The 61802-nt window shown below is 38.6% G+C and overlaps 7 protein-coding genes across 8 annotated transcripts; 4 read left to right on the top strand and 3 right to left on the bottom strand.

The window, feature by feature from the left end:
- Window positions 1-1322: 1322 nt before the first annotated feature.
- On the top strand, window positions 1323-6069 carry otop2 (otopetrin 2). Its single transcript, XM_014990857.2, has 7 exons — window positions 1323-1347; window positions 1666-2142; window positions 2233-2381; window positions 2495-2553; window positions 4493-4635; window positions 4718-5556; window positions 5641-6069. The coding sequence occupies exons 2-7, from the start codon at window positions 1710-1712 to the stop codon at window positions 5809-5811; spliced, it is 1794 nt and encodes a 597-aa protein (XP_014846343.2). The 5' UTR covers window positions 1323-1347; window positions 1666-1709; the 3' UTR covers window positions 5812-6069.
- Window positions 6070-6855: 786 nt separating this feature from the next.
- LOC106920066 (Golgi apparatus membrane protein TVP23 homolog B) lies at window positions 6856-10514 on the top strand. Of its 2 annotated transcripts, XR_015764117.1 has the most exons (8): window positions 6856-6929; window positions 7087-7151; window positions 7250-7394; window positions 7528-7617; window positions 8206-8331; window positions 8424-8552; window positions 8639-8817; window positions 9791-10514. XR_015764117.1 is itself a non-coding variant. In XM_014990864.2 (7 exons), the coding sequence occupies exons 1-7, from the start codon at window positions 6918-6920 to the stop codon at window positions 8663-8665; spliced, it is 594 nt and encodes a 197-aa protein (XP_014846350.1). In that variant the 5' UTR covers window positions 6856-6917; the 3' UTR covers window positions 8666-9071. The 2 variants fall into 2 exon arrangements, 1 of the variants encoding a protein (XP_014846350.1); XM_014990864.2 differs by lacking the exon at window positions 9791-10514 and having other exon boundaries at window positions 8639-9071.
- On the bottom strand, window positions 9450-12761 carry LOC106920065 (5-hydroxytryptamine receptor 3A-like). Its single transcript, XM_014990863.2, has 9 exons — window positions 12609-12761; window positions 12387-12532; window positions 12218-12262; window positions 12029-12135; window positions 11777-11943; window positions 11031-11146; window positions 10265-10475; window positions 9984-10142; window positions 9450-9874 (listed from the first exon to the last, which is right to left on the bottom strand). The coding sequence occupies exons 1-9, from the start codon at window positions 12646-12648 to the stop codon at window positions 9621-9623; spliced, it is 1245 nt and encodes a 414-aa protein (XP_014846349.2). The 5' UTR covers window positions 12649-12761; the 3' UTR covers window positions 9450-9620.
- Window positions 12762-18045: 5284 nt separating this feature from the next.
- Window positions 18046-19434, top strand: LOC106920059 (inward rectifier potassium channel 16-like). The gene has a single exon (XM_014990856.2). It carries the CDS (start codon window positions 18106-18108, stop codon window positions 19237-19239), a length of 1134 nt encoding a protein of 377 aa, XP_014846342.2. The 5' UTR covers window positions 18046-18105; the 3' UTR covers window positions 19240-19434.
- A 902-nt stretch (window positions 19435-20336) lies between these two features.
- Window positions 20337-25766, top strand: LOC106920064 (inward rectifier potassium channel 2-like). The gene is made up of 2 exons (XM_014990862.2): window positions 20337-20582; window positions 22095-25766. Exon 2 carries the CDS (start codon window positions 22329-22331, stop codon window positions 23643-23645), a length of 1317 nt encoding a protein of 438 aa, XP_014846348.2. The 5' UTR covers window positions 20337-20582; window positions 22095-22328; the 3' UTR covers window positions 23646-25766.
- An 11690-nt stretch (window positions 25767-37456) lies between these two features.
- LOC106920063 (dual specificity mitogen-activated protein kinase kinase 6-like) lies at window positions 37457-49605 on the bottom strand. The gene is made up of 12 exons (XM_014990861.2): window positions 49261-49605; window positions 42461-42530; window positions 42003-42051; window positions 41798-41911; window positions 41524-41643; window positions 41327-41443; window positions 41177-41228; window positions 40949-41076; window positions 40700-40777; window positions 39772-39911; window positions 39487-39532; window positions 37457-39288 (listed from the first exon to the last, which is right to left on the bottom strand). The coding sequence occupies exons 1-12, from the start codon at window positions 49277-49279 to the stop codon at window positions 39211-39213; spliced, it is 1011 nt and encodes a 336-aa protein (XP_014846347.2). The 5' UTR covers window positions 49280-49605; the 3' UTR covers window positions 37457-39210.
- Window positions 49606-50903: 1298 nt separating this feature from the next.
- On the bottom strand, window positions 50904-56035 carry btbd17b (BTB domain containing 17b). The gene is made up of 3 exons (XM_014990859.2): window positions 54294-56035; window positions 52839-53124; window positions 50904-52015 (listed from the first exon to the last, which is right to left on the bottom strand). The coding sequence occupies exons 1-3, from the start codon at window positions 54385-54387 to the stop codon at window positions 50941-50943; spliced, it is 1455 nt and encodes a 484-aa protein (XP_014846345.1). The 5' UTR covers window positions 54388-56035; the 3' UTR covers window positions 50904-50940.
- Window positions 56036-61802: the final 5767 nt, after the last annotated feature.

Below are 61802 nucleotides of genomic sequence, written 5' to 3' on the forward strand. Positions count from 1 at the left end.
TGAAATAATGTACATTTTAGAGATGTTCCAATATGTTTGGATTCACCTGTATGTCACCCACAGCCTTGTTCTTTTATTTTCTGAAAAAAACAAAAAAGGAATTGGGGTCAAGTTAGTGGTATTCACAAGGAACCCTGGGGAGAAAAAAAAAAGGCTATTCCATATTGACTGCTATCAGTCAATGTGTATGTAAACAGTTCTCTAAGCCAGAGTGAGCAGCAGAAATGCTGAAAATTAGCTTGGAATTGTGATTTTGTTGAGAAAACATTCAAACTGTGCAAGTGTTGTGCAACTAGTCAATATTTCTTGTATGAGTTGCATGAAAAATGTCACCTATGCAAAGTGTCTCATTGCTTCAAGCCCTGGGATTGATTTCATTCTTTCTTACAGTCATAATGTACAGAAATTCCTCTTATGCTCCATTAATAGAAGATGATTATTTATTGTGTTTAAACATGTCATCTAATAAAAGCTCATAAAGCTGTCCTTAGGGCTTTGAAAGAGTCTGCTTTTACTCTTGATGTTTTCGTGTTGCTCTAAGTTTACATAATATATATGATCAAATATTACATAACACAATAAATCATATTAATAAATGATTAGTTAATAAATTAGTTGTGTAAAGGTTAGAGTGCAAATATATATGTAAGCAATGTGTCACTGTGGCAGGTTAACAGGTAGTGTTACCTCACTGTGGTTTTCCAGACTTCAAAATTGACTTTTTCAAAGTTTCCACCCTGAACTGCAAAATGCAAACACGACAAGCTGAAAATTAATATTAGTTAGTGACTTTAAGTAGGATACTGGAACATGCACTGTAAGGTACACCAATAAGTCAAAGCATGCCTGCTTTGACTTATCTTTAGCATAGGTGCTAAAGATACTGATTGCGTTTATTAAAAATAACTTGGATGCAATTTTGTCTGACGACGGTCAAGTTGAAAACAAACAAACAAACAAACAAACAAACAAACAAACAAACAAACAAACAAACAAAAACTAACATAAAATACCGATTTTGCATCTGTGAATTCAAGGCTTTGGAGCTACTTTGTTCAACTTTCATGTAGTGAAATATTTTGCGTGATATCAAGAACGAAGTTCTGGCAATCCGGAATGGAGTTTGTATTTTCCAAAAACTTTGAAATTAACGGGAAGAGGATATTCCTGGAATTGTGCTATGAACTTTACTGTAGTGTTTTGTGCTAAACATCTTGTATTTGTTGATACTATGCTGTTGTTCCAAACTGGCAGATATTTTATGACTCTTTGGATATAAACAAGGTTGGTTTTGGAGAAATATAAAAGCCACAGCAGCTTGTTTCCCAGGACATCACTCCACAGCAGGTAAGCTCACACATATGCTGAGAGTTTCAGATGCTGTGTGGTTGATGATGTGAACACCTTATTTTGAAAGCTTGTACTATGTTGTTGATGCTATTTTTTTTTCAAAAGATTCAGCAGAAAAATATTGATGATATAAAGAACATAGCATAATTGGTGTGGAAAATTTTCAGCTCAAAACCACAGAAGGGAATCACACCATGACAAATACTGATTCTATAATCTTTGGAAACGTTTCCTTTTGTGTGGGATGTGTCTGTATTAGGGAGTAAAGGATTGGATCTGACTGTTGAAACTGACACGTCTCATTTCTGTTTTCAGCAAACAGCTCACCTGTAAAAAAAAAGGAGACTGAAAGAACAGCCATGTGCATCAACCCGGGCTACCCGTGCGAATGTTTGACCAGTGGTAATTTATGTGAGCCCTGCAAGATGACAGCCCAGGACAGGGAGCTGGAGGAGGCACACCTCTCCAACAACATAAATGCAGCAGACTCAGCCATGGGTGTCAGTGCGCCAGAGATGGACGCTTCCTCAACTGAAGGTGCGCGGGACCGGGGCAGAAACTGGGGATGGATGTTGTCTGCGATCATCTGCCTCAACATCCTGATCTTGGGTTGCGCCTTCGTTAGTGGGAGCACTTCGAGCAGTGTCAATATCGACATCTCAGACCTGCAGATTTTCATTCTCTTCCTGTTCCTGCTCACCTCCGTCTGGATGGTCTATTTCACCATTTACAATTCAAAGACAGAAAATGCTGTCTTCAAGGACAGGCATGCAGGACCCATTTGGCTCAGAGGTACAGTGAAAAATTTAACTGTTAAACAATTTATGTATGTATGTCTTGGACAGTTTAATCACTTTCCTCTACATGTTGCTTTGCTTTTAGCTGGACTTCTTCTGTTTGGAGTCCTCAGTGTCATCATGGATGTCTTTAAGATCGCCAGCTATGCGGGTTACCTCCACTGTGACCCAGGTGTTTCCATCAAAGTTAAAGTTGCATTTCCCGTGGTACAAATTGTCTTTATTCTTGTGCAGGTAAAAACAAAACAAACAAAAAAAAAACGACATGATTAAAAAGTTGGCATTCTTAATGTTCTCCATTTCTGGTGGTTAGAAAATGTTACAATTTTTGTATTTTGCACTTGCAGACATACTTTCTGTGGATTCATTCAAGGGACTGTGTGCAGGTCCAAAAGAACCTTTCACGGTAGGTTTTTAGGGTATTTGCATGTTCTTTATTTGTTTATTTTCTGTCCCAGCACACACGAGACACTCTACCTGAGAAACAAAGAAACGAAACCTGTACTTTTGCCTCTCCAACCACCATTTAAATATGGGGTGGAGATGAGTGGATAGTAGTGTCTCAGAAATGGGCTGCAAGATAAATAATGGCTTTGATGTTAACTTAATTTATACTGTATGTAGAAAACAAGACGAATCTGTGTAGAATAAGAGTATGGCTTAATGGGTTTAAAATCCAAATAAGGTCTACAGACTGGGACTCATCTGATTTGGCTGATATTGGTTTATGTTCTACTCTACAAGAAGCTCATTAAATCCTGAGTAAAATCTATATGGGACCCAAATCCAGAGGAATTTCGGGTTGCAGCATTTATCTTACTTAAAACATTAACTAAAAAAAGAGAACCACAAATTTCTTTACTGTTAATATTCTTGACTTTTACAGGCTCTTAAACATAGGAGTCATTTGTTTTGGATATAAAAATATGAGAAAATAACTGTTTCACTTCATCAGGCTTTTCTATAATATATATATATATATATTATATATATATATAAAAAAAAAAAAAATTCCCCTCTCACCCTCCGTGGGTGGTCTCTTTCATCCTCTGAGCTCGGGTCCTCTACCAGAGGCCTGGGAGCTTGAGGGTTCTGCGCAGTATCTTGGCTGTGCCTAGAACTGCACATTTCTGGACTGAGATGTCTGATGTTGTTCCTGGGATCTGTTGTAGCCACTGCTCCAGTTTGGGGGTGACTGCCCCGAGGGCCCCGATGACCACAGGCACCACTGTGGTCTTCACCTTCCAGGCCTTCTCCAGTTCCTCTCTTAGGCCCTGGTATTTCTCCAGTTTCTCATGCTCCTTTTTCCTGATGTTGTGGTCACTTGGTATTGCTACATCCACCACAACGGCTTTCCTCTGTTCTTTATCCACCACCACAATGTCCGGTTGGTTCGCCATTACCATCTTGTCTGTCTGGATCTGGAAGTCCCACAGGATCTTAGCTCGGTCATTCTCCACCACCTTTGGGGGTGTCCCCCATTTTGACCTCGGGGCTTCCAGTCCATATTCTGCACAGATGTTCCTGTACACTATGCCCGCCACTTGGTTATGTCGTTCCATGTACGCTTTCCCTGCCAGCATCTTGCACCCTGCTGTTATGTGCTGGACTGTCTCAGAGGCCTCCTTGCACAACCTACACCTTGGGTCTTGTCTGGTGTGGTAGATCTGAGCTTATATATATATATATATATATATATATATATATATATATATATATATATATATATATATATATATATATATATATATATATATATATATATATATATATATATATATATATATATATATATATATATATATATATATATATATATGTCAATTGACTGCATTGTTTTTGTTTAGCAGTAATTTTGCAAGCTTTCTTTAGAAAGATTTGCCGTTTTTGATTTATAATCATTAGCAGCTATGCACTAAACCGGACTGTCCCTGGCTGATAGGACTAACCTACTGATTCTAAATTTGACTGAACCTGATATCTATACTGTCACACATAAAAGAGAAAAGTGCTGTAGGTACTTGATGAAGGCTGTGGTTTCGGAGTCAAACAGAAAATGAAAGGTTTGCAATAAAAACCCCAGTTATGCATAAAAATATTTAAGCATCATAGAATGTTTGCTAAATGCAAACGAAAGTGCATTTAAGTGCTCATTGTTGGTTGATGTTTTATAGACCAAAAATGGTCTTAGCTTTGATTCATTTATTAAATAGAAAATAATTCACATTTTTTCTGTATTTGACCTGCAAACTGATGATTTTACGTAATCAAGTGTGAACTAGAATAGCGTGGGATGTGTCTCTGGAATAACTTTGTTCATTTTCTCTGTCTTTTTGATATTTTAGATGTGGGCTGATGCTTACCCTCTCCACAAATCTTGTTTTATGGATGACTGAGGTCACTGAGGAGTCTCTTCATCAAACAGTTTTTCCAGATGATCCGACCAATGTCACCAAGCTCTCAAGAAGACAGATGTACATCAATAGAGGTAAGCTAAGCAGATGAAAGCTGGTTTCACAGTCATTAATGAATAAACAATGTGACACTGTCATATCTGTGTGGAATTACAGCCAGTTATGGGTATGACAAGTGCAAGTGCAGCCACAGTTCCTGCAGCATCTTCAAGGATGCCTATTACTACCTGTACCCTTTCAACATCGAGTACTGCCTCTTTGCCTCCGCCATGGCCTTCGTCATGTGGAAGAATGTGGGACGAGTAGCGTCAGAAAGCAACCACCACGTGAGATTCAGCCTCAAGCAAGTATTCATCGGTCCTATTTTGGGGCTCCTCCTTGTGGTCGCAGGCATCGCAACATTCATTGAGTATGAGATTGAAATGAAAGCAAAGTCAGATGAAGAGAGCCGTGATACAGCAGTGATGATACACTTTGTCATGAATATCGTCATTGTCACATTGATGTCTGTCTGCACCGTCATCGGAAGCGCTATCTTCAGGGTGGACCACAGGGAGCACATCTCAGAGAAGAACCCCACCCGCAGTCTGGATGTGGGGCTGCTAGTGGGAGCCTCGCTGGGGCAATTCATCATCAGCTATTTCTCCATTGTAGCCATGGTTGCAACTGGGGCCAAGGGTCACCTGAACAGGCTCAATTTGACTTGGGGAATACTGATGGTGATCCAGCTAGGCCTGCAGAACTTTTTCATAATTGAGGGCCTGCACCGGGAGCCCTTTCATGAGGTGGAGGCTGACACAGTGGTTGAAAATCAGTACGTGGTGGAATCCAGCAAAGATGGAAGGAAACTTGAAAAAGTAGACCTGGACAATAATCCCAGACCTGATGTAGAAGCACGTGGCCACGGTGGGAGAGCGGAGCACAAACACAAACTCCTGTGGAAGAGGCGAGTGTTGAGAGAGGTCTGCGCATTCCTGCTGCTGGGTAACGTCATTGTAAGTACCTTTTTTTCCCCTTTTACTCACATCCACTGTGATCGGTTCACTTAACACTAAGTCTCTTCTTTCTTTTTTTCACAGCTGTGGATCATGCCAGCCTTTGGTGCTCGTCCCCAGTTTGATCATGACACCGAAACACAGTTTTACCAATCCAGCATGTGGGCTGTTATCGTGAACGTGGGTCTTCCTTTCGGCATCTTTTACCGAATGCACTCAGTTGCCAGTTTATTTGAAGTCTATTTAAACTCATAAATCAACATCTTGCAATGAGTGCACAAAAAGCTGGATCTGAGCATTACTAAACTGTTTTGTACTGGATGTTCTTGATTAGTGCTTTTCGTCAAAAAGGGACAATATCGATTACTTTCTAATGAAGTGGCATCAATATGTGACGGTGTAAATTTGTTCAAAATTGTATTCATATGAATGCCTTGTATAGCTAATCTTGTAAAAGCTGATTTATTCTGTTAACTTTATTTGCAGACAATAAAAAAAAATTCAAAATTCAAACCATGACTATTATTATCATTAATTATTTTTGTTTAATTGTGATTATTATTATTATTATTATTATTATTATTATTATTATTATTATTATTATTATTATTATTATTATTATTATTATTACCATTATTGCTGTTGTTATTTGCAGTAAACTTTACTACCCTTTGTCTGAGATAATGGTTTTGGGACACTATTAACATTTTCATTAAGTCTAAAGAGCACAACAATACATAAATAAATGTAAAGACGCAATACACCCATATTTAAAAACCTTAGTTTTAGCTATTAAAAATATTATTCAATAGGTCCCTTCATACTGTATTTAAACATGCCAAACTAAGGCAGCTGATAAAGTAGTTGATACGTCATTCACTGTAAAATCAATGGTTAACATACAGATATCTGCTTAACAGAGCCCCCTGGTGGTACAAATCTGTCACTGGAATACCCAGCAAACCTGATTGACTCACTGGGCCCCGAAACCTTTAAGCTCACAGTTTATACAATTACAACAGAAAGAAACACCAGCTAATACAATAATACCTAACAGACTAAGCAAATAAATTATGGCAATCGACTTTAATCAAATCTATTCTAATAATGGTGGCACAACTGTTCCATACAATCATTTTTTAACTTCTCCACGTCTGTTTTTGGAGATTATACCTCCTGGTGATGTTTAAGACCAGCACCCGGTCGTGTGTTTGTAGCAAGCGACTCCTGTTGATAAAATCATGGTGTGTAGATATTATAATATTTAAATCAGGCAAAAATGATGGCCACCCTTTCTTCGGGTCCTTAGCACACGAGATTGTTTACATCCACGTCATCAGGAAACTCATTCTGTGTCAGAGATGCATCGACAGGTGATTTATTTAATGTATTTTTTGTCACATTTATGAGGTTATTGCTTGATTGAGCATTATGCGTCATATCTGTGTTAAGACTTAAAATAGACAAAAATACGTGTTGGGAGCTCGGAACAAGATTCTTGCTAATTTCGTGTGTGTTTAATGTTTAAAGGACTCTACAGAATCGCCTCTTTTTGGTGAGGAGGACAACTTCAGACTTAAACAGTCTAACATTAAGTAGGATTTTTTTAAATCTCTTTTGTCTCCTCACTTATCATGGACAAGTAAGCTGGTTCTTTAAATAAAAATAAATAAAATTCAAACGTGTTTTTCAGACATCCTTTGGCATCGTTCTTCCACCTTTTCTTCCGCACAAGTGCCATCTTGGTTTATTTACTGTGTGACCTTATTAGTAGTCGTTTTATTGTCTGCATGGTCACCATTATCCTCCTGCTTTCATGCGACTTCTGGACTGTAAAGGTGAGAGTGTCTGATTATTAAAAAATATATATATATCTACATGTATTAATTCCGCCTGAAACACTTGTTTGTTATTATCTAAAATGGTTTATTGTTCGTTTAAATTTCATAATTTTGAATCGAATGTGTTTAGAATGTATCTGGCAGATTACTGGTTGGCCTTAGATGGTGGAATCAAGTGGATGAAGATGGGAGAAGCCACTGGGTGTTTGAATCAAGGAAGGTAAGCACTGGAAAAAAAGAAGTGTTAACCTTTAAAGTCCCTGTTATAGAAGTCTAGAAACACTATTCATCATTGGCATGAATGTCATATTAATGTTTTTAGCGATTTATATAACCTCTCTTTTATTTCAAATTGGAAAGGTAAGACAACCAGAACTTATATGATTTATATAACTATTGGCGTTTGAATTTAGGGAATATTTGGTATTTCACATATGAGCTAAACTTCACGTACACATGAAATTGGTTGACATCATAGCACAACCGGTACCACAATGGGTGCCTCTACTGAGCTTGAGAGTTGGTGCACTTGATTTTGGTTTGAACTAAAGGACATTTAACCAAGTATTACAGGAAGTTTATGTAATTATTTCAGCCTGAATATATCATTTTTGATCCAGTGTGGAAGAGTTAAAATTCACATTAAATTTAAACTTGGGATCCACGTTTTTATTTTAGAGTCATGTCTGCTCGTAAGCCTCTGGCCAGTCCTGTACCTTGACTCGTATTATAGAATAACATGCAAGTGACTCTTAGATTATCGTATTTATCAGGATTAAATAAATTGTCACCATCCTCTCTAAAACAGTCTGATGGTGTCAGCAAAATATCCGCTGCAGAGTCGCGGCTCTTCTGGCTTGGCCTTATCGTGTGCCCCATTTTTTGGGCCATCTTTGTCTTCAGCACCATCTTCTCATTTAACATCAAATGGCTGGTGAGTTCAGTCCCTTGTGTATGTGTCAGATTGCTACCTGTATAAAATACTGCCATGTGTGTGATGATTCCCTTTGTGACTTTGCACCTCAGGTTGTGGTGATAATGGGGCTGGTTTTGCAATGGGCCAACTTGTACGGTTATGTCAGATGCAAAGTGGGTGGAAAGTCCAGCCTGAGAAACATGGCAAAGTCCTACCTCAGTGGGCAGATTTTCAAACAGGTTTGTGAAGTGTCACGCTTACCTTTACTTTTAATGTATTGTCAGAGCACATTGTGACACTTGTCTTTTTTTTTTTTTTTTTAAAGGCCATGAAGGGAACAACAAAAAGTTGAAACTGAATTGGAGGCACTCAGACACAAAGAGGTGGTGGGGCTCAGAACTCGATGGAAGTTAGTATATTTGTAATTGAGAAGGTAGTCGGTTATCTTCCTGTTTCTTTACATGTGGTGATTCTAAGAAATTCAGTGTCGGATAGTAACACAAGGTGAGTTTTTTTTTTTTTTTTTTTTACACAACTTTTGTAAGCTTGTGGACGTATAAAATGTTGGGGAAAGTTCACACATATAAAAAACCCTCTGGTACTTTCGTTACTTTGACTAAGCTGCATTTTTGTGTCCGAAGGTTTGTTATTGTTTGTTGTAAATTACACTATGGTTTGTTTATGTGTAAAATGAAATGGCCATTTACTAGCATTTTTGAGAAGGCGTTGTGTGCATTAAAAATAAATCGTGAAAATTCTATTGTTTCCTCTGGTCCAAAATATTGTGCAAATATGTATTGATATCCTTGTGATGTAGAATATTTCAACTAAGTACTGTTAATGTAATTGGAAAAAAAAAATAATTTAGGACAAGAGTGACGAGAACACTACTTCGTCTCCAGGTGAATGTTTGGCCACAAGGTGGCAACAAACATTATTGTTTTCTTGCCGGTACTTTAGTCTGAATATTTCTGAGTACAATTTTTAATGTTTATGCAAAAAGTCCAATTTATGTTTGTTTAAGACATCCGTTGAATGACCTTTCTTGTGAAATGCCACATTAATCTGCTGCGAATGATAAAATGTGTAGTAAGTGAATTTTCACAGTATGTGAACAAATCTCATAGATCAAAATATAGGGAACATATTTGTTTTATTTAACAGATAAAATAAAGAATAACACAAGAAATGTATAGTTCCATCTCTGGTCTCTGTGGCTTCACAATCATTATTGTCTATCTATTGTCTATACACACATATTCTAGTAGGATCACATGGGATAATTAGTCATTATCTTCTACGTTGCATTAGTTCCAAAAGTCAAAATGATCAATGTCGCATGTGTACTGTGCCATAACATAAGTCATGGCAACAACATATCCAGAGCTAAAAATAAGATACAACCAGAAAAAGATTTTGTCCAGTTTATCTGCAAGTTTCTCATGACGTTCCCTTTCTGCCTGTTTGGTGTCAACAGCCTCTATGAATCTGACCATCTTCTGGAGCATTTTAGAGTCCTCAGAAAGACCTTGCTGAACGACACTGATGACGCCTTTGGTCTCTGCAGAGATCAAAATTAGACAGTCTGTCACTCCATTAAAAAAAAAAAAAAAAAAAAAAAAATCCTCTTCACTATCAGTACGTTTCCTTGACAACAAAGCCTCACTCACCTGCATCCTCGTTTTCTTTGTTGTCTTCTGCATTTTGAGGGGCAGGCCTTTTAAAGAAGGAGGTGAAAAAATCCAGCCCATCTTGAGACACTCTTGTCAACAACATGGATACCAACATGCTTATCACCATCAGGACTTGGCAAACACAGAAATGGATTCCTGTGCAACATAAAGATGGTTGTAGTTATTTGTGCTGCTGATTTATATTTTCCTTTTTTTTTTTTTGTCTCATCGCTTTGCACATAACAAGTTGGTTTGTTTTCGTGTGCCCCGTGACTCACGGATGACTGGGCTGCACTTGCTGTCTCCAGGAAGCACGTTGGTGAGAATGTTCAGGAACATGGTGAAGCTGAGCACCAAGGTAACCTTGAAAGAGTTGCGCTCACCACCTTGCAGTGGCAGAGCACCGCTGACTATATCAGCCACCATGATCAAGATAGTGGGCAAGAGTAATGTGATGAATGGGTTGGTATATCTGATCCTTAGAGACACCTGAGGTGAGCACAAAAGACACAGTAACACAGGAACAAAGGGGGAAAAAAAAAAAAACTACAGTCTGCATTGCATTACTTTGATTAAAATGTGATTTGTTTTATTGTAGCGCTGTATGCCTTCCCTTTTAGTAACTCTTAAGTAAGAGAACACTATTTAAACTCATCAGACTAAATTTTTACTACAGCAAGGGAGCTAGACTCAAGTTAGTTAGGTAGCTTATAAGCTTGTTTTTACTTAAATTGTTGCTAGCTATTTCTTGGGGACTTATTAAACCTACTGTTTAGAAAAAAATAAAGGCCACTAAAGCTTAGTGGAATTCTCCAAACTCCACTAAGCTGTTTCTTTTTTTTTTTTTTAAACATTTTTTTTTACTAAAAAGTTTCAGGTTATGTTAATCACCTAATTGATCTAGCAGCTCTTCACTTGGATAAATGTATTTAGGTTCATGTTCCAGTTTACAGGTGGATGTGAAATATATGTCAGATAAATGAATTTCATATAAATTTGATCATGCAGTTAATTGGCTTTTATTTATTCTTTTTATGAACTTACGTCAATAAAATTGCGATCCTCTCGCTTTTTCCCCAGCTTCACTTCTTCCGTTTCCCAGTCTCCACGCGAACTGTCTGCCAACCTCACTTGATTGACTTTTATGCTTATGCCACATTCTGCATTAGAAAAACTAGTATATTAACAATTTCTTAATTTGCTGTAAGAAAGAAATCTGGAATGTTGCCCTTTTAAAGAGGTGTAGAGATGGCCTTGTTCCTTGTTTGGAATGAACCAATATCAATGTGTGGACATCATCATCAAACATCAGTACACAGATTGTAGTCTGGAGTATAAACTCAACATTGTTGCAGCAGTTATATCCATCATTTAAAAAATTTAATTTTACTACCCTAATGGGAGAAGAAATAAATCAGGAAATTTTCAAACACTTTTTTTTTTTTATTTGCTGTTTCCTTTAAAAAAAAAAAGGAAACATTGGTTGAATATGATTTCCAATACCAACAATTAAAGTCACTGTGGAAATGTCGCTAGCTAAAATGGGGTTTGGGGAACATGGCACTACAGAGCTTCTTTCAGTTTATGGTATGCAAAAAGTTCACTTAACTATACATAAACAGATCAGTATTGTTGCTCAAATTGTACATAATGTACTGTAAATTGATAGATACAAGCCAGAGCAGTCTAGTGCATGCATTAGCCAATGCCCTGTGAAAATTTAAGGATATGAAGCTAACATAAAATGGTAGGAATGGAATGTGTTATCATGGCATCAGTGAATTTCTTACCATTTGGTGGGGTGGATTTAAGTCCAACGGGGCACACGTCAAAAGCAAAAGGATAGTTGAACAGATTGATTCCACAATTCACTTCTGCAATTATGATCACCTTGTGCCCCACTGTACCATTACTGTACACCACGAGATCAGGCGAATCATGGTCCATGGAGCTTTTTCTGCACATATTCCCAACAGAGACGGTAAGCTTGAGCAGATCAATGGACTGAGTTTCTTTTAAGAATAGGATGTTGTGCCACTCACCCATTTTCTATAGAGATATATGGGGTCCACACTTTATCTACTGGCAAAATGAGTTTTTCAAATTGATGTACTGATGTATTCCATGCCAGCTCTGGATCCACCCATGCCTGTACGTTAAAGTAAAATTCAGTCACTAAAATAAGATTCTGTTTTATCTTTCTGTCTTAATGTTTAATTTTTAACACATACAATTGTAACCTGCAGACGACTCATTAGATGCAGTTCCTTCATGTCCTGTTAAAATAAAAATAAGAAAGTTATACATTTTTGCTTTACATTAGCTTTGGAAGAATCTTTAAACAAAGTAGAGAACAGTTTGTTCTTGCCTCTATGGAGTGTGTGGGAAAAAAATACTTACGACTGATAGCGTTTCGTACTCAATTAATGGAACGTCAACAAGTAAGGTGCAGTTCTCAGACTGAGGTGAAGATAAATATTCTTTACTAATTAACATTTGGGCCAGACATCTGCGAGTCGTGCACTCGGTTTCAGCTTGGGAACATCCTAAAATAAGACGTGTGTTCCAGTAATTTTAGAAAGACTTCCTTAAATCTTTTAAAAGTCTCCAAAATTTACTTACCAAAAATCAGCAAACTCAGCAGAACGATTGCACTCTCCATTCTTTTAGTTTTTAGTCTAAATTATTATTATTATTTTTTATCTGAATAGTTAGATTAGATATAAATTAATGACTGCACCTTTCATCCTTTCAATTTTCAGCTTGATGTGACTCTTTAAGTAGATCTCTTAAACAGTGGGCAGAACACTACTGGTGCAGACGATATAACTGGCCCACAAAAGCCTTTCATTAAATCATTGTCAGCTAATCTCTTTCGTGTTATTCAGTAAGACTGTGCAAACAGTGAAAACGCAGGTGTGGTATTGCCCATTGTCCGTAGCTTCAGGAGAGCCCATACAGGTCGTGTTTGACATTGTCATAGGCTGTGCTCCTTACTTATTACAACAAGAACGTGTCTGCAAAAGAGGGGAGCAAGCTCAATGAGTCTGTAATTGAGAGGCAAGCTTGCACAAAAAGTGATTATAAAAAACAGAACAAATATTTAAGACTGCAATGATTAAGCTAAAGAGTGGCTTTTTAAATACACTGCTTTGACAGCTGGCTGATGAATTGCAGTTTTACCAAGAACTGTCTAGGCTATTTGAGTTCATTAACTTTAACAACATGCAATTTTTGTTACGTAATGTTGATTTTAAATTAAGCTGCCTAACATTTATTCTACTGATGTGAAAAGATGTGGTTTGTGATGCACAAATGATATGACAGTAAAAGGGAAGGATAAAATCCCAGGAAGGGGATTGTCTGGTGTTGTGAGGAGGCATGTGGGGAGCTTTTGGGCTTCTGTCGGCCAACATTTGCACCTGAACTGTCTTTTTTCATCGCTGCACAGCTGGCGAATGGATGTTGCAGTTTACTGGTTGGCCAAGAATCAGTTCCCACTGGTCTGTGGTCTGTTGAGTTTTTTGGCCTGTGTCCATCCTGCATTGCGATGTAGCAATGGAGCAATGGAGGAAGTTTAGTACGTGTTGGTCAGGCTTTCAGATACTGATTATATATTAACAACCGCCTCGTTTGGATCAGCACTTTACAGTGCAAGACGGTTTACAGCGCACGCAGTTTCTGGTAAGCTTCTTGGCGTCGAACTGGAGCATTACATAAGTCAAAGGCAAACGTTAGCAACTGGGTAACATTTGCAACCTCAACAGCCTCCAGGAAGCATTTTTTTCTCAGCAGCAGGGAGCCCCGACCCCTCTGTACAAAGCAAAGTGTAGTACAAGTGGCTGGTTTTTACCAGGTTATGGGAACAGTAGACACCTATAGGTTTAATAATATCATTTTTTGTAAGTATTTTCATCTCTACACCTTTGCCTTCCTCGTTGTTTCTTTGTATATAATGATTTAATATGCATAGTGATTTTCTAGTGCCTTGCCTTGGGGGACACATCAACATGTGGCAAGGGGAAGTTAGAATCAAATCCACAATTTTAGATTGCAAAACAACCACTTTTCCCATTGAGCCACAGTTGTCTCTGTGTAATTGCCAAGTACCGTCCATTTTGTTGTTTGTATGCGTGCAGTTTATTGTCTGTTCAGTTCAATAAAGTTAATTAGGAAACAGGGACTAATATTCCATTCTCTGTATTTTGTAAAGCAAAGCTGCTCTGAGATTTCAAGCACACCTTACAGTAATCTGAAATCAGTTTTGTTATTAAAAGTGGAAAGCCTTTGAAGTTCATTTCAAATTGGATACATGCTCTGATAGCACGCCTTACGAAAGCTAATTGATTATTTTGGAAAATGTTTAATGGTTTAATTTCTTAATTTCAATGTTCTTTAGTGTACAGAGGACTCCTGCCTGACTTGGTTTGACATGGCACACACAAAAACCAAATGCAGTATTTGCACCTTTTTTCCAATGAAGTAACTTCAGACACTGTTTTGGCTTGTATTTTAAAAAATGAGCTCATAAATGCAGTACTCTGTCAATGCTCTGTATGATCGTGATTCTCTCAAACGCCAGAGTCCTTAGAAATTCACAAAATATTTCCATGAACAATGTTACGAGACTTTCATGGGAAATTTTTTGACTACTCTGTGATCAGATTGGACATTTTTTATTTTTATGTATGTATGTATGTATGTATGTATGTATTTATTTATTTATTTATTTTATTTTATTTTTTTCTATGTAGTCTCATACATCCATCCACATACACAAAATAGAACTTTGTAATTGTTTTGTTAATTTTCTTTCTTTTTCAGTGACTTTATTTTTTTTCTTCCTAAATAAAACCATGTTTTATTTTTTTCTATGTGTCTATTTTCATCCATTCATAATAAAACCATTGTCTCTAAAGGACACAGAATAGATAAGGTATTCCTCTCAGTTATCTCTGAATGGATTGTCTCTTATCTGTTTTCACTCATCATCTTGCAAAACTAGTAGTTAATCAGATAGCTCAACTTCCAAATATGGATAACTGTGTCATACTCTATTCTTAAGCACACAACCAGGTTGTTTTGGTGTCGCCGGCCTATTTTTACAGGAACCTTAGATGCCCTCTATTGCTGCTATAAATAGGCGTTCAAAGTTGACTCTCTTCACGTTGGTTTTGGTGTGATCTTATCAGAACTGCATTGTAGACCATTGGGACAAAGAAAATCCTTGTTCCCATGAAGGAATTTCTACCAGACTGAAGAAAGATTAACCTCTTGAGTAATGAATTGTGGAAGTTTTAAGGAAATAGCTTAAATATTATGCTGAAAATATCAATGCAATTGCTTGTTTTTGTTGTCTTTTGAAAAACTAGACAGATTGTAAAAAAAGTAGTCCTACTTTACCATGTGGAGACAAGGACTTTTTTTTTTTTTTTTTTATCTTGAGGAACCTCTAAAATATTCCATAGGTCATAAATCCTCAGAGTGTCCAATGAGCTTCGAGGCGGAAATGATTGCAGTAATATCAGAAAAACAAAATGGGACTTTGCCTCAGGACCAAGTCAGTCAAGCTTTTCTACCATTTGAAGGTTATGTCCGCATGAAGCACACATTCTTTAATGCTCAGAGGAGCTTATGGCCTTCGTGACACCAGAGCCAGTCTGATTTCTACAAGGCAGGCAAGTTGATTATTCAAGTCTTTCTTATTTGTCTGGTCAGACCGATTTATTGAAAAATAACTACTTAAAGTGCGTTTTAAGTCAACAATTATAACAAATATGTATTATCCAGCTTTGGTGAGATATGTTTTAGTTTTTAGAGCAGAAAACAGAATTGAAGTCATTAATGAAATGATGTTTTGGGTATATTAAATGCATTATTTAGAATAATAGTGTTTTTTTGTGGGGTCACGATTAAAACCTAAGCTTAGTGTGTTTCAGTGTCACTTGGTGTTGTGATCTTACTCTCAACCCCTGCCAAAAATGGTAACTCAGACAATACACAATAAGTGTCAAATAACACAAATTAAATCTGTACTTGAAAATAATCACAAGATTAAGCAGAAACTCAGAAGATTTAATTCCTCCATGGTCAATATGTCCCTGCTTATTTTTTTTTTTCTTTGACCTGAATGTCTTTACCCACTCTGATGAAGAGAAAATCTATTGACTGTGTATTTTATGATATTTTACAATATTTCTAATTGATCAAATAAAAATTTGATATAAACTTTGTTTGACTGTTATGGTTGGTTTAATATTTCAACAGTTTTGCAGCAGGAATTTCGATATGTTTCATAGACATTCTTATGTTTTTTTTTGTTTTGTTTTTTGTTTTAACCTTAAGTACATACTTTGGCTACTCACCAACAGTAGGCAGCCTTTTTTGGCTTATGCTAATGTCTGACTAACAAGAACACTGTTTTTACAACACATAGCACTACTGTGCACGATATAATCAACAAAATCTGCAATCCTTATTCCTTTGGTGGGACAATTAAACCGTATGAAGTGTTAAAATAGAATGTATGATAGAACAGTCATCATAAACTGCGATAAACATTAGCCACATGTCATCAGACTGAGCAAGGCAATAAAATCTCAGGTTGACTGACAGGAAGAACATTCTTTATTTTTCATCAGTGAGAAGCTTTGAGATAAACCAGATAGCGGACATGTTATCAGTGAGCTGTCAATAAAATAAAATGTTAGAAAGGTGCCGGCTTTTGTTCTGCGTGTTTCTGCAAAAGGGGGACATTTCAGGTAACATTTGGAGGTGAAAGCTATTAGAAGTGATGACTGGTCAATAATTTACCTTTACAGGAACACAAACCGATTAATAAGTATACCAAACTGAGGTCAATTCCATGTAATTGCCTAAGCCTGTACTAAAAATAAGCTAAATAAATAAATAAATACTTTCTTTGAGCTTTTTCTTACACTTTTAAGGAAATGTCCCCCTTGTTTGCTTCTGGTTACATTTGGAAGACTACAGACTGAAATAAAATATAAAAGAGGTAAGGTCCACAGATTACAAATGAGGGGGCTTTTAAGTTCAAAACTGTTTGTAGGCCTTTTTGTCCAAGTTAAGCTTTTTAGCAGATTGAGTCTGACTATTAAAAGCTTTGATGTACAGATTAGTTTAGAGCCAACTCAATGTTTGCAAGATGCCCGAAAACCTAAATTACTAAACCTAAGCATGACAGTGACATGCTTGACAGCTGTCATTACACAGTAAAAAATGCTGGGTTATTTTCATAACCCAATTTCTGGGTTGAAGCTGTTGGGTCATATGTTGGGTTAGTTTGACCAAATATTGGGTCAAAATTCATAACTCATGAGTTGGGTCAGAAATTTACCGGAAGTCTACATTTTGCACACTTCTGTTGGGCCAGGGATTGGGTAGATTTACCCAAGACAAAGACAGAGACAGACAAAGACAGAAATAGCAATCCTAAATTACATATCATTTAGGATTGCTGTTTCTGTCTTTAGCACTGTGTTGTTTCACCACTTTTAGAAGTGTTCACACTTGACAATGATCACCAAAGTGTGTTCTAGTGTGCTTAATAATTTGTTTTCGTCATCAAGGTGCATTCAAGTGCCATCACAGAAATCCACAATCTGAAACTGTTAAAGGAAAGGTTAAGGAGTAAAACATGCTTCTATGTGGAACGCAGTGAAAAGGAAAGGAAATTTTCCGATATCTTATCGAGGACAAAACAAAGAGAAGAAGCTAATGACTGACATGGAAAAACTACCCATAAAACACCTCTGGATATTGCAGCATAAAGTTATCATTGATCTGTTCAGTTTAAAGGGCATAAAGATAACAGCCTGTGGCTCTAATGTAGTAGTAGAAGACGAGTGTATAACGACATATTTTATGTAAAACTGCAAATGAAGCAAAACTTTTTATAGTGTAGGATGTTTTAAAACAAAGTTTTATAACATTCTCTTTGATTATATAAATAATAGTAGAAAAAACAGCCATGCTTTACAGAGGGAAATTATATGAGGACGTTGTAATAACGCCATAATCTAAAATAATACAACCCCAACCTTTATTTCCATCTCATCTTTTTATTTCCATAGGAGACTGAAAGGCACTCGCTACCAACATGAGCACTGAAAGCGAAGAGAATATCATTGACACCAATCACACCTCAGTTCATACGCTGAGCAAGAAAAATGAAAAGGAAAGAAGGCGGCTCCGCTACATGCAGAAAGATGGCCGGTTCCTGGTGGCATTCCAGAAGCCGCCTGGAGACTGGAGCCCATATATACTGGACATCTTCACCACCCTCATAGAGATTCGCTGGAGGATGATGTTCCTTCTCTTTACCCTTTCTTATATTCTCTCCTGGATCTTCTTCGGTCTCTGCTATTGGCTCATTGCCCACATACATGGCGACACTCAGAGTTCAGATAACGATCCTTGCGTGGACAACGTGCGCGGCTTTACTGGAGCATTCCTGTTCTCAATGGAGACCCAGGCAACTATTGGTTATGGCAACCGGGGAATGACTGAGAATTGCATTGGGGCTATTATTGTGGTCACCGTCCATAATCTGTTTAGCTGCTTTTTTGACACCATTATCATCGGCATCATCGTGGCTAAAATGGCATCTGCCCGAAGGAGGTCTCAGGCGGTGCGTTTCAGCAGCTCCGCAGTGGTCAACCTGCGGAATAGGGTGCTGTGTCTGTCATGGCGTCTCGGAGACTTCAGGGGTAACCACATCCTGGAGGGAGTCGTCAAGGCCCATCTTGTCCGGCATGTGAAGAAGCGAGGTTCTGTTGTGATGCTGTACCAGGATTTAGACCTCAAGAACCCACATGTTGTTCTCGTCTCCCCCACAACAATTGTTCACAAACTAAAACCAGGAAGTCCCCTTTACAGAATAGGTCCAGATGACTTGAAGAGGAAGAAATTTGAGCTGCTAGTCTCCTTCACCTACACCGCGGACTCCACAGGGATGCTCCATCAGACACGCACGTCCTACACTCCTGCAGACATCTGCTGGGGTCAGCGTTTCCAAGATATACTGAAAGTGGGGAAGAAACACTACCACGTGGACTATGCTATGTTCAATGAAACCACCTGGGTGCCAGTCCCCATGGTCTGTGCAGAGGCTTATGAAAGAGGGAGTGGACACCCTAATGAGCGCAATTCACTCTTACCATCAGCCACAGGGAACATCTACTGGGCCACCACTAACAGCCCCGAGGAGGTAGTGGTGCAAACATCTTTGTAATCAAACAAGTGCATATACAAATGATGAACTATTTTACTGTGGGTACTAAATATGAAATGTGAAACCATTTGAATGTCTTTGTATATACATTTATGTTGAAAGCTTATAATATATTGGTTTATGCTTTGTAGGCAGTAAGTTGTGTGTTTGGCTAACAAATGGAAATTTAATAAAGCTTCTATTTGTCACTTAAAATTGCATTTCTTTACATTACACAACATAAAATAATTATGCTTTCTATGTGAAAGTCCCAAGATAGTAGAAATAGAATTGTCCTATTGTGAGTGGGGAAGTAAAAATATATAATTTTATTCTGTCATAATTTACAGTGACTTCTGTCACATGCATATGTTCAGATATAAACCATTCCACTGTAATCGTTTTTTGAAACTTCAAAGAAACACTGAAATAAATAGGGTCATAAGATATTAGTGAGTGTAAATATTGTGACATACATTTCCAGTGAATTTGTTTCTATGATTTCATTAGAAAAATCAATCAATAAAAATAAAATAAACATTTTTGACACAACAAAATTACACTGTATTATAACATATTCTTATTTTAGGATATAGTAGTTAACTATGTGGTGTATTTAATGCAGTTAAATACCCCTAACCAACAAACATAAATAAATCCAAAATTTTTAATAATATTAATAAGAATGAAATAAAAAATAATTATGTACATCTTTATATACATATGAAACCTGCCCTTGCCCAGGGACCATGTAATGATGAAAATAAGAGCACAAAGGCTCAGTTTTCATGTGTATTCGTATTAGATTTCTTATTTGTCTGCCCTCCCATTCAGGGTAAATTGCTGACAGGCGGCTCTTTATTAGGCACTTGACAGAGCAACTTTGTTTTACGGCTGAACAGCGCCTCCGTGTGTTCATGTATTGTATATGATGACTTTGGCTAGTAAATTACTATTTTTTCACTCTGTTTATGTTGGTGTGTTTTAGAGGACAGATGTAAAACACCGATTTAAAACTTTTTTCTTGGTATATTTGAATTAACCACTTTCCCATAAATATCAAACAAAACTAAATGAAACTGTTACCCCCTGGAAAAGGCGCTCCTGCTTCCCATTGGCTGTTTCTGCTCAGGGGGCGGGTTTTTTTGGAGACACGTGTTTTACAAAGTCTTGTCTTCGGAACCTCAACTATCTGCTTTAGTGTCGCTGGAGAGGGTTATGGCTGGGTTCAAAGCTGCTCACGGGAAACCAGGAGACGATAACAAACCGGACAAAATATTAAGAAGGCGGAGGAGAGCAAATCTGTCGCAGCTCGGAGTTATAACAGCGAGAGAAGAACCAGTTTGCGCTCCAAGATCCAACAGGTAGGTGATATGTCTGATTTTAGAAATATTCTATTTCATTTATTAATTGCACACATTAAAGAGATTTGGTGACTTATTTCACCAATAGAAAAGTTCCGTTTGAATGACAGCAATGACTGTAAACATACATAATTTTATTATTGTGCAAATGATTTATTTCTATACTTTTCAAAGATTAATGGGCTGAGTGCACTGTGAAATCTCTTGAGATTGGTTTACTTTTATGACCATGGTTATTAAAAATGGCAAAATTTGAAACAATAATGTCATATATATTTTTTTAAATCGGAAATTGTATCATTTCACCTAGGGAAAAAAAAACAGCTGAAAATCTTTAATTTAACGATATCTTTAGTTAAATAATTGACATAGTTATTGATCTACGAAACAAAACAGAGCAGCTTTTATGTAACCACTTTCCATCTGCCTCAGTAGTTAGCTCCATCCGATAGCAAATGCAAAACAAACAATCACAGACTGTGATGACTCCGCGGGTCTTCATTTGTCACCATGTAACAAATGACAGCATTAAGTGACATGATGTAGAGCGGGCAAGAAGCAAACAGTTCTTCTGGCAAAGAGCTGGTGACTGAGGGGACTAAGCCTTTAAAGTCAGAGATGTGTTTTTCGCAAAGATAAACCGGAAATGTTATGCTTGTAAACATTTGTAGAATATGGTGTGCATTCCCATATCAACTTGTTACTGCATGTAGGTTGACACAATAATGGCTTCTGAGTTTTATTTTCATTTAATGTTTATAGGAAACATAGCTGGGTTAAAACAACAACAACAACAACAACAACAACAACAAAAAAACAACAACAACTAAGTCCTATATTTCCACGTATTTCCAGTCAATCCTGACGTGAAGCCATTAACTGAGAACAATATATGCTGGTAGTAGGAAAACTGATACTTTGTAATGTATGCACAGAACATTGAAAGCAAAAAAAAAAAAGAAAAGAGAGAGAGACCTGCATCTGCCTAATTTTGAGTAAAAAAAAACAGCAAATAAACGGCCAAAAGTAAAAAAAAGTGGAGCTGGACTAGCTTTGGAACTAGCAGAGCAGGTTGCATGTTCATTGCAATTTGTAGCCTGTGGTGTTGTATTTTAATGGGTCTCTCATCCACTGTGTCAATACCTTTTCTGTTTTTTTCTGTCCTTGGTGTTCTGTTTCACAAAGTGCAAGGTTACTGGTTAAGCAATAGTGCTTTTTTAAAAAAGTGCAATTAAAATAGCTAATACAATAAAATTGATATTTTAGCATTTAATTTCACTGTGGTATACATGGCAGTGTATAATCTGTAACTTCTTTATAGCATTTAAGTACACTGAACCAACATTTTTGCAAAAAGCTGCACGATAAGGATAAATTTAAGTCCACGTGCATCGTTTATACTTTTTAACTTCTTTGCGTCTGCTGTAGCAATACTGTTAACTTAAAGCATGCAATCCAGTATTCAGACAGCAGGTTATAATATGATTTTGTTTTTGTCTTCATATGTCATAGCCCCTGTCACTGATGAGACTCAAAGCAAGTGTCAGAGAGGACTGAACTACCCTCACCGACGGTGCACAGCACTGCCAGAGAGGAACATCCTTTCCACAGGCCCGAGTCCTGTTGGCCACATTTCCTGCCCTAGATTGACCCCCAGAGAACTCAAAACTGTTTCTCCAACGCTTCTACCAAAAACTGAGACTGTTTTCCAAAGCAGAACCGGCCCAGCCCCCACAGTTGGAAGTGATGGGGAGCCTGCGTAGCCACCGTTACAGCATCGTGTCCTCAGAGGAAGATGGCATGAAGTTAGCATCCATCGCCGTTCCAAATGGCTACGGGAATGGCAACGTAAACAAAGGACACATGGAGCAGCAGCGTCAGAGCCGCTTTGTAAGCAAGGATGGCCACTGCAATGTGCAGTTTATCAATATGAGCGAAAAAGGCCAGCGCTACCTGGCAGATATCTTCACCACCTGCGTGGACATCCGCTGGCGCTGGATGTTTGTCATATTCTGTCTGTCTTTCCTCTTGTCATGGCTGTTTTTTGGACTTGTCTTCTGGGTCGTGGCACTGGTTTATGGGGACTTGGAGGGCGAGACTCAATTATGTGTTTCCAATGTGGACAGCTTCACTGCTGCCTTTTTGTTTTCAGTCGAGACCCAAACCACAATTGGCTATGGTTACCGCTACGTGACGGAGGAATGTCCCATTGCTGTTTTCATGGTGGTGTTTCAAAGCATTGTGGGCTGCATTATTGATGCTTTTATCATTGGCGCCGTCATGGCCAAGATGGCAAAGCCCAAGAAGAGGAATGAGACTCTTGTGTTCAGCCACTATGCTGCGGTAGCAATGAGGGACGGTAAGCTATGCCTGATGTGGAGGGTCGGAAACCTGAGGAAGAGTCACTTGGTAGAGGCTCACGTCAGGGCGCAGCTCCTGAAGTCCCGCACCACAGTGGAGGGAGAGTTCATTCCTCTGGATCAGGTAGACATTGACGTCGGCTTTGACAGCGGGATCGACAGAATCTTCCTTGTATCTCCGATCACCATCGTGCACGAGATCGACGAGGACAGCCCATTCTACGAGATGAACAAGCAGGAGCTGGAGACCTCCGAGTTTGAGATTGTTGTGATTCTCGAGGGTATGGTGGAGGCCACTGCCATGACAACTCAGTGTCGGAGCTCCTACGTGGCCGGCGAGATCCTCTGGGGCCACCGCTTTGAGCCGGTGCTCTTTGAAGAAAAGAACTACTACAAAGTAGACTACTCAAGATTTGACAACACCTACGAGGTGCCCAGCACTCCCACCTGCAGTGCTAGGGAGCTGGCTGAGAAGAAATCGAATTCTTCCAGCCTGAGGAACTCGTTTTGCTACGAGAACGAAGTGGCTCTGGAGAAAGTTGAGATGGAGGAGGAGTTTGAGGAGGACAACAGCAGGTTGATGAGGGACACTGAGGTTAGTGGTCTTGAGGATGCAAGCACAGATTTGGTTTCAAGCTCGGAATGCAACCTGGACTCTTTGCCTTTAGAAGCAAGACCTTTCACAGCAGAATCAGAGATATAACTGCAAGGCGTTTTAAATGGGCTTTAAATTTATCCTGGTTGGTGTTTTTAATAATTGCATGGCAGTTTGTTAGCAACCAGGGTTTAAAAATCTCTGTGCAGAAGCAGAGTGTGCACTTAAAACCAAATATAAACTTCTTATATAATTTATGGAGACACTGTTTGCATGGATTGTGTTATAAAATGGGTTACATGTATCTCACACACACAGTGCAGTATGTTCTCTTAACAGGATATAAATTAGAATATTAAAAAGCTATTTTCCATTTGATTAATTACATATTCCTTGTTTGCACATGTGCAAAGAAACATCCTGAACTTAATTCTTTTTTTTGTTGTTTTCTATGTGTCACACAGGATTAAAATAAAAGTTTTGAAAATAGTACTTAAACTTGTTTTAACGGTTAAAATTACCAACACAAAAAATGGGTCTATGATTGTTAATGAGCTGGTCTCTTAGCAAAAAACTTTCTGTCTTCTTAAATGTGCTGGTTTAATGGTCAAATAGAAGAAAAAAAAAAGTATGATTTGCACAAATTCTGAGTACACTACTCTCCTCAACCTATCATCTTGTCCATGTGGAGAATCTTTTGCAACGTGTGCCTTAACAACAGTTCTGGTCTACAGGAACTCAGCTGGTTTCACTCTGATTGAGCACACACTGCATTAGATCACACAGAGCACAGACACATGAAGATGTGATTTTTTTTTTTTTTCCGTTGCAGATTACTGCCACTTCTTGCAGGTTTTTGTGTTTTAATGTGCAATACTGGCAGGTGTCAGGAAGAGGCATGAGGCCCGATCACGAGCCAAGACGATGAATGTTAAAGCTAAGTGCTGCTAAGTTACATATTGTATAGACAGAAATCTCAGAGCCAAACTGTATTAGTGTTATTGTTTTCAGATTGCAGATTGCACATTAGTGTTTTATCTAGCTGTAGACAAGCATGATTATGTGGGGTGTGTTCTCTAAAGCTTCAATGCACTTCTTTTTTCCGCAACAGAAACTTCTTCCTCCAAAGAAAAGCAGAAATGGCTTTACTACTCAAAGTTAGGTATGTACGTATACGCTATACGTTAAATATGAAACCTAATGTCTTTCCTCAACTAGCAATGGTTGATTGACGAAAGATTGGTCGAACAGATCATTACCGCAGTTTACTCTATATGTACATCATTTTTGACGTGAGATATGCAGAATCCAGATAGATTCTAGTTACACTGCTTTCCAAATGTATTCATACCTTATGAATACCTTTTTCATATTTTGTCCTGTTACTGTTTTGTCCCAAAATTCAAAGTATTAACCGGACTTGTAATTTAAAGACCAACGCAAATGGTGGATAAACGTGAATTAAAATGAAACTTTTGTTTTAGCAGATGACTATGCCTTGATTCAAAAGACAAAAATGTAGCCGAAAAGCTACATTTTAGTGTTGTCTGTCATCCACATCTGTCGCTTATATGATCGACTCACCAAACCCACCAAAAAGAGCTGCAGGTACTCATTTGAGCTGTGAAAGCTGATTTCCTCCTATTTCACAGTTATGAACGTCTTTGTGTTGGTTTGCAATATAACGTCCAGATGAAACACACTCAATTCTGTGGTTTCAAGCTGACAAAATGTAGAAATGTTTAAGCGGTATCAATGCTTTTGCAATGCAGTGTAAGTCATCTCAGTCCTGGTGAGGTTATGGCTGAAAAGATGCTTGCTTTGGGTGGTTAACGATGGTCATCAATGTTAACTGATATTGCAGTCACAATTTAAAAAAAAAGAAAAAAAAAAAGAACATCCTGCAGGGATCAAATATACTCATTTTAGTCTTACAGAAGGTTTAGTTTTAGTCGTTATTGTAAGAATTAACCTTGTGGATGCCAGAACACTGTAGTGTTTCTGTTTTAGGTTTTTATTTTTCTACTGTCTTCCCACTTTCCTGCAGAACCCAGACTGTACAGCTTTTTTTTAAAAAAAAAACAAAAAAACAATCTTTTGTAAATTATATTGCACTGTATAGTGATAATGCAGATAAAACTATTTATGTCCTTGTTTTTTTTCAATAAAACACTAAAACAAATTCATTATGACTTTGATGCATTAATAAAACTTGGCTGAATGGTGGTACTGTGTGTGAAGCTTTGATGTTTCTCCAGGTTTTCTGTTTTGTTTTCCAGATTTTTTTTTTTTTTTTCTCTCTCTTTGACTGAAATTGTCGACGCCAGTGGCTGCGTAAGGGATGGCTATTTTTCGAATGTGGTGCTGTGGTCCAAATTCCACTCCCTCTGTTAGAGCTCAAAACCATCATTTTCTATAACTCAGCAAAACTGACTCGGTCCGGTTCTGCGAAAGCCTGCTGTGCTACATCAGCTTACTCTACTGGAAGTCATTTTCAGTGACAGCAATGGAAAAAAAAAACCTCCTCATTCACTCCTCTTAGCCTCTTGCATTAAACTGTGGAAAATCTATTTGTTCTGCAAGTGTCCTGAAGAAAGGTTTGTAGGGTCAGTTGTTGAAATTCAACCTAATTTATTTGGTACCAAATTTCAAATATTTCCAGAGGTTACCAGAAATTATAGATTTTAGATAGTGACGTGTCTACACTAGAAGAGGATCATGTTGCATAACAAGCCAACGTTCCGGTGGGGAGACACAGTCAACCTCCAGCTCTCCTAAATAAGCATTACTACGCATAAAAATGTGTTAATCCATGCATTCGGTCAATATGGTTGTGTTAGAGCCGAAGCCGTGTTTGAAAAATGACACAACTGTCTGAGAATTTACTCACTTTCCATTCAGTGCTGCACTCTGCGTTCACAGACGGACACAATAATGCAGCAGCTGATTGATCAGACACATCCGCAGTGAGGCAGCATGCCTATTGGATTTGTTTCTACACAGGAAGTGCTCGACGCCTGTGGGTTTTTTCCACATTAGCCAATGAAAACGCCAGAAAGCAGGAGTTTGGTTTAAAAAAAAAAAAAAAAAAAAAAAGCAGGAGTTTCCTGTTTTTTTCTTTCCCCCATTTGAGACTTTTTAGGCTTAGATGGGAAAGGAAAACATAAAGAAAAGAAAAATATTTTTTTTAAAAGTTGTATAGTTCTTAATTTTCTGGCAATTAAGGCATTAATGTAAAACTTTTTTCCAGAAGTTCTTTTTTTGGTTTGTTTGTTGTTTTAAGCAATATCTCCTTGAAATTTAAGGTATAGAATTTAAACAAATGGCGCTGCGGCTTGCCAGTCTGTTTGGGGAGCTCTGAAAGAATCGACTGCCATGTGTTGGCCGGCGAGCTCATGTCGATGAGGCTGATGACGTCTTCCCCTGAACTGGCTCATTAACCACAGACTGATCCGCTTGACCTTCAGATTAATGAGGCAAACATAAACACGAACAAGTCGCAGGCTCTGAAAAGTGACACGCGGCATAACTGAACGTTCAAATGAATGATGAAAAAGAAGAAGAAAAAAAAGTCACACTTTGTATTATCGGCCACAGCGTAGACTTGTAGGATATAAATTACAACCTGTGGAAGTGTACACTTTCTGCCCCTGCCTGTTACAGCAGACAGAGCACTGGTTTGTCTCAATGAGTGTCACTCAGAAATTGTTTTATGCTCATAATTTTAAAGAGTGTTAAAATTGTTGGCATATTTATTTCACAGGAGGAAGCATTTCGGCTCTAGATATGTAAAAAAGATATATCACAATTGTTATCCCAGCCCCACATGCAGAGCATCTGCAGCTTGTCACCCTATAAATAGCTGTTCTCTGTGTGCCAGAATTAAGGCTCTTCAATGAACTGGTGAGATCACCACACAGCATCGTTGACGTGAGTGCTGTCCTTCACATTTTCATAGACTGATTAAAAATAATCTGTTTTTGTGTTACTGTGAGGGCAAAAGGAAAATGTAAAGCTGTGAAATAATGGCATACAGAGATTTGTCTCATCTTGTTCAGGTGACCAGCAGGCCCATGAATTGTCAGGATGCAGTTTTATTGCAATGTTTTTTAATATGTTTAGCTCTGTTCTCCAGCAGGCACTTGGTGAGAAAGATTTTGAGATCCTACAACTACGGTATGATTGGAATCAACATTTGAATGGCTGTAGTGGGTATTACTGTTGCCTTGCAGCAAGAAAGGTCATACAGATTCAAATATCCCCACTGGGGTCTTTCTGCATGGAGTTTGCATGTCCTCTGTGTGCATGCATGGGTGCACTTCGGTACACTGAATAAAATATAGTATGAGTTTTAAGAAGCATATCCACTTTACATAGATTTCTTTTCAACAGTTGCTTTCTTCTTGGCACAGAAAATTATCACGATGACATGACTATTGCATAAGTTCTTTGGTGATACTTAGCAAATAAGTTTATTATCGCCCCACAAATGAATCAAATGCAGGCCGAATTCTGAGTTTCTTGCTATCTTACATCCTGGTGTACTTCAAACCACAACTGGAGCCTTGTGGATAGAGCCGCTTGATTTGTAGCCTGGGATGTCTTCAAATATCCCTATGATTTAGGTCAAGCACACATCCACGCACACCTTTAAAACAGTCTCAAACTGCTGGCAAACATTTTCCCTCAAGAGCAAATGGCTGAATCATAAGTGGGGATATTTTGTTGACGGATGTGCGGAGGGGTTTCCTTGCTGTTGACAGAGAACCCCCACGCCCCTCCCACGATGTTATTTTTATTAGATTAAAAATTCAAATCACGATAACCTTGTGCGTTCACAAGCGCACCAGCTGCCACTCTTTTTTAGCCACGTTACTGACAGCTGGGTGTCTCATGACCCTCGGCGGGAGATGGAGAAAAGTCCAACAGGTACAATATGTTGGACGAGAATCAGAGTTTTTCCATTCGGCTGTCCTGCTGAAAGACAATATGCGTATTTATTTGCTCCGTGTGTGCGTGCACGCGTGCATGTGTGTGTGTATGTGTGTGTGAGGTGCCGCAGCGGCAGCGTCACAAACGGCCCTCATCGTATCAGCTGACTCGCAGCCCTATGTGTTTGCTTGCTGTTAGTGTATTGATTTACTTTACGGTTCACAGTTTGCTTTCTCTTTTACATACAAATACATCTCCATTAACCCGAGACTGTTTGCACACATTGTCATTCGGGCATAGTACACTTACAAACCCGTAATCACACTGCTATTTCTATGCTAGTAACTGCACGTCTATTCATGCCGCTGACCTTTATGCTTTTGGCTCCGGCTCCTCGCATATGGACAAACACAGCCAGAGCCAGGAAGTGATACCTAGACTACTTGGTGATCACTGTAGAGCCTTGACCTCCTTGCACTGACAGAACTTATCTTTGTGTGGTGCCATCCTTTGTCGCCTATCTGCAAATTAGCCACAATAGATTAGGAAGAGCTTTCAAAGGCACCAATGTTGTGCAGCCTGCATTCACAAAGGTTCACCCTCAGAGCAGATATAAGTAATTATACTTGGTGAGGTGAAAGGGTTAGGATGGTCTGGATGCATCTGTGTCAGGTCTCTGTCATAGTGTTAGCACTGAGTCAAACAACATATCTAGTCTTTGCACTGTACAACAAAAACAAAATTGAGAATTTATAGAACACAGGATGCTTGAGCATCACCCAGGAAGACAGCTCAGGAGCGATGGATACCTCTGAACTCGGTCCAGACCTTCAGTGATAAAGGTTACCAAAATCCAGCCAGCTACTATGTTGAAACACTTTGCAACAGCTGCTGCAATGCCAGACAGTGCTCACTGTATTTATGTGTGCTGATGTCACCCGGCATCCCAAGCTGTGTCCCCTGAATCAGAAAGCTGACGATCACCACCCTTAGATTTTATTCACACTGAACGCACATTCATTCACTTTTCCACCAACAGACTTCCAGCTTTTAAGGGGTTCGGTCTGTTTTTCTAACTCGCCGTGCATCTCCTCCACGAGACAAGCCTCAAATTGGATGCAGCAAATCTGTATTTGTGAATGGAGCTCATGTTTTGCGTATGGATTGGGCACCAAGTTTCCACTGAACACGCCGCTCTCCAGCACCCTCAGGGCAAAGTGGTTTCCAGAGCCGAAAAGGGCCCATAGCCATGGTTACTGTAACCATACAGAAGCAATCAGCAACAAGAGCTTTAATAGGAAACACTCAATTGAAAAATGCATAGCTTTTATGATAAACCTCTGCTCCACAATAATTTCTGATGTAATTCTTACTTATTTCTGGATTTCTTATTCCTGTGCAAGATTATTTTAGATACGTATTTTTCTATTTTGTTGTTTTTGTTGAAGATTTAACTCATTCTTATTCCACCAGATGAGGTTGGGTGTCCACATAAATGAATTAAACAAACATATCTTTAAATTACAACCATTAAAGCACACCTTCAGATGAATTTAAGACTCAAAACTTCCCTTTATAACTAAGCAGATGGATTTTGTATGCTTTATTTTGTGTATCTTTGATGATTTGTGGCAATAAAACATCACAAAAAGTTCTACTAAACATTCTCTATCAGTTATGGTTATGATGCATGTTTGGGTCAGAAACTGTAATGAAATATGAGAGATTTTGACCCCTGAACTAACTGTGAGTGACCTGCTGTTGGTTGAAATTATTTGTTTACTCACACCTGTAGCAGACTATAATTTCTTGTGAGTATTCGCAGTTTACATATTGTTACAAGACGATACTAATCACTTTCATTTCAGCGAACCTTACTCGCACCAAAATAAAGGTCAGTGAAATGTCAGGTAGGAACTGTGCCAAAGATGATCGTACAGTGACTGCTAACCCTCGGAAACAAGCAATTCAATACATATGCACACGCATGCAACGGTGGACAGAAGCAGGGCATGGGGCAAAGTGAATGCAATCATTCCCTCCTTACTTTAGCTTTAATTCAATCAGAACAAGATTAAAGGATCCAATCAGCAGTGACATTGAGCCAGGCACCCCCGTGGAATGGGACACCAGAAAGGCCTAATCATTCTGCTCCGCCACAGTGAGTCTACCAAATCCCCTCTAGACGAAGCAGATGGTTGATATCATCTTCTTTCTTTTCCAGGTGAGATTATCTGCCGGGCTTCAAAGCGCACAAGTGAATATTTACATCCGGATGGCCCTCCTGCCACGCAGATGTGGGACACTGATGTTGAGACTCTTCAGAGACCAGACAGGAACAGGACTGGTCTGTGTTAATTGACATCAAGTAAATATCACATCCTCCCGCAAAGGGTCAAACCTCATGGGAAGGCGAAAGAAGGAGTTTCACTCCACTGGTCTAATTTATTAAAACGTACATCAAATTCTATGTTCTAACTTTAGTAATGTAATTATTATTATTATTATTATTATTATTATTATTATTATTATTATTATTATTATTGTTATTATTATTATTATTATTTCTAATGAGAAAAAAGAGTCTCTATTAGTCTTTATTCTGCTCAGAATAATTTCTCCCCACAAGGAGATTATTCTTCGCGTCACAACACAATTTTCTCCCCCTGTCCCGCTTGTCCTGAGATTACAGAGGTGGCTTATGCTTGGTTTAAGCATGTCTTGTTTTAAGCAGGTCTGCCATAAGGGAACAACAAAGCCACAGAAGCTTTAACATGTGACTTATGATTAGAAATTTAGCTGGGAAAAAATAAATAAATAAAACAAATAAGGAAAAGATTTCCCTTATACTGTTATTTTGTCCATTAGGGTATTATTGGGTCATAATCATTCAGTCACAGCCGGAAAAAAAAAAAAAAAAAAAAAACATATTAAAAACAGTTATTACATATATCTGCAAAATGGGGAATTGGACATTTGCAACAAAAGTATGTTTCCAAATTGGAAAAGGAATAAAATAAGAACCAGAGGGGTTTTACTTTCTTATGGGCACAATATTTAGGAACCGTTTGTGTAATGGAAGCCGTTTCTGCTCCAGTGGAGCGTTGAAAATAGGGCATGTTTTCAATCTTTGTAAGGAGTAAAGGGGTAACAGGAGAACAGCATTGTGCCTCTTAAGGACATCCTTACAGTAAGAAGAGGGTTTGGTGTTACACCTGAAGGCTCGGGTAGTCACAATTGTACTCTTATCTGGTGACTTGCCTTGTCACCAGGCAAGTCACCAACACTTTGGAAGGACGCAAAGTGACCTGGTCAGCAAAAACCAACCTGGTCATATAAAGATAAAGATAAAAGATAATTAAACAAGGAGCAAGCATACAGAGAAAGTAGATCTCTAGACTTGCAGTGAAATGACTTGCAAAACTATTAAAAGCCTTTGAACTATTTATATTCTGTTATCTTACTCCTAGGTGTGATTTATTGGGATATGAGGTGGTAGAACACAAAGTCATATAACTGTGACGTGGATGGAAAACAAATGCATGGGAAAGACGTACTCTGTGAATGTTGACTTTGTCGGTTTGATTGCAAACGCATAACGCACTTTTCATATTTTTATTTGTGCAAAAAAAAAAAAAAAAAGGTTAAAACATGTACACACTTTGACACGATCATGCACTACTGCGTGATGTGTCTTCACTCCAAATTCCAACGGAATACACAGATAGACGTTTGTAGTTGTAATGCAACAACCACTCAAGAGGTACAACCGCTTTCGGAAGGCTTTCGGTATTCAAGTGGAGCAGCTCACCATGAATGCGCATGTGATCCACGATCCTGCCAGCTTGAGAGATTACTTTGAAACGGAGACGCAGCTCATATGACATTGTCATTTTCCCAGAAGCCCGGATTATTTCGTGTCATTTAAACATTGGCAGACTTGGAAGTAATCTGGGCAAAAGTCAAACACTGAGCCAGGTCAATTTGAGGCACAAAACCTCATCCCATTCATGAGACGATTATTTTTGCTATTCCAGTTTAAAAGAAAAATGACAAGGAAGTTCGGCATGATCACAATCACACCCTGGGGTATCCGGAAAAGCCTATACAACAAGACCAGCAAGCTGACTTTGAGTTTATTGGTAAGTCACATGAGAGCAAGGAAAGTCCTTCAGCTTCTCCATCTTGAATTTTAATCCTCAGATGTTTGTTTTTAATAAATTTGAAAGTCCATTTTAGACATGTTTGCCTGTCTTCGTTTTACTTTTCTGTTATTTTTTATTTTTTTGCATAATATCCTTACAACGTAAACTTCAATTTCATCAGTAATTTGAACGTAAACAAGTTTGGTTGGTGGGCGGTGCTGCGGTAGCTACAATAAAAAGTTGACAGAGGTATAAATGATTACAAGACCTCATCATTTTCAAAAGACAGGAGGAGGTTTAAAAATAAAACGGCATCTCGGCAGTTTGGTTCCTTTTATGTACACCCTAGTTGCTTTGGATTAACAGGCAGAGGCTTGCAGAAAAGCCTCGTTGGTGCAGTCACTGTCACTGGGGACACCCAGGTTTCCATGAGATCAGCTGGGATCTGAACACTGTGCCTTTCCTCTTGGATTCAACAGACACCATGTTTGTCTTCTCTCTCTTTTTTTTTTTTTTTCTTCCTAAAACTATGTCCTTTTTATGGGCGAAGCTGAAAGTTGGTTAATGCAGTGATTTGTTGAGTCAAATAGTTATACCGGCTTTTTTTCATTGGCGGATACTTTTTAATTTACGACATTGGTTCTAATGTGAGATGTGTGTCTCAATCTTAAAAAAAAAAAAAAAAAAAAAATGGAATTAGAATTTATAATCTAAATGGGAACAGTCAATTTTTTTTTTTTTTTTCCATTATCCTTGTCTGTGTGGGTTTGTATGTTTGTAGGCCTGTGCTGCAGCAGGCCGAGAACCTCTAGCACATTCCCCTGTGCAGTTCAGGAATATTCTTGTTGCTTAGGTGGTGTGAGCACGCTTACACTTGCATGGCTGGCGACTACATCACAACTGGTGAATCAATAGCTGCTTGTCATGCTGGAGGTCATCAATTGAAACATGGAAACACATTTATGTAATCAGCCACACAGAAGTTGAGAGGTCAGGGTAAAAGAAAAAAAAAAAAAGAAAAACTTTCCTGTTTTTTTTTTTTTTTTATAACCGGTTGAAACATTTCCTGTGTTAGATGAACAACTGAAATGAACTGCACTGAATAAATAATCAGTGATACCGTGGCTTGATTTGGATGGCGAGTGGACAGCCTGCGGCGAGAGGAGTTAACAGTAGACAGCAGCTAGGCTCGCTGCAGCTGTTCCACTTGTCGACATCAGCTTGCAGCACTTCTGCTCTAGAATGTGAAGATATTAACTTTCACCTTCTTTGGCTGTCCCTGCGTTTTAAAATAGTGCAAATGATCCGAATCATGCAGTAAACAACACAGGCTCTCCTTGTATGCTGTGCTGTGTGATCCTTCAGGTAGGATTTGTTTAGTCATGCTCTCTATTAGTGCTTCATACCGAATATGGCGGCTCAAATGTCTGCATTTCTCATGAGGAATCATCACTTATATAAACAGAACGAGTGCTCTGCCTTCTTGATTTCACATCACTATATTACTTGTTAAGTGATCTATTGGGTGAACAAATTCACAAAATTGATCTGACACTAGACAAAAACAAACTGAATGCATTATTTCTCTATAGTTTTAACTGAATATCTACTTACTTGTTTATAATAAGTAAATCTGATACAAAATAAATTCTTTCACATTGCGTAGCTTTGTTATAAAGGCCAGAGGTAAAAGGAAAAGAGATTAAACCAAATGCTCACTTACTGTGTCTGTTAATGCTCAAACTAGCGTTAGCATTGCAGCACAGCTCACTGCCACAGGAATGTAGAAAGGCAGATGTTTTATATGACTGTAAGCTATTGATTCAAAGCTTATAATTGTCCCCGTTGTACCGTTTTTGACTTTGTCCACAGCGCGTCGTGGAATCATATACCATCTGCACATGTTTACAAAACCTTATAGAGTTCAATGCTCCATTACTGCTTCTCTAAACACATGGAAACATATTGGTAGAAAGATTAAATGTGCATGTGAGTAACACAATACATGTTTTTTTTTATTTTATTTTTTTATATATATCCTGTGTATAAGCATACCTGGTTCAAATGTTAATCCGTGCACTGCCAAATTATACATCTAATCCTTCCCGCCAATGAGTTTGAGAAGCTAAAACTAAAACCTGCCTTGCATTCTAAAGTGTCTATCTACACTGCTCAAAAAAATAAAGGGAACACTCAAATAACACATCCTAGATCTGAATGAATGAAATATTCTCATTGAATACTTTGTTCTGTACAAAGTTGAATGTGCTGACAACAAAATCACACAAAAATCATCAATGGAAATCAAATTTATTAACCAATGGAGGCCTGGATTTGGAGCCACACACAAAATTAAAGTGAAATGTTCCCTTTATTTTTTGAGCAGTATACGTATTTTTAGTCCCATAGACTTAACCAACATGTTTTATATCATTTCCACATCCTGCACAATTTCCTCTAAAACGCCTTCATTTTTGTCAAGGATGTATTTATAGGCCAGCATTGTAACCCAAACCTTTGAATTCATGGAGCACAGACAACTCCTTAGGGCTTTTAATAGAAGGGAAGACTTTTTAGATTACACATTATATAAGTGCACAAAAACATATGTTCTCATACTCTTTGCTCTCCACCGCCTAAGGGGAATCAATAGATTATTCTGAAATCAACTGCTTATTTATTAAATAGTGGTTTGCTTGACACTACGTTCAGAAGAACAACTTGCATGAAATATTTCTAAGTTACTTGAGCAGCAAATTTAACGATTCCTTTTTGTCATAACGACCCTATGAGGTGCTTCTGACATAATGTCTTGTTCCTGTCTTGTATTTTGCGAAATGATTTGAAGTGTTTCATCCATAATGAAGCTAGTTGGAGATAGTCACCCTGTTTTGTCTTTCTAATGTCGCGTCATATTATCCCTCATCATGCCGTCCCTTTCAGACCGAGACTCATGATGCAATAGAAGCTCACACAGTACAGCATGTTGCATAAGGTCATGTTACCCTGGAGCTACAGCATATTCTGTCCATAAAGAGTTATTTCACTCTGCTCAGTTAAACGGAGCCTTGCTAAGTCTTCGCCCCAGGCTAGCCCTGCGTCATGCATGTGGGAAACAAAAATATGCAAGTTTTTCCGTCTCTTGTCTGTCTGGGACCTGAGGCAAAAGGATGGATACATTCTTGACAAGGAATAGGAAGACAGGTGGTTATAGTTTCAGGGAACTTTGTCCTCATTTTCCCTCTCATCACCAATTTTACTCGTTTTATTGGGCTTAAGGGTGGTGGGCAAAATGCGTAAACTGCATTTCCATGCCTGATACAAGTCAGAAGGTCGTGAGATCTGGCAAGAGATTGAGGAAGCATTTCTTAAGTGGAGTGCACATACATACTAGATTTTGCTCGCACTTCTGTCAAACTCTTGGTCCCCTGGGCCAACAGCAAAAGTTCCCAAACTTCACTTTGGGCAGAAACTATGCTCAAGGCCAATCTTCTGTGCTTGTTTGTTTGCGAATCCAGTTAATTTAAAAAAAAATATATATATTTAATCAACTCTGACTCGCATCCTTATTTTCTTAAATGCCAATTAACAGCCGAAAACTGCAAATTACTTCTGTATCAGAGCCCACATTCAGCTGGGTTGCTAATCTACAACTTGTGGTGCTTTTCCCTTCACACGACAATCTTTTGATGAAACATTATGTAAGCCCTCAGTCAGAAAAGGCCTTCTTTATTAAAAGTACTGCATTTGGTTTGGGTGAGAATCTGCTCGACTGCACAACACCGAGCCACTAAATGCATTCTCCTGCCATTGAGTTTTCTCATTCATGAATAAAGTCATCGGACTTTGACAAACACGCGGCACATCGCTTGTTGCAGCTGAGCTTTTGTTAGCCTGCGCCGTCAACTTTCACTTAAAAAAAAGAAGAAATAATAGCAAGACTGAAATAGCCATCTAAGTGAGTTCATTCATTGTACGCCCTGAAGAGCAGCAACAAGCCACCAAGAAGTGTGCATTGACTTCTGTGGACTTACATAAGCACGCTTTATGTAAACGGCAACAATAACTGGTGTGGATTGACAGCTTTTAGACTGCTACTACCACTCAGCTTCAACAAACACTTGAAATCATGCAACATATGTAGTTTTTGCAGTAAGAAAAATATAACTTGACAATTTAAAACTTTCACCTATAACTTGACTCCACGTTGGAGGTCTCCGGGTTTCCACAACCCTTCTTGTTTGCTAACCTAATACAATCACGTGTCGTTTTTAGGGTTTACACGGCCTAAATCGGTAATTCGCTATAGTGAACAAAAGGTTATTAGTTAGTTAGTAATCAGCTGTGGGGTGTTGAACGAATGATCAAATAAAGGCTTTATATCTACTGAAGTAGAGTTTCAGTTATACAAGGATAACTTTTACTAGGTATAATATCTTGCAACTATTAATGTTTTTTATAGTATCAGGTGTGATGAATAAGTTCATTCTTACCGATGAACCTTTTTTTTTTCTTTGATCTGATAGAAACCCTTTAAACTTTATTTGATCAATTTGGTCATCAAACATCTGATCTCAAATATGTAGTGGTTTGAAAGTTCCAAGCTCACAATTGTAATTATATTTCAGTATTTTGGGGGGAAAAGTGGGATTATAAAATGAATGAGTACTACAGAAGGCAAGTTTTAGGTTGTAATCTGCATATTTGTATTGGCAAACAAGACACTTTTATTTTAAATGTCACCTTACTCTTTTGCAAAAACATAATTTTTGCAAAAGAAAAACCGAGGGTATACCTGAATGCCCTGCAAGAAAAGCAGAAATGATGACGGTTACTGTCAGCTTTACTGAACAATAAAGCCTTTATTTTTTTGTCTTTCCATAGTTCAAGTTTGTCAGCGCCACCCAGTGAAAAGGTGGCAAACAGAGTGAAGGAGTAAGAGGTAGAGCAAGTGTTCCATTCTTACTGTGATCAGTGTAAAAAAAAAAGAAAAAAAAAAGATTTTTATATATAAGGGATTGGCCATTTAAAGGAGGCCAACTGGAAAGGAATTGGAGGGGGAGTTAAAGAACAGCAGCTTCCAAAGTGTTGCTAGCTTTCCCTTATACTTAAAACAGAGAGACGAAGCACAGACCGCTGTTGTCCTTTCACTGGTTTCTGCAGATTCTGAGAAGCAAAACTGCCTTTGCATAGTATGTATGATCTGACAGAAATAACTAACACCTTCCAAACAAGGCAATCTCTGCATACTGTAGAAGAAAACACAGAAAACCTGAGCAGTGGAGTTCGACAGCACATCAGTCCTAAAAGATGTATATTTAGCTGGCCATATGAGTACGGTCTGTGTGTATCCATCACACTGCATTCAAACTAATACCAACGATTACCATTCAGCTACACTGTGACAGTTTTGGACAGTGTCATGTTACATTAAAAAAAGGAAATAATATTTACATCTTCAGCATATAAATTACTTCCCTAACACACCGTCTCTGTAAGGCATAATAAGCTCTTTGAAACAATCAAAAACACAAAAAACACACAAGTGCCTCTTCCAAAAAGACTACAGAAACATGGGCACAGGCAGAGAAAACGTTGAAATATTGATGAAATAAAATCCAAACCAGAACAAGTAGAAACAAAATACAAACTAATAATGCAGTTTTTTGTTTTTTTTTTCATTAGAACAACTTGCGAAATGGCACGTAGAAGGAGATAAAGCTTTAAGCTTGATTATGCAAACCCTGAATACTTCCAGGTAGTAACAATCACAACACTGGAGCTGACTCTTTGATACTCGAGAAAGACGAAGAATACAGAGTGGTCACAGCCTCTGATAGAAGTTGATATGGGATGCTTTACATTCACACCATCGGGTGCTCCAGGAATGACTCGGCCTGCCCAGAAGGTGACCCTCTGACATTTTTATTCAGTTTTTAACTCGGCCCCAGAGCCTCCCACAGGCTGCAGCCCTTGCTCTGACCAATCACATCATGGCAGAAGTGGATCACACAAGGTAGGGTCGAGTCCTGTAGTATTCACACTTGTCAATCACAAAGAGTATCAAAAAAAAAAAATGGAAAAAAAAGGAAAAGAAAATCTGTATTATGAGGAAGAATAACAAATACGCAAATACAGCTTTCAGCACACAGCAACATACAGGTTAACTGTTGGTTTTGCATATGAAATTCATCAACAACATTTCACAAACATATAATGGGCTGGCTCTGTCATTCTGAAAAGAGAGATGGAGGGTGGGGGCAAATAAAAAAATAGGATTAAAACAGCTAATTTGATTAAGTTCATATTTTGTCAGGTGGGAGAGCTGCTCACACAGGAAGCCTAGAGGAATGAATGGAACCTCTCCAGTTGACCATAAAAGTTCACGTTACCACCGCTCTCCCTGTCCAGAGCTGCTGTCAGTCTTTGAGTTACCCTCCCATCCTGTGGGTGAACGAGAGTCCATCATTCCAGTGAGGTTTTTTTTTTCTTCTTTACTTATTTAAAAAAAAAAAAAAAAGGAGCAGGTGGGGCCATTGGTTCTTCTGATGACAGGTCCCGCCCAGGTTGACGAGGTGGAGCCTGGAGTGAGCCCATCAATCATCCAGGATGACCTTGACGAAGCTGGCCACATCTGTCTCTTTAGCGTCATGGAGGGTGAAAAACGGGTGCTTCTGCAGAAGAATAAAGGGTTAGGAAATGAGGCAGGACTTAATGTTTTATTTTGCTGACAGACACTGTGAAATACAAAACGTTTTCTTGGTGGGTTAATGGGAAAAGTCTGACCTCTTGTGGGCAAAAACAAGGAAGACACCGAAGACCAGATAGTGACTGTGCTGTATTTATAGCGAGCAAAATAAAAATATACCAACCATCAATTCTGTGTAGGCTGGCCTTTCATCTGGCTTCTTGCTTAAGCTGTAAGACAGGAAAATTATTTTCAAACTATAAAATGTAACAATTTATTTGTACGTTACGTTTTAAATGAGAAACATCTTAAAAACGCAGATACAAACAAAAATAAGCGCTGAAACCTGAATTTCTTCAATTTATCACAGAGCAAACACTGACCCCTGCTGGGCCTCTCAGTCTTTACGTTCTCTATTAAACTACAAAAGAGAAATGAGTGCGGTCACGACTGGCGGCGTGAAGCTCACCACTGCGAGATGAAGTCTACAAACTCAGGGGAGAAGCGGTCTGCAGGCAGCTGTGGAGACGGCTCGTCCACCACCTGCTTGAGCTGCTGGAACGGGGTGCCCCATGAGTCGTAGGGGAATTTTAAAATGGCCAGCTCGATCTGGGAAATGGAGGCAAGAAGAAATCTGCTTCAAGTTTCTGATGAATTTCAGGGCTGTATGACATGCTGTAAAGTCAAGTTTTTTTGTGAATGAGTCAATAATGTTTATTGTAATCCGAGACCAAAACTATTTCAGGTGACTTGAGACTAAATATTTCTGGTCAATGTCACTTCATTGGTGTTTTTGCATATTAAGTAAATATGTTTTATGCGTTTTGAACTGGTTCAGCAAGATTTTTTGGGGATTATTTACAGAGAATATGAAATATATTAATGCATGTTTTAAAGCAAAAGCTTTATATAGCAAATGGGGTAGAAGTCATCAAAAAAATGACAAAGCAGGAGTCCTATCGAACTGTAAGCCATGTATTAAGGACAGCAACACAAAAAAAGTCATTTATTTTCAGTAATGATTCACCATTACTGAATTGTCAACAAACCTTCAAGTATGGAGAGCTTTGTGCAGTACAGCGTCTAGCTAAAGTATTCATACTCTTAAAATTTTTTTAAGTATTTTAATGGGATTTTTTCCTTCTACTTTTCAGATATGTGATGCTCTATAGTGGTATGTTACAAAAAAAGTTTGTGGTTGCAATATAACAAATAAAAAAAAAAAATTCAAATGGTATGGGCACTTTTTCAAGGCACGATTTATTATGACACACTAAGCAATATATTTTGAGAGCAAGAATATACAGGGTGTATATATATAAACAACATTTGGTTAATATCGTATCACATTGTACTGGATGTAATTAGATGAGGCTTTTCAAAGCTTGAAAACTCACCATGGTGATGCCCAGACTCCAGATGTCTGATTTGACACTGTAGCCCTGCTGGTTGAGGTCAGGGTTGATCCTCTCAGGCTGAAAATATAGCAAAAATGTTTTTTGTTTTTTTTTCTCATATTGAAGCTACCTTTGTATTTTGATACGAGTTATACATTTTAACAATTTAGCATTTAGGAAGTATTGCGACACTAGACCAATAGGTGATGTCCAATTCATTCCTACTCCTCAAGCCCCTCCATCTCTTACCGCCATGTAGGGCTTGCAGCCTGCGTCCATCGTTTTGGCCACAGAATCCACCAGGTGGCCACTGATGCCAAAGTCGCACATTTTCACTTGGCCCTGAGCGTTGATCAGGACATTGGAGGGCTTCACATCTGGAAGCAGATGTTGAGAACATAAGAAAGTTGACAAATGATGGAGCACCTTGGGGCTGCAAACTGTTATCGTTGATAGTCAGATCTTCATTTTGCTTACCTCTGTGAATCACTGAGAGGTTATGGTGCAGATGCTCTAATGCCTTGACAATCTGTGGAGTAATTTTATAAAAGGAAATGCTGAGATTTCTGCTAATTTTGTGAAGCATATTTATTCAGGTGGAATGGGGTTTTGAAAGGACAAACATACTGCTACTGTGATCTTGCCCAAGATGTCTTCGGGAATTGTTTGGCCTTTTTGAAAAACCTTTTTATAGAACTTATCCAAAGACGTGTCCATCAATTCCATGCAGATCCAAACATCTCCCTGAAAAATATTCGAGTTAATAAACTTCCATTACCAAATATCCTTGGAATATTTACTTAATATCTGGTAATAGGTGTTACCTCTCTAAAAAGGGCACCGTAGAAAGTCACAGTATAGAAGCAGTCCACTGTTCTCATGGAAATATCCAGGTCCATCAGAAGCCTCTTCTGCTCCAGACTATTAACTGTGGCGCGAATCCTCTGAGGACACAAGCAGCACAAACTTTACTACAAGATTTCAAAACCTGCATTTATAGCTCTACATTAGCCCATACAAGTCTGAAATCTGATGATTTACGGTGTTTCAAAAGCAAGTAAATAAAAGGAAAATAAATCGAGCAGCTTCCTTGTCTACCTTGACCGCCATGATCACACCACTGGGGACGTGTTTCATCTTGTCCACCACTCCGTAGGCGCCCCTTCCCAGCTCTTCAATTGGCTCCAAGTCATCTGCTTCCACCACAAAGTTCTATATGGAGGAGTCAGCACAATGTTACAACGCCACATGTTCAACACAGAAAGCAAACAAAAGAGAAGGATGTTGGAAAATGCAACTTTACCTGATCTCCAATTGTGACACAAGCTCTAGAGTCAAGGTCTCGAGGGGGCCTGCAGACAGAAAACGGCAAAATATGAAATAAATTACCGACTATCTGTTGCCTCCGACCATATTAAATTTGAGAACTATACGGTGTTTTTCAAAAGTATTAGCCCCCACTTGCACAAAATAAGAAATATTTACAGTTCAACACCTTTTTCTTATCCCTCTGTTCTTTGATAAATACCCTAAAGTGTGTCCACAAACACAGATTTTGATTCAAATCACTAAAATGTGACTGACTGCACAGTCAGAGTGCTGGACTTGCAAGGACATCCAATAAAATTTCACTTTTATTGGAAGTGTCTTGGTAACTCTGCAGTTCTGCCATAATCTCTCCATTTTCAGAGAATGGGTCAAACAGAACTGTTGAGCTTTTCCACAGTTCTGGTGTTGCTGGTGTAAAGAAAAGGGCCTTACGCTGTAGCTTGAGGGGGCAGTGGTGAAAATGCTCCTATGGGCAGCTTCGGCCCCGGATTCTTCTTCCTACCTTAAAAAGACACAAAAGGTAAAGGAAACATTATAATCTCAGCACTAACATAAATGTTTAATAATTAACCAAGCCAAAAGTAGCAAAAGTCTCCCATAAGCTGGCTATTTACAAACCCTGGCTAACTAATAAAAAAGCTTCTCAAACCTTTTATTTACAAAGCCTTAAAACCCACGTCACTCCAAACTGATTTTTTTTCCTCAACAGAATGAGTCTTGGTATTTGTCTCAAAAGGGTACAGTTACAGGTATCAAGGGATATTGACTTTTACAACATTAGGTTAAAAAATATAAACATTTGCCATCATACCATTGTGCAAATTAAAGCCATTAAGAGGAGTTGTTGGAGAAAACCTGGAGCAAATTGAAATGTGGCATTGTTCCAGTTAGAGAGAGCTACTACACTTCTCTCTCAAATCAACTGGAAATATTTCCAGAGGTGAAAAATACTATTAAGTGAAGCCATTTTATTATAACAGTTACTGCTATAAGCAACATGCATTATCCGTTAAGAAGCAGACTACCGAAAGCCTATCTGAGCTGATAGCCCAACAAATTAACTGGCTAATACCAGTCAGTTATATTCATGTTACTCTCCAAAAAGCAGAACAGGAAAAAGATATTAAATGTTGCACAAGAAAAGAATCAAAAACAGGTGTTTGCTTTTTTTTTTTTACCATGTGCCAAAATATGAAACAAAGAATAATAATATTATTACATTGTCTAGCAGCGTTGCATGCTTTTCACTTTATGAAAACAATTACTGTTTTACATCAAACTGCAAATGTAGAGCTTAGAACCAGGCAATGCCTTGATCACTTATCCACACTAATGTAACCAGAAACAATGTCACTATATTCTTTTGGAGTTCTTCTGAAGTCACAGTTACATAAACTGTTCATTGGAATTGATGTGCTCTCCTATCTAAAAGGAAAGTCACTGTCAGCTTTTGTGAAGTAAAAGGCAGGTAGGCGAAAGGGAACCATGCCTTCCTCTCTTACAAGCTTTTTTTTTTATTCAAGTAAAAAAAGTAATTCTGCTTTGTTTTTTTCCTTCATCATCCTTCATTTTATCGTTCTCTTTTCACACGTTTCACAACAATACACCCTTTTTAATGTTTGTTAAGCACTGTAAGTTAATGTGAGCGGCTTTGAGACTTTCCTGTGCTAAATGAGTGATAGCAATCCATTCATAAACACCGTTTACCAGAAGCCTGTGGGACTTCCCAAAAGTGAACGCGAGTCTCCGCCAGGATGACACAGCTACTCAGCCTGCAGGCAGCCCGTCAGGAAGAAAGCCACAAGTTTCCTTGACACTAATTATCTGTTTAGTGTGCTTCTCCCCAATGGGGAAATCTGAACAGATTGCATCATTTTAACACAAACGGCTCATTTAAAAAAAAAAATAAAATTAAACCAGGCTCATTGCTACACACACACACACACACACACACACACACACACGCTTGATAAGAGTGTGCATTTCTTCTCAGAAAAGCATGAAGCTTTACATTTAGGACCTGCCGTCTAAAGTCAAACTAATGCACAACTGTAATTGTGATTATTGTAGAACTGCATTTCCCATTGACTAAGTGACAGCACATTGCTTTGGAGGAAGTATGTGTGGGTAAACCCCTGCTTACTACAATAAGCTGGAAGGGAAGTGATTTTTTTTCTTTTCACAGATTCTAGATATCTCAAACCACCAATGAAACCTAGACACATCCGTTTTGTGTTGGAAGCCTAAAATAAGTACACAGTGTCCGGACAGACTACGGTAAGTTTCATTTGGAAGAGAGAAAGAGAGAGAGAGAGAGTGTTATTTACTCACACATGCTTAGGCAAAAATAGATTTTACATTTCCTCTGTGTGGGATTAAAGCAAGAGCAGTCAAAGGCTCCAGAAGACCTGAACAACAAATGGATTTTTGCACATGCAATTCAAAATTAAAATACTATGAAGATATGGCGAGGATTTTGATAACTTTTTTCCACAAGACTACTAAATGTTTCAATGCATTTACTATAAACTCTAAATACCTACTTGCCTACTGTAAAATATTAATGGCCTAGAAACAGTATCTCTTCTAAGGCAGCAACCTCAGCACCTGGCGTGTCGAGGAAACAGTCAGCCGAAGCTATGGATAGGGATATGACTAACAGCCGATTCAAATGGACATCCGCTCAAAACAACTGTCAGGACCCTTTGGGAAAAATTATGTCACTTCACTTGGCTTGCATGCAGTCCTATAGGGGCAAACTGAGGCCAAGCTCACTGCAGTTTTCTGCTGGAAGAACTCAGCTCTATAAACCCGAGCCACACAGTTAGAGATGCTCCAATCAAGCATTTTTGAGTTCAGATCCGACTCAAATCTCTTGATTTAAAAATCTGACAAGTGCTTTTAGTATTGGTGTTCTTGCAGTGAGTATCAGCAGCTTGTAGACGATCCAAAGACAGCAGCTTTTCTGCAACAAGCTCCAAGTGTATGCTTGAATTGTAAGTCAGCTGACAAAAGAAATTGGCTATAGCTGTATTGTTTATTGTTATTGTGGTGGGAGGGGTGAGATACCGACATGAGAATTTATAGAATTGTTACCTTGGATGTCCAAAATATTTTTCCACAATTAGTCTGTTACTCATCAATGATGCATTTACAATTTGAAATTTGATCGAATGCAATTATTGGATCCTTTTCAGCAGCACAGTTGCAGTACTGAGTGTAACGGTCGCAGTAAGATGCCTTTGCTGGTAATGGAAATGTTTTATTTTTAGAGTAGAATTTGTTACTATGAGGGTTTTAGATGGATGCAGTTGCAAATTTATAGCTAAAATGCAGCAATGTTTTTTTAATAATTTTGAAATGGTCAGTTTAATCATAATCACAAATACAAAGAATGCTTTGAATAAATCTGCAGACCACATTGTTCTTCCCTGATGTTAGTTGTATCACAGAGATTTTGCAACACTTTTTTGGATGAAGGCCAAAAATTAAAACAGCAAAAAAATCTATCAAAAAAAAAAAAAAAAAAACCTTCAGAAGTACAGAGCAATGCTACCTAAAGGATTTCTGCAAGTTTCAGTCAGTTAAATTAAGACTTTGTTAAGATTGTATGATCATCAACATCTAAATTTAAGACAGACAAGGATTATAAAAAATATAATTTAAAGTTAATTAACCTAATAATTTATTGTACTCATAGTTAATACGTAATGTTAGAGGGAACGACAAGAGACAGTTTCAGGGTCTGAACTCATTCTAGGGTTTGCAGAGAAGGGTGAATTTCCAGTGGTCACCCGTCACAGGACATGGCAACGCTCATACACACAACAAACAACCAATCACACACCAACTCGAACCTAAAGGCAATTTGATGGGACCACACAATCCCATATGAATGTCCTTGGACTGTGGGAGGAAGCCCAAGACCCAGAACAACCCATGCATGTAAGAAAGCATGCAAACTCCATGCAAAAAGGCCCTGATAGATTTAAACCCAAGATCTTCTGTATGCAAGACAGCGATGCTGACAAATTCATCATGCAGCCCAAATGAATATTAATACTTTTGACACTTTTCTTTCCTCGCCATTACAAGTAATCCCCTCTACAGTCCTAGCGCTTCAGCTTTTCAGCACTGATGCAGACATTTATGTCAGTTAGTCCATCCAGCTGGTCAAATTAAAAATATGCAAAGTATGAAATATAGATTTATTATTCACTGAAAATTCCAAGATTTTATTTCTTGTAAGTCTCATGATTATGGCTTGCATGTGTAAAAACTCACAAGTACAGCAGGTTTCACAATCATTGACAGAAGACAGTCATCGACACCCTCCTCCAGGAGGATAAGCCACAAATAGTCACTGATAAAGAAGCTGTTTTATTTTAATAGACTTATGTGTGAAAATATATTCATATAAAAAACACATTCACTGTGCAAGAAAATGTGTGACACAAAAGGTGCACCACCAACAGGGATGAAAACAGACTTCACATAATCATTTAGTAAAATTTATTCAGAAATTTGAGGGAGGAGAGGACTGAGACCAGAGCCAGTGCTTTAAGAGATGCTATAAATAGACAAATCCTTCACATGGCTACAAATGTAGCATCAGTTGTGTCAAGCTAGTCCTGAACCACAGATGTCAGAAGCCTCTAATCTGGGCTAAAGAGACAAACAACTGGACTGTTGTTCAGTTGGCTAAAGCCATCTTTTCTTCATTTGGAAATATGGAAGAATTGTGGAAAGGCACAGAATTCACATTGCTTAAAGTCCAGTGTAAAGTTTAAACAGTATTCCACAATTTTTAGAGTGCCATGACATCTGCTGGTGTTGGTCCACTGATTATGTCCATGCCACGCTGCACTGATGCAGTAATTAATTCATGTAAAAGGAGCTCTGAAGTAGGATACGGTTGTTCAGTGATTGTATAGATGCAGATGCAAGTAGATGGCACTAAAAGTACAGCATGAAATTTTAACCACCATATGGCACTGAAAGTTCCTTGTGCAGCTCTACTTTTGGTATTAAAACCAACACAAGGAAGGCTTTGCTTTTCAAGATCTTTTTTGTCTTCACTACAAGTCCTCTCACCCAGCAGCTAATGGAAAGGAAGTAAACAATTAGCTAGATGTTGCTGAATTGTTCTGTTTTGTCTGCTTGACTTGTCACTAGTTTATCACAAGTATTGGACAGCAGGCATTGCAACAATCTATTTTTGGCAGGGCAACAAAAAAAACAAAAAAAACCCCCAGAAAAACAAAAGTAGTTTATCTCACTTTTTTCAGGCACTGGCCCAGAAAACACTAAGAAGCTCTCTGAACTTCATATGGAATTTCATATGTAAATGCAACAACTACAGCCACTTGTCCATTTCCTACTCTCCTGGAGGTTTCAGAATTATCTTACTATAGTTACTGTGTCAGTGATGTAATTTATTAGTTTTTTTCTAATACTTGTACAATTCTTAAGAGGTTTGCTTTTGAATGTTTCGTCAAAGTTGTGAAATGACCTTTTCATTTAATTAATCAAATTAAAAAGTCATTGAGATACTCATGGCACACTTATGAGCAGTATCTCATCTGCTCATAAAAAAAAAAAAAAAAAAAAGAATGAATGCTGGGTGCATTGTGTGTTCAGGCTGCAGACTGTAATTTATACCTGACAGGTAGGTAATGCAAAAGACATTGAGTACACTGGTAAGAGTGACACATGAATGACTACAACTACTGATGTGCTTTAAGTTTGTTTTTTTCTTAAAGTGATATATATTTGCTATATTGTCCACCGTAACCTGAGCCTAAATACTATTCCCATCTGATCTCATGCTAATACTGAATAGGAACAGGCTCGTCTCTACTCACCAGATACAATGGTCGCATGACATCAGCAACAGCTGTGGTAAGTTGATCAACCAACTCAACACATGACAGCAAATAATCATTTTCCAAAAAAAGGGATCTGAGTAACAGTAGTTCCTTGCAGGATGTAGGGTGGGGATGTGTTTTAAAAAAAAAAAAAAAAACAGCTGACTTATAATTTTTTGAAATTCTCAGTAAACATAGGGAGTTGTATGGACAAGAGTGTGCATTCTTCTGAGTTTACTAAATGCTCAGTGGAAAATACCCAAAATACATACGTAATGTGAGCAAGAATTTCTGGATTGTACATGGGATCAAAGTGTCAATAGCTGTGAGGCGAGTCACCATCAGGAAGCACCAGCCTTAGAGCAGGTCCATATACAGACAGTGATGACTCATGCGCAGATAATCTTCCACACCACCCTATCAGGACAGTTCGGGAGAACCCAATCTCTAAGCATGCCTCAGCACTAACAGATCTCAAGGCTCTCAAAAGGAAAAAAAAAAAAAGTCTGAATGAAACTAAACACTCTTAAACACGCAGAAAATGCACAGTAAAGAAAGCAGCAGAACCTGTGTGACGATCAGAGTGCTTACAGCCAGTCAACTATCAACAAGTAGGGAAACAACGTTTGGTATTGGTGCTGCAAGCCTAAACCTGCCACGGCAGGCCGCGTTGACTGCCTGAGCGGCGCCCAGCGCGTGCAGCCCACCATGGTAACGCTGCTATGATTGTGTAACAGCACGAGCGCTGAACTTGAAATGTAAATTGACATCATTACAATCACGCTATGTGTGACGCAGAGGAAGAGCCTTGATTCTTTTTCCAAGGAGTGGTTTCTTTCTTTTTTGCTTGTTTGTTTGTTTGCTTATTTTTCTCATTGATTCCAGATTACCGTGAATGAAGAAAAATAAAAATAAAGTTGCTCCTTCATAAACACGAGGCTAAAATAAATGTACGCCGAACAAATTGTGTGCAAAAAAAAAGCACAAAAACACCTGTGGTCCTACTAAGCATCAAAGAGAGAGCGTAGTGATTTCCAGCTAAATTTGCTTCACATTTCAAGTTGAACAAAAACACTCTAAGATATTTAGCTAACTTCAACAGAGCAACTTTAGCCAGACAAATAATAAAACTATCCATTAACAAGTCAGGGATAGCAAACATTGGTAACATTTAGCAGCAGGATATCTGAAGACTTTGTGAACTGATTAAAAAAAGAAAGCAGGAAAGACATGTTGGCTAGCTAGCCTTCCACCTGGCAAGGTTACATTACACAAAGCTAGCTAAAGTTCTTCCTCCTCTTCCAGCAAGGCGGAGGGCAAAAATACGCGCAGCTGCTTGCAAAACAATACAAAAAAGAGCCTTACCTGCTTTAGATAGAGACATTTCCCCTTTGCTTTGATGAGGGGGAAGGGAAGCACAAAGACTTTTGCCTTTTTCTCTACTCCCTCCCTCCCTGCATCTACTCTTGTACCCGCTCAGGAACGCTGCTTCGAGGGTGCAAAGATCTAGCAGCGATTAAAAAAAAAAAGTAGGCAATTTGCCTTAGTGCAAGTCTAGTGCGCCAATGTCTTGCTCAAAGAACGACTAGCAGCAAGGTGCACAACTTTAAACTTTGAAAAAGCTGAGCAGTTCGACTTAGTTTGCTAACAAAACCTTCGCCGGGGTGGCCAAAGTCTGACAGCTGAGGGTTCCAACGACGTGATGACGTCTTTCCTGTCAGGTGCTACGCCTCATGGGAGGTGAAGTTTCCGTGCTGTAAAATAACCAACCTCGAGTTTTGAAACTGGAGGGTGAATATGAAACTTTTAACAGACCCTGTATGGGGTCATTAATCTATTCAGCTACAACATACTTTACCCCACAAATAATCACATTTTTAAATTAGTATTTTTAAAGATGAACTGGTTTGTCTCACAAATTATTACTTTAGTATATCAGCTGTACTTACAGGTGGTTTGCTGAAAAACAAAACTGAACCTCTATGACAATTGTTTTGTCTCTTTTTTTAACTTTACGTTTTACTTTGGAAAATTTTTAAATATACATAAACAAATGAATAAAGGCTTACTCTTAAAACATATTTTGTAGCAATAATACGGAAAGATGTAATTGGTAAATATGAATGTGGTAATACACTTGTTAACTGTTCAACCAACCCATAGAGTTTAAGAAGCAGAAAAAAAATCATGACAAAAAGAGTTATCTAGAAACAATTTCTATCAACAAACAAAACTTTTATTTATTATTTGATTTACAAAAGAGAAAAACTAAATAATGGCATTTAAAATAGGTCAAATATTTTTGCCCTTACTAAGTCTTATTTTAAAAGACAGATCAACATCTAGAATTTAACATTTTATTGTCCTTTATGAGGCTATATACCTTTTTTATTGTTCTTTCACTATCACATACTGCTTGGGTTTTCAAAAAACTAAAGAAAACACATGTTAAAAATGCAAAGTAACTAAGTCAACAAGCAATGTGAAAGGGAAAAAAAAAAAGTCTGTTCAGCAATCATACATTTTCAGTATTTTAAGACAAACTAGATCACATTAAAACCCTAGAAAACATTTTGATATCTAAAATTCAAAGTGGAGCATAAATTAATGTACAATATATCTGCCATGAACTACAAATCTATATTTGACAGCAAATAAAATAAAAATCCATAAATGTAACAGTGAATGTTATTTTGTTTTTTCAAAGCAAAATACATACTGTATACGGCCTATTCAAACATCGGCAGCGACACAGATTCATTAATTCAAGGAAAAATTCTTACTTACTGAAATACCTCAAGAAATACAACAACCTATGTTCCATGTTGCTCTTAATAATAACGGTGATAATGACAGTTTGTATTGCAGCCTAACTTTTAACTTTTTGCTATTCAACTGGAAGACAAAAGAATGAAACAATGTTACAGTGTGAATTTATGGAGCTGACACATACACATACTGTGATATGAGTGTGCTTTGGAACATGTGCATGTGATTGTGTGGGCAGATCAGGGTTGGGTGAGATCACAAAAAAATTTCCTCTTTTTATTTCCTGGCAACAAGCAAGCTATGGTAGAGAGGTTTGATCACAACGTGCAGATAGAGGGAGCTGTCAATTAGGTACTCTGATGCACGGCGTTGCAGGTCAGCATCCACTAAGAAATCCCCAGCCTCCTCTGTACTTTGGTGAAAGTTGTACACATGGCGGACAATCACTTTTCCTTGTTGCTTGGCCATCACAATGACCGTTTTCTGGAAACTCACTCCAGCAAAGTCGGGGCTGGAGGTGGCCGGCGTTACGATGATGCGAGGTCGACCTCCCTCTGTGCGAGTGGGCTGCATGGCGCCCAGCTCAGTGTAGGTAGACCTGGCACTGAGTGGGAGCCAGCGAGGGGAGAACAGGGCATTCCACGTTACTCTCTTGCTGGAGTCATGGCCGCTGGGCCCAAGTTGGGTCTGGAAGCTGAAACTACGGTCGTCACGGGTAGGATTGTTGATGATCCAAGGAGAGCCCCAAGATGAGGACAAGTAGTTACGGGGAGTGAAGATACTGCAGTTGACGTCAAAGTACTTGGCTAGTTGAATCGGTGATGCAGAGTGGAACTGGAAAGCTAGATAGAGGAGATCACGGATGGCCTCATAATACTTCACCATGAGGGGTGAATGCCTCTGAAGACGGAAGAGATGTTGAGGAGGGATCATGCCGTACCGAACAGCTCTCAGGGCAGTCTCTATTGTTGAGCTGACTGGCTGGTTCTGGTTGATCCAGGACTCCAGCGCCTCATAGAGCTCCAGCTCACTCTGCAGAATGAGGTCGGAGCGCTGGAGCAAGGACAGGAGCAGGTCTTCACTGATGGAGCCCCATTCTCCACTCTGCAGCACAGAGGACAGATTCCAGGACAGGTACTGCAGACAGCTGTCCCGCAGGGTTGCGTCCCCAATTTGTAGCGCATAGTTGTACCAGCTAACCACGTGGCCTGTGGGCGAATCACTGGAAAGATGTTGAGTCATATATTGGGTCAGGCCTTGCTGCAAGCCCCACACACGGTACTTGCTTGCCAACTTGTGCAGGGATATGGCTTGATCGAGCCGGAGTGAGATGTCACCGCAGTACAAATATCTGAAAAAAGACATATTTTTGAAAGTACTGTTAGACAGAAACTGTTTCTGTAAAGCACATTGTATTATAGGAAACTTTTCTTTCTGACATCTGTGTCACTGAATGAAACCCAACCCAAAATGTTAATTTTAGGATTCTCATTAAGATAAAACATTCTTCCTCTCCAATAATTGTGGAGAATTTTACTGAAAAAGTTTTTATAAGCACACAACTAAACAGTTTCTGAAATTTATAACTACAGACAATACATAATATCACTAAAAATACATTTTAAGCGTATAAAACACTTTTTACACGGTAGGTATTGTACAGTAACTAATGTGTGTATATTTATGTTAAGACGATAAAGTGCTTCCAATGGCAATATATAGTGCTTTGTCATCATGCTTTGTATTTGTTTAATTACAAGATCACTCAACAGCCTCCGCAGATGGAAAATAACATTAGATTAACCTATGTATTCTTAAATTAGTGAAGTTGCTTGCAGTTAGTAAAGTATCCAGAAAGTTTACTCAAGTAAGAGTAGTGATAATAATAATATTATGCTAGTAAAAGTAAAACGCACAGTACCATAAAACTACTAATACATAGGTACTGTATTATAACCCATCTTGCAAAGGAGTAAATTACATATGAGTAATTCTTTCTAGTTTGATTTTATTAATAGATTCATCTGTCCCATAATTCAAAAGATTACTATACCACAACTACACATTTTACTGCTAAAATAAAAATGATCCACAAAGTCTAACCTGACTGTTAGCAGAGGCCTAGTACCTGGGCCTCTGCTCTTCAGAGGCCCAGGTACTAAGTCGATCCTTACCTGACAAACTTGTCAAAGACAGCTGCACACTCTGGTGTTTCAATTAACACCAGCGCACTGTTGTTCCGGCTGAGCAACAGCTCCTCAAACACGTCGCTCTGCAGGGTAAGGACCAGACTGTGGGCTTGGATCACCTTCACCTCATCAGTGTTCATGGTTTGCACCCGCAGGCTAACATCACTACTGTTTCCCAAGGTCAGCAAGTTCTCCATGCGATGCACTAAATGCATGGAGTGATTCAGCACTGTGGCACCGTTGTCCAGTGCTGCCTCTTGCTTCAGGGGAGCTGTGCAAGAAAAGTGGGATATTGGTAGGGTGTTTAGTTCACATCCAGGCTCATTCCATTCTAAATGTGGATGTACATTTTGCACTTAACAGTACTGCTTTAGTGGATTATGCACATCTTTCTGTTTAACCTTCATAACTGGCACAGCAACAATTGGAAAAGCACATCCTAATTCCTCAGCTAAGCCACAGCTGATGGTATCTGCCAAGGAAAGATCGGGCTTACACATGCTTTTCTTCACACGCTCCTAGTTAATTGAAAAACGGAACAAGAAGCCAGGTGGCTGACTCAGAAAACCTCAGATGCCAGGTGCACAGCCAACAAGAACGCCGAGTTTGCAGCCCCTTTGCAGATGGCTGGTTCTATAGCCTGCCTTGGATCACAAGAAAAAGCTGTGGAGAATCCCACATGAAAGAGTCAATGAAGTTTCCATTTGAGCAGCCTTGTTTGTCTCCTGCTGGACGTTTAACGAGACATAGGGGTGGCACATTTGACTCCCTTTAGAGTTCCCGATGTCCCACTACAATCAAGAACCCCAACTTCAAAGTCTCCTCTCTCCTTTACGCAAAATGAGCAAGACATGCTGTGAGGATGTTCGCCGTCAAATGTTTGTGACAGTCTGGCCCTCTGAAAACCAACTGAAGGCATTGTATTACATTTCATCTGTTATGTAATAAACTATTTTCACTTTCTCTGAGAAAAACGTGAAATCTTCACAGTAGGCACACCCACACATGCAAACTTATTGATGAATATTGCTCTGCTTCTTTCACTTAGGCAGGAAAGAGCCGATGTAATTTGATTCATGCTCATCCCTAAATTACTCATTAAAACTAATCTGAAAGCCGTGTAGTATGACCTGCAGCAGTCTCTGTCAAAAATGATTTCCCCAGACAAGCAAGTACAGCCTGCAAAGTGTCTTTTATTGTTTTAATGCCAGGTGACAAATGAACTTGGATTTTCTTTACAGGCACACAGATGAGAACAGAATGAGCTGCATAAATAATTATCCATCAAGCCGCACACTCATGCTGTGCCCCCCTACCCAGTAACAGCATGGGGGAAGCGGGACTGAAATAGAACAATTCACCGTCCTTAACAATGCAAGATATTGCTATTATATTTTTGTTCAAGTGACAGCAAACCACTAAAACCATTTGTGATCTTACCTCCGCTGACAGTGACTGAGTGGAAGTGGAAGAAGAAGAGCAGAGTGCCTACATAAACCCAGCAAGGAGTCTTGTGTTCATGTGAGCGCTCCATCTCTTTCTAGTTATTCACTGCCTCTGCTTCTTTGTCCTTTCCCCTCTCCTCTCTTTCTCGGCGCCACTCTCCTACCGGCTGAATCTGCGCAGAAAGGTGTGCTGCCTGGTGTGTTGCCCAGCTCCCTGTCCTGCACTCTTTATGTAGGACGCTGGCCTTTCCCCTGGCGCATCTCTCACAACCCCGCGGACTCCATTGATTGGTGGAATCAGGCAGGGGCGTTGCTATAGCGACAGCTTTGATTTTGAATCTCTCCCTTTTTGGATGTAACATGGCATTGATCAGTGGCACTGGGCCAGCCAAGAACTCAGCTTAATGTTTTTTTTTTTTTTTAAGTGTGCTGGGCTTTGGCGCTATTAGGAATCAATAATAACGCAGCTACCCATTTTAATGGCTGCTGATCTCCAGGCTACAGAACTTTAAAGTTAAGCACCATGAGTGCTTTAATTAGTCGGCTAATTTTCACAGAGGCCGGTGAGACAATCAGCCAAAAGTAATTGGGCCTTTGATATGTGTGACCAATGGCAGTCAGTGAAATTTCGCAATTCATCTCCAGCAGATTTTTAAGCCCTTATTTCTTGGACACCTCATTAATCTGACTAATGTGAGAATAATTTATGTTTTGCTTGGTCTGTTCATTGATTTGAGGGAAGCTTTGTCTAACATGCAAGGGCAAATCCAGATTGTTTCCCCTGAAGACTCAACTGATGTTGAAAGGCATTTGTATATTCACAGAAAATGAAACCATTGCAGACATGTAAATAAATCTATTTCCAGCTGCATCTTTTTACTGAGCCCAAATGTGCTAGATAAATTTGTGTGACATAAATAGTGGCACTATATAGACTTAACAATGTGCCGCTTTGCAGAAAGAACAATGACCTCTATAATAGTAAACAATAAAACTGATGATGAAAGCGACCTGTGCATTTCAAGAGAACTGCACACCCCAGAATAACATCAAGCATTATTTGATGTTATTACAACTCTGCTTTAGAGTGACACAATATTTTAACGTTTTATAGCTTAGCAGTTCAAAAGGACAATTTAGCTCTTTCCATGACATATAATTGAAAGAAGTAAAGCATAAAAGTGCATGTCTTCAAATGAGTATACAATGTAGGAGACAGACAGGAAGTAAAAAGTTATGATTTTTGTAATTATTAATTTTCTTTTTTTTCTTTTTTCTTTTTTTTTTACAGCAAAATGTAATTTCTAAACTGTTTATGTCAAATCTGATAAACAAAAAAAATAAATAAATGCAGAAGTGGAATTGGGGTGTTGTGAGAGCTATGCCAAATCATACAGTCAATGTTAAAGAAATGGATTCTGCTCATTTTCTAAAAAACTGTTTTTTAGGGTCATAAAAGGTAAAATATAGTGTCGGCAAGTAATGACTTCAGATGTTATGATGTCCCATGACTAGGACTTTTTTCACATAATTGTCTCCCCTAACTCATTATCCTCTGTGAAAAACAATAATAATAATTTATCAAATGGACTTGTTGATATTCAAATTAATTGGCTGACAAAAATAAATTTGTGAATCTGGATGCCACCTTTTTGGAAAAAAATAGGCTATGTGGCAAGACCTTTGGAACTGCATAAACAATAGGCTCTTTCACAAAACATTTCCATCATAAATGTCATACCGCAATCCCCCCACGCAATATTATTTCTAGAACAATAAGGGTGGCCAAACTCAATGTAACGATGCAGTTGGTGACTGGGCAATACATCAAATTTATATTATATATTTCACCTTCTGAAATTTGTCTCAAAGCTATTAACACCAGTCTTTTTTATCCAGTTAAAACTTGTGGCTGTTTGTAAAGACTGCACATCATCAGTACAACACTCTGTTAATCTACAAAGCCTGCTTGCTCCTCTAGTCAGTCAAGATGGCGGTGTGACTTCCTTACTTGGCAGGTCAGGCTGACTTCTATCTCGGTCGCCACATTGGCCCTTCCCCAAAACACACAGAGAAAGGAAAAAGGTGGCTTATTTTGTGAAAGAGGATATTTTTATGTGAACCGCTAAAAAAACAAAGTTGGTCAAAGAGCAAAATAACACTTTTCAGACGTATCAGAAATGATCTTTGTACCTGAATACAAAGACATTGCTTCAGACACATGAATGCAAGTCTGGCTCATCTCAGACAGTTCTAACAACCAAACCAGTCGGACCACTTTAAAATTAAGCTTGCTGCAATTACATCAGCATCCAGCCATCAGAAATGTGTCATTCAGTAATTAAGGTATTTTAAAATTTGCTTAAAAAAGCAAAACAAAAAAACAAAGGCAGGAATAGAATTAATATCTGTTGAAAAAAATACGTCTTACCAGACAATTGGACCCTTTATGGCTTCAACATGAAAAAGAAAGCACAGGGAAAATATGTTTAAAATAGATCTACCTACTTTGGGAAAAGACAGGGAGTTGTTTTTGGGTGATTTGGGTTGTGTTGACGCCCCGGGGGCTGCCAGGCTGGAAATGCAGAACTGTCCTCTGAGACAACCTGAGCCTAGTCTGCTCTGAATACTCGCATGCATTCCCTAAGGATAGCCTCTATGCAGCGACTTTAATGCCCTAATGAATCCTGCTGCAACACAATAAGGTGGACAACTAGAAAAAAGCACAGACTCACATCTGGCATCATCCAGCTGTCATAATTTAAGACAACTGATGCAGATGCATGCTGTAAACATCTTAAAATGAAATGCCCTTCACTAAGGTCACATGTTTTTGTTTCACCCCCCCCCCCCTCTTTGCTCATACATCCCGGTAGAAATCTAATAGAACGACAAAGTAAAAAGGATTGATTGACAAGCTGCTGAATGTTTTCAGAGTAACCCTCGGGTTGAGATCCATTGAGAGATCAATGCCCCGCAGGAGGCCCCATCGTGCAGTATAAACATGTTAAGTACAGGCCAAATGCCAGAGTAAAGGGGTTGGGGATGACCTCACTCGTGTGCTGAAGCCTGAGGCAATGCACTCGTTGACTTCATCTCTAGAACACACTGAGCAAATGACTAAACCTGTTTAACAAATGTGTAGGATGCTTATGTGCTTTGGTGTGTACAATGCATGGAAACAAAACACTAAGAAATATTTACCTTGTGTTTTGTCTTGTAGTGAATGTACTCTAGCTATTCCAGTTGTTTATATAGTTGTAGTTCTGAGCACCAATAATGCACTATATTTCATCAAGCAATTTTAACAACTCTCTTTTTAGGTAGACTGTATCTTACTAGCTAAGATACAGATCATATAACTTTTACTAACGTCTTTCTTACATATTTATTAAAATTGTCACCATGTCATGACAGTATAGTATGAGACAGATAATCTGTGATAAAAATAAAAATAAATAAAAATTAGCTCCATTTTGTCTCCGTCCTGTAGTCCTACTGCTATCTGCAGAAATTCACTACCTGGTCAGAAACTACCAATCAGAGTCAGGAGGAGGGTTTTACAGCTGTCACACATGCTCATGTATGCACTGCTCACACCCTCGCCAGTGCTCTATACTTTGCCACAGCTCCGTCCTCACAACAGAGCCTGCTGTGAATGCACAGGCTGCTTAGCATGGCCAGCACAAGTTATTTCTCTGACATTAGCACAGCTGCAGCTTCTTTATGGGGGTCTGATTGAGGGTGATGTTACTCAGTGGCTGTTTCTGACTGATCGATGTATTTCTGTAGATGCCAGGACCACAGGCAAGAGGCAGATGAGCTCAGTTTTTTTCACAGATTATCTGTTTTATGTTGTCCTGCCACGACATAAGAAATATATTTGAAACATTTGTATAAAATTTAAAGAAAAGTAGCTTTAAAGTAAAGCAAAACTATGTATCAAATCACAACCTTCTGTAATATCAATGTAGCCAATATCATAATCCAAAGGAGTGTTTGATGAAATATTTGGTTAGCTACAAAACACTCTTGCCAAGAAATATTTACATTGGGTGTACTGCCACCATATGTTAAGCTCACACCAGATATAGAATTTACTGACCGAGATCAAAAATATAAATCCTGTCTTTCCAGTTGGTCCTGATCCTCTTCAATAACCTTTTCCATGTCATTCTTTTTTTGTTGTTGTTAAATAATTTTTTTTAGAAACCTGTCCAGTGTTCTCTGAAATGGCTCAGGGGTTTTGCTGTATTGGATACAAGCAAATGAACAAATGTGAATAAAAACAATGCAGCCCCTTTTAGATAATAGTTCTACAACTAGAAAATTCCGCAGAAATTTTGAGGGGCATGCCAAAGTGTGCCCGTCGCTTTTTAATCAAGCCTTCTGATGCAAAAAATTAGCATTAATGCTAAAGAAAGCTGCAATGTAGTCAATAACCTGTGGTGAGTCAGAAACATGTTGACTAAACTGTACCTGTACCATTCAGTATGTTGAAATTAATGCATAAGCCAAAATGCTAATATTAGCATGAAGACTAATATTCATGTAGGATGTGTGGCATCACTAGCATGTTTTCTGTCATTGATTTACTCCATTCAGTATACTGAACATCGCTAATAAGTAAGAAAATTATCTAATAGCTACCTTTAGGGAAAAGGCTAATGCTAATGCTAATGCACTGCCTTGCTGCGCAAGGCAGTGCACTAGTGGGGGCAGTAAAATGCTAAACTTGTGCTAATGTTAATGAACTGCCTTGCTGCGCAAGGCAGTTCACTATCCTGAGGAAAAAAAATGCGAAAAAAGCTTAATATTATTGCAACGCCTACGGCGTTGCACTACCATGAGAGGAATATGCAGACTTTTATTTTGAAACTTTCAGTAGGCTTCATTTTAACCACCACACCAATTCAATGTGTAACAGTAGTTTGTTTAAACATTTCACATAAAGCCCAAAGCTGATGTGAAAAATATGAAGGCTTTTATTTTGAAATTTTCATTAAGCTTTATTTTAATTGACCACAGCAATAAAATGTGTAACAGTGGTTGGGTTAATCCAACTATATAATGCCCAAAACAGCAAGTAGTTCTAAATGCCAGTTCAGCCCTAATCTGTGGTATCTGAGAGTTCCGCCATGTTGTAGTTCTGACCTTCAGTCATTGTAGTTCTAAAGAGCAGCTCAACTATCATGTTAGTGAGACACACAGGGAGAGAGAATTCTAACTGTTTGAAGCAGTTAGTTTTTCTGATCAAAGCGGCTTACTGTTCAGCATCCATAAGAGCAATCCGAAAACTTTTTGAAGCATATAAGAGGGCAATTTCTTGTCTCCGATGGAACCGCGATTTAAATCTGTAGTTCTCTCTGCACTAACCTGAGAGAAAAACATTGCTAAAATGCTTATTTTAAGAAAGTTTGATATAAATGTACAGCCTTGCTTCGCAAGGCTGTCAATTAACAAGAGTGAAAGAATTGCTAAAATGCTTATTTTAACAAAGTTTGATGTCAATGTACAGCCTTGCTTCGCAAGGCTGTCCACTAACCTGAGAGGAAAACATTGCTAAAATGCTTATTTTAAGAAAGTTTGATATAAATGTACAGCCTTGCTTCGCAAGGCTGTCAATTAACCTGAGTGAAAGAATTGCTAAAATGCTTATTTTAAGAAAGTTTGATATAAATGTACAGGCTGTCAATTAACCTGAGTGAAAGAATTGCTAAAATGCTTATTTTAAGAAAGTTTGATATAAACGTACAGCCTTGCTTCGCAAGGCTGTACAGTTAGAACAAAAACTGTTTGAAGCATATGAGAGGGCTGTTTGTCGTCTGATGCAGTTCACTATCCTGAGAAAAAAAACATAAAATAAGATTTATATTATTTTATTGCACTCACTTTTGTGAGTGCAATTTTCAGAGTTTTATTTTGAAACTTTCAGTAAACTTAATTTTCATAACCACACTAATCCAATGTGTAACAGTGGTTTGGTTAATCTAGCTGTATAATGCCCAAAACAGGAAGTAGTTCTAACTGCCAGCTGAGGCCTCCTCTGTAATAATTGAGTGTTCCACCATGTTGTAGTTCTGACCTTCTGCTCTGCCCTCTGTATTAAAGTGTTCCGCCATTCTTAGGACTACAGAGTCTTTGTAGTCCAAACCCCAGCAGTTCTCCCTCTCTGCATTCTGTTGCTATAGTGATGAAAGTGCCCTGTGTGTGTCAGACTTATCTATCTTTATGAGACACCCAGTCAGTTTTAATGAAAAAAGCAGTCCGAACAACTGCTTCCCGTTCAGGATCCGTAAGGCCGATCCAAAAACCGTTTGAAGCAAATGAGAGGGCTATTTGTCGTCTCATTTAGTACCGCGATTCATATCTGTAGCTCATTCACAGTAATTGCAGTGTTGAGAGGAAAATGTTGTGCGCTGAGCTCAGAGATTTTTCAGAAATGTATGTAAAACACTGGGGAGGAGCGTCAGTTATCCTGTCCCAAAACTTTGCTCTGAAGCACCTAGACCGAAAACCGTAAGCCCTAGGGAAATTTTGAAAACATTTTACCGGAGCAGGCATTCGTATCAATGTCATGACCGACTTTCATACCAATAGAGCAATTTTTGCACCCATGAGAGCGATTTCAAAATTATTTTGGGGTCAAAATTCCACCCTGTTTCTCACTCTAAAAAAGCGGCAGTTGGTGTCAGTTACACTCTGCGTTTCGGCAGTTGGAAATTTCGCTCGTTTTTCGCTTTTTACGTCGCCATCGTAACTCCGATCCCCAATAAAAATAATAGCTCCCTTCTCGGCATCGAGCCGCACGATTTGATACCACTTTTGTGGGTGGGCACGCAGCGGTACGAGCCGCATTAACGGTAATGGAAGAAAAATAAAGATATATACTAGAAAATTCCGCAGAAATTTTAAGGGGCATGCCAAAGTGTGCCCGTCGGTTTTTAATCAAGCGTTCTGATGCAAAAAATTAGCATTAATGCTAAAGAAAGCTTCAATGTAGTCAATAACCTGTGGTGAGTCAGAAACATGTTGACTAAACTGCACCTGTACCATTCAGTATGTTGAAATTAATGCATAAGCCAAAATGCTAATATTAGCGTGAAGACTAATATTCATGTAGGATGTTAGGATGTTAGGATGTGCACTGCCTTGCTGCGCAAGGCAGTGCACTAGTGGGGGCAGTAAAATGCTAAAGTTTGTGCTAATGTTGTGCACAATCTTGTGCTAATGTTAATGAACTGCCTTGCTGCGCAAGGCAGTTCACTATCCTGAGGAAAAAAAATGCGAAAAAAGCTTAATATTATTGCAACGCCTAGGGCGTTGCACTAGCATGAGAGGAGTGCAGCAACTCTTTGAAGCAGTTAGTTTTTCTGATCAAAGCGGCTTACTGTTCAGCATCCATAAGAGCAATCCGAAAACTTTTTGAAGCATATAAGAGGGCAATTTCTTGTCTCCGATGGAACCGCGATTTAAATCTGTAGTTCTCTCTGCACTAACCTGA

Source organism: Poecilia mexicana, unplaced genomic scaffold, assembly GCF_051168715.1.
Source record: "Poecilia mexicana isolate PSO_F unplaced genomic scaffold, ASM5116871v1 scaffold_8, whole genome shotgun sequence".
In the NCBI taxonomy this organism is placed as follows: domain Eukaryota; kingdom Metazoa; phylum Chordata; class Actinopteri; order Cyprinodontiformes; family Poeciliidae; genus Poecilia; species Poecilia mexicana.

Coding starts and splice junctions, on each gene's coding strand:
- LOC106920064 (XM_014990862.2), top strand. CDS start 22,329: ATGGGGAGCCTGCGTAGCCACCGTTACAGCATCGTGTCCTCAGAGGAA.
- LOC106920063 (XM_014990861.2), bottom strand. Junction 40,778..40,948: donor GCTGCAAGCCCTACATGGCG/GTAAGAGATGGA, acceptor CTATATTTTCAG/CCTGAGAGGATCAACCCTGA. Junction 39,912..40,699: donor GGAGTCTGGGCATCACCATG/GTGAGTTTTCAA, acceptor TCCATTTCCCAG/ATCGAGCTGGCCATTTTAAA.
- LOC106920066 (XM_014990864.2), top strand. Junction 7,618..8,205: donor GGGTGTTTGAATCAAGGAAG/GTAAGCACTGGA, acceptor TCTCTAAAACAG/TCTGATGGTGTCAGCAAAAT. Junction 8,332..8,423: donor CATTTAACATCAAATGGCTG/GTGAGTTCAGTC, acceptor TTTGCACCTCAG/GTTGTGGTGATAATGGGGCT.
- LOC106920059 (XM_014990856.2), top strand. CDS start 18,106: ATGAGCACTGAAAGCGAAGAGAATATCATTGACACCAATCACACCTCA.
- LOC106920065 (XM_014990863.2), bottom strand. CDS start 12,648: ATGGAGAGTGCAATCGTTCTGCTGAGTTTGCTGATTTTTG. Junction 12,136..12,217: donor GTCGTCTGCAGGTTACAATT/GTATGTGTTAAA, acceptor TTTAACGTACAG/GCATGGGTGGATCCAGAGCT. Junction 11,944..12,028: donor TATATCTCTATAGAAAATGG/GTGAGTGGCACA, acceptor GAATATGTGCAG/AAAAAGCTCCATGGACCATG.
- otop2 (XM_014990857.2), top strand. CDS start 1,710: ATGTGCATCAACCCGGGCTACCCGTGCGAATGTTTGACCAGTGGTAAT. Junction 2,554..4,492: donor GTCCAAAAGAACCTTTCACG/GTAGGTTTTTAG, acceptor TTGATATTTTAG/ATGTGGGCTGATGCTTACCC. Junction 5,557..5,640: donor TGCTGCTGGGTAACGTCATT/GTAAGTACCTTT, acceptor TTTTTTTCACAG/CTGTGGATCATGCCAGCCTT.
- btbd17b (XM_014990859.2), bottom strand. CDS start 54,387: ATGGAGCGCTCACATGAACACAAGACTCCTTGCTGGGTTTATGTAGGC. Junction 53,125..54,293: donor CTCAGTCACTGTCAGCGGAG/GTAAGATCACAA, acceptor TTTCTTGCACAG/CTCCCCTGAAGCAAGAGGCA. Junction 52,016..52,838: donor GTCTTTGACAAGTTTGTCAG/GTAAGGATCGAC, acceptor GTCTTTTTTCAG/ATATTTGTACTGCGGTGACA.